Genomic DNA, 72,089 nt, shown 5'->3' on the forward strand with positions numbered 1-72,089 from the left:
GAGACTCATAACTGGTTTGAGTGCCCAGAAGAAGTAATTGTTGCGTTCAGCCTTAAATGGGGATATCAGCATCGCCCTTTTCATGCTCAGGGAACACGGAGGAAGGAGTGTGGGAAGAACGTAATGGCCCCCAGAGGATCGGGAGGACTGTTATGAAACACTGTCTTCTGGATACAGCTTGGCTGGCGAATCCATAAATTTACGGCATGGCTGAGGTCATCAATATTTCAGCACGAGTTGGGGAGGAGCTCACAAGGCTCCATCACTCCCAGAGGAGCTTGAGGCAGTTAATGGTTGCTGGGGGAGGGGAGCTACATTCCTCAGTGGTGTAGCCAGTGATAAGTTGCTCTTGCTCAAGTAAATAATCACGCACCCATGCTCTTGCAGGTAACTCTAATTAAATCTCTAGTTAAACGCTCTCTCTCTCTCTCTCTCTCTCTCTCTCTCTCTCTCTCTCTCTCTCACACACACACACACACACACACAGACATGCAAGCAATAGGGACTTACTGAACAAAGCAGGTAGGAAGGGGATAAGAGAATAGAGTGAATGATAAAATTACTTTATATATCATAAAAGAACAATCAACTACTTAACTGTAAATGGGAGCTAGCCCTGGTGGCGCACATCTTTAATCGCAGCGCTTGAGGGCAGGTGGATCTCTGTGAGTCTGAGGCCACCTGATCTACATCTCAGAGTTTTAACAGTTAGAGCTTTGTAGAGATTATTGTTCAAAAGACAAAAATAAACAAATGTATATGAGTACCTTGTCAGCGTGTTTGTCTATGCCTCACATGGGTTCCTGTGAAGGGAGGACATGTGTATCAGACGCTCGAAACTGGAGCTGGAGTTGCAGAGGGTTACCATATGGGTGCTGGCAATTGAACCCAGATCCTCTGGAGGAACATCCAGGGCTTAGCCATTGAACCATCTCTCCAGCTCCAAGAGCAAATCTATTTTAAAAAGAGAAATCTTAACTAGGACCCAGAGCACCAAGGTCTGGCCCGGCTGGGAGGGCTGGAAGCTACCAATAGGAAACACAGACAAAACAAAACAAAGTAGAAACTCGCTCCTGGTTCTGGAGTCTGAGATGTGAGGGAAGACTTCAGGAAAGCTGACAGAGTAATCAGTCCAAGGGTCACAAGAACAGCCAGGGTGACAGATGTGGGGGTGAAGTCAGTTCTATACTCCATTTGCCTTGAGTTTGGAAACTGCTTAAACACCCAGTCTTAGATTTCTGATTGTCGGGTGTCTGGGTTGTTTGTATTTCACGCTAGTGTGTGGCAAACTGTGATCAATATCTGCCATCTCTCTAGGACTCAGTAGGAGAGACTCCTTAAAGCAAAATGTCAAAAGTGAGGATGATTGGGTGGCCAGTAGCCCGTAGAGTGGAGGGGACATAATGCACTCTGTTTATCATTCAGCAGTGAACATGAGTCAGAAGTTACATTAAAAATACTTTTGGGGGGCTGGAGAGATGGCTCAGTGGGTTAAAAGCACTGACTACTCTTCTAGAGGTCCTGAGTTCAATTCCCAGCAACCACATGGTGGCTCACAACCATCTGTAATGGCATTCAACACCCTCTTCTGGTGTGTCTGAAGACAGCTACAGTGTACTCATATATGTAAAGTAAATAAGTATTTAAAAAATACTTTTGGGAAATGAATTACTAGGTGCCATTTGTTGATACCTAGGAGGAACATAGCACATGGAATAATTCTTACACATGGGGCATCAGGAGATAGGATTCCTCCTCACCTGGGCTCACTGGCATCCTATTCTGCATCTCATGGGAGTTTTTTCTGCCTAAGACTTACTTGTGAAGGCCTCAATACCATACATAGAGTTAAGTCATAGATAGCAGGTTTAAACTACCTAAAGACCGCAGGGGAACACAACCTCGCTTTAGCATGCCGTGCTTAGCCATAGGACGGATGCTGACGCTTTTGTTTGACAACTCTTGTATTTCTTACCCACTATACCATCCAAAGCAGCAGCATGAACTCAGAGATGAAGATCTCTTTCACATAAAGGATTTCGTTCTCTGTGTGTGTGAGGCTCAGCAGATGAGATGTGTGGAAACAACTTGTCAGAGAATGCGGTGGAGAAAAACACAAGCTCCCAGGAGAGTCCACTACTGAGAGGGCAGATCATGTCACAACAGCAAAAGGACTGTCAACACGTGGTCAAAGAAACAAACACACAGATCATGGTTTGGATCCAAGACATCACTGGACAAGAAATAATTGTCATTAAAAGCCATGTTATTTTGGTTCAAGGCCAGCCTGGTCTACAGAACAAGTTCCAGAACACTAGAGCCACACATAGAAACCTGTCTCACACCCCCTTCAATTATATATTATTAGTAATATATTATTATATATAATTAACTTGATAAACAAGAACAATGAAGTTGAAGGTATGGATTTGATACCCCTGGTCAGAAAAATCTAAGCACTGAGCATTGTGGTGCCGATGGCATATGGCGTGCTTGGTTCTCAGCAGCCCCTGTCATGGGGCCTGACAGCTCATACGGCCTGCGTCTGTTTTTTATTTTCTATACTTCTTCTTACTTCAAGATTAAGACTTATTCACATAGGTTTCTGCTATGTGAATTCTTAGGTACCATAAATTGGCAAGGTTTTTGTTTTGTTTTTGTTTGGTTTGGTTTGGTTTGGTTTTGCTTTTTACCTAATTTCTCATGATGTCTCCTTCATATTCCGAGGCTTAAGGAGAATGTGGACTGAAAACTTCAAGTTCTCTAAAGATCTAAAGATCATCCAAGCATATATTACTGATAATTTGGGGGAAAATGCATTTAGATGTACATACGTATCCTAGCCCTGGTGGGGGTTTAGATGGGCAGATATAAAAATTATAAAAACTCAGAAATGAAGAAAATCACTCAGTTTTTTTTTTTCCTTTTTGACACCCGGATTCTCTATACAGCATCGGCTAGCCTCCGTTTCACAGAACCTGCCTCTGCCTTCTGCCTGCTTGGATTCAAGGTGTGACTACCATGCCCAGCTTTAGGTAATGAGCAGAATATTTAATGTTTAGTTTAGCAAGAGACATATATGCATAAATCATCATGATTCTTCAGTTTTATAGGAACTTTCAAATTTTGGTTATCTTGTTTTATAGCCCTGGCTGGCTTAGAACTCAGTACTTAGACCAGAATGACATGGAACTCACAGAGATCCTCCTGCCTCTACCCCTCCCAAGTATTGGGATTAAAGGCGTGTACCACCACATGCAGCCCTCAACTTTTGGATAGATTTTTACATTCTTTTGTCAGAGATCATGACATTTAAATATTTAAACAAAAATATTACATACTGTTCATTATGGCTGCTGTAAAAATGCCACAAATAAACTCATTTATAAACAACAGAAACTTACTCTGGAGGCTCAGATGTCCCAGTGTGGCCCCAGAAGTTTCTATTGCTATTATTGTTTGCTGGGACTGGGGGCAGTTATTTTGAGACAGGGTCTGATACAGTCCAGGCTGGTCTCTGACTTACAGTTGATGGTGGCTTTGAACTTCTGATCCTCATAAGAGCTGAGGTTACAGGCATGTGCTAGCTGTGGGGCTGTGGGGACTCACTTCTCAGTCCAGAGGGCACCTTCTAGCTGTGTTCTTGGATGAGCAAAGCAAGGTACCTCTCTTAAGTTGCCGAGTAAAGGCACTGAATCTACTCATTGGGGTAGAGTGGACCAGGAATTAGCACCTCCCATTCATCCTGCTGTACATTGGGACATAAACATTTACATCACGACGAATCCTCATCCCTGGAACTAACAAAAGCACAGAGCACAACAGAACAATTCAAGCCACAAACCACAACAAAAATGAATGAAACCCAACAGATTTTTGATCACCTTCTCAAAACAAAGTAGACTACCTTTGCCTGTCTTCCTGTCTGCCTTTCTTTTTTCTTTCTTTCTTTCTTTCCTTCCTTCCTTCCTTTCCTCCCTCCATCCACCCTCCCTCCTTTCCTTCCTCTCTCCCTCCCTCCCCACTTCTTTCCTTCCTTCCTTCCTTGTCTCACATAGTCCAGACCGATCTTGGATTTCTGATCTTTCTGCCTCAGTGTCTCAAGTGCTGGGATGACAGGCGTGTACTGACAACAGTCTTAGAGTTTCATTGTTGTGAAGAGACACCATAACCACGGCAACTCTTATAAAGAAAGATATTTAATTGGGGCTGGCTTACAGTTTCAGAGGTTTCGTTCATTATCATCATGGCAGGAGTCATAGAGTTCTACATCTTGATCCACAGTCAGTAGAAAGAGACTGTTGCCACACTGGGCATAGTGTAGGCCTAGGAGATCTTAAAGGCTACCCCCACAATGGCATACTTCCTCCAGCAACTCCAACACGTGAGCCTATGGGGGCCATCCTATTCAAAACATCACAATGCTTATGTGTAGGAAAAATATTAAGTACTACTGCTGGCTGAGAATGTGTAGCTCCATGGTTTCTGTAATACACACACACACACACACACACACACACACACACACACACAGTCACATACATACACACAGACAGACATACACACAGACACACAGACACACACACACAGACACACACACTCTCTCTCTCACACACAGACACACAGTCACATACATACACACAGATACATACAAACACACATAGACATATTCACACAGACACACACACACTTTCTCACATACAGACACACAGTCACATACATACACACAGATACATACACAGACACACAGACACTCACACAGACACACACACACTTCCTTTCACATGGACACACACACACACATACACTTTCTCTCTCTCACATAGACACACACAGTCACATACATACACACAGATACACACATACAGACACACAGACACACATTCACACAGACATACACACACACACTTTCTCTCTCACATACAGACACACAGTCACATACATACACACAGATACACACATACAGACACATAGACACACATTCATACACACAGACAGACACACACACACACACAGGATTAGATACACACAGCACTGAGTCCACTCTTATTTTTCTTCCTGTCTTTTATTCTTTCCTCTCTCTAAGGCACTAAGAACTTACTACTGTGTCATTTGTTTTGCTTTGTCTTACTAGTGTGAGCACTTTGAAACGGATATTCAGGAAACCACACAAGACCAGCATAGATGAGTGAGTTCATTTTCAGGCCTACGGAGAGTGCTCTCTCAGTTATCGATGCGATAACCACCCCTTTTCATAAAGCACGCTCAGGCTTGTCACCAAACAGCACCAGAGACTTGGAGAAGGAACACTCCAAGGAAGGCTCAGCAAATGGCCTCTGCCGCAGAAGACAGACGTACGGAAAATACTAGTTGTCATCTGTGTGACCTGTGGAGTGATAAAGCCTTTCTAAGTAAAAACAAATCTTCTTCCAGTGTAAGAGTCGACCTTTCACAGGTTCCCACGTGCTTTGGAAGAAGAGGAAGCGTGGGGATAGCGCCCCCGCTCTGGCTACAAAGCCTGGTGTGTTTAAGAACAGAGCGTTATCAGGACCGCACAGGGCAGGCTGAGGAGCCGCTGTCATCTGCCTCACACCACACAGGGGCTGATAAGATCTGACACTGTCAAGATTGACTTCCTGACTCTGCAGATTTCTAAATCTGTAAGCAGCCAAGATTTTTTTTTGACTTTTTTATTTTATTGGATTTTTTTTAATTTACATTTTCTGTTTTCCCTCCAGAAACCCACTATCTCCTCCTGCTTCTATAAGGGTGCTCCCTCACGAGCCCACCCATTCCCTTCACCTACCCCGCCCTGATAATTCCCCTACACTAGGACATCCAGCCTTGGCAGGACCAAGGGCCTCTCCTCCCACTGATGCTGGACAAGGCCATCCTCTGCTACATATGTGGCTGGAGTCATAGGTCCATCCCTGTGTACTCTTGGGATGGTGGTTTAGTCCCTGGGAGCTCTTGGCGGGGGGGGTCGGGGGGGCGCTGGACGGTTGATATTGTTGTTCTTCCTATGGAGTTGCAAACCCCTCCAGCTCCTTCCGTCCTTTCTTTAACTCTTCCATTGGGAACTCCATTCTCAGTTCAATGGCAGGCTGCTAGCATTCGCCTCTGTATTTGTCACGCTCTGGCACAGCCTCTCAGGAGACAGCTATATCAGGCTCCTGTCAGCACGTACTTCTTGGCATCTGCAATATTGTCTGGGTTTGGTGGCTGTATATGAGCTGGATTCACAGATGGGGCAGCCTTCAGTCTGCTCCACACTTTGTCTCCATATTTTCTCTTGTATTTATGTTCCCCCTTCTAAGAAGAACTGAAGCATCCACATTTACTCTTCCTTCTTCTTGAGCTTCATGTGCTCTGTGAATTGTATCTTGGGTATGCCGAGCTTTTGGGCTAATGTCCACTTATCAGTGAGCACATACAATACGTCTTCTTTTCTGACTGGGGTACCTCACTCAGAATATTTTCTAGTTCCATCCATTTGCCTAAGAATTCATGAACTCATTGTTTTTAATATCTGTGTAGTACTCCATTGTGTAAAGGCACCACATTTTCTGTATCCATTCCTCTGCTGAAGGGCTTCTGGGTTCTTTCCAGCTTCTGGCTATTATAAATAAGGCTGCAATGAACATAGTGGAGCACGTGTCTCTTTTATATGTTGGGGCATCTTTTGGGTATATGCCCAAGAGAGGTATAGCTGGATCCTCAGGCAGTTCAATGTCCAATTTTCTGAGGATCCTCCAGACTGATTTCCAGAATGGTTGTACCAGTTTGCAATCCCACCAACAATGGAGGAGTGTTCCTCTTTCTCCACATCCTCGCCAGCATCTGCTGTCACCTGAGTTTTTGATCTTAGCCATTCTCACTGGTGTGAGGTGAAATCTCAGGGTTGTTTTGATTTGCATTTCCCTGATGACTAAGAATGTTGAACATTTCTTTAGGTGCTTCTTGCCAATCCATATTCCTCAGTTGAGAATTCATTGTTTAGCTCTGTACCCTGTTTTTTAATAGGGTTATTTGGTTCTCTGCAGTCTAACTTCTTGAGTTCTTTGTATATATTGGATATAAGCCCTCTATTAGATGTAGGATTGGTAAAGATCTTTTCCCAATCTGTTGGTTGCTGTTTTGTCCTAATGACAGTGTCCTTTGCCTTACAGAAGCTATGCAATTTTATGAACATAAGCCATTGGTGTTCTGTTCAGAAAATTTTCCCCAGTACCCATGTGTCTGAGACTCTGTCTCACTTTTTCTTCTATTAGTTTGAGTGTATCTGGTTTTATATGGAGGTCCTTGATCCACTTGGACTTGAGCTTTGTACAAGGTGATAAGAATGTGTCAATTTGCATTCTTCTACATGCTGACCTCCAGTTGAACCAGCACCATATATTGAAAGTACTGTCTTTTTTTCATTGGATGGTTTTAGCTCCTTTGTTAAAGATCAAGTGATCATAGGTGTGTATGATCTACCTGCCTGTCTCTGTACCAATACCATACAGTTTTTATCACTATTGCTCTGTAATACTGCTTGAGGTCAAGGATGGTGGTTTCCCCAGAAGTTCTTTTATTGTTGAGAACGGTTTTGGCTACCCTGGGTTTTTTTTTGTTATCTCAAATGAATTTGCAAATTGCTCTTTCTAACTCTGTGAAGACTTGAGTTGGAATTTTGATGTGGATTACATTGAATCTGTAGATTGCTTTCGGCAAGATAGACACTTTTACTATATTAACCCTGCCAATCCATGAGCAACCATGGGAGTTCTTTCCATCTTCTGAGATCTTCTTCAATTTCTTTTTTCAGAGCCTTGAAGTTCTTGTCATACAGATCTTTCACTTGCTTGGTTAGAGTCACACCAAGGTATTTTATATATTTGGGACTATTGTAAAGGGTGTCATTTCCCTAACTTCTTTCTCAGCCTATTTATCCTTTGAGTAAAGGAAGGCAACTGATTTGTTTGAGTTAATTTTATACCCAGTCACATTGCTGAAGTTGTTTATCAGCTGTGGGAGTTCTCTAGTGGAACTTTTGGGGTCACTTAAGTATACTATCATCTCATCTGCAACAAGTGATATTTTTACTTCTTCCTTTTCAATCTGTATCCCTTTGACCTCCTTTCGCTGTCTGATTGCTCTCAGTAGGACTTCAAGTACTATACGGAGTAAGTAGGGAGAGAGTGGGCAGCCTTGTCTAGTCTCTGATTTTAGTGGGATTGCTTCAAGTTTCTCTCCATTTAGTTTGATGTTGGCTACTGGTTTGCTGTACATTGCTTTTATTGTGTTTAGGTGTGGGCCTTGAAAGATTAAAAAAAATGTATATAGGGATTAACATAGTTACACCAAATCTTTCTTCCCATCTTTCTTGCCCCCAACACAAGGACTGTGATTGGCCCTCCCGAGACACGCCCACACCGTAAGTGGAAGGGATTTTTTCTGGGGAGCCACAGAGTGCTGTAGAAAGACAGGAGCTCTCGGGATTTTAAGAGGGGGATTCTTTAGTTCCTCTTTTTTTTTTTTTTTGTCAAGTTTACTTTTTTAAAAAATTACAGTGTAAAACATATTGATAAGCACATGCATTTTAAATATAGAATTTGATGAATGAGTATACAAAGGATTTACTTAATTACATCAAGATCCTGGAATCAAACAGCAGACTTGGAGGTCTGTGAAGCAAGCCCATATCAGCCAGGAATGACCCCGCTCACCGCTGCTGTGTACACAGTGTAACTGGTGTCCCCAGACACACCATGTTCACAGTCAGAAGCCTCTTCTTCACTGCCTAACCGCAGGAACATTTCCTTGCTTCTACTTCCCTCTCGCTCTCAGACACAGTCCTTTTTACAGGAGGAGAAGGATGTGAACAGTCCCCGGAATCACCTCCCCACTGCTTCCTGAGGATGGGAGTCCGCTTCCTGTCCCTCTTCTGAGGCCCATCCATCCTCCTATTTATCCGGCACTGGTATAGAATAAGCAAATGGCTTCATGATTCTTTTGAGTATTTTGCTGTCATTCCATTATCATGTTTTTCCTCAGAAATAAAGTCACTGTAAATATATCAAACAACATCCTCTCTCCTAAGTCTCAGGAATGGGTCATAAGTGAATGTCTCCCCCCAAATGTTTATTTTGAAATGGAAAGTTATGTAGGCTACTGTTAAAATCCATAAGGCCACCAAAGCATAAGCTAGAAAACACTGGTAGCCCCACCACACACAAGTAGTTGGTGCAAACATTATCTTCCCATTGTTTACCCTTCAGTATTTACTTTGCTCCTTTTTCATGAAACTCACAACAGCTGCCGTTTGTATACGCCTCCTTATCTGCCTATAAAACCAAGAGAGTCCACATTTCTCACAGGAAGTGAGTGAAATTAAATTGTTTTTAACTGGCTGCTTAGAAGCATTTCACCCGGAGCTGAAAGGGAAGCCTGAAGATCTTTGAATCACACAGAAAAAAAAAAAATGTAAAGAAAGATTCTGTGACGTTTTAATGGCCAGCATGCAGCTGTGAAGCAACAGAGCTCGTTTGGCTAGTGCACAGACTGTAAACCTCAGTCACATGAACAGATAACCAACTCAGTGGGTCTTCTGAGGCCAAACCCTCGGGCCGTGGGCCACAGCACACAGAAAAGCTACGTGACAGCCATTTCTGTATTACATCACATCTCTCATAGGGTATTCAACAGAGAGTGGTTAAGACATTGTGGGATTTGCTCGTTGCTTAGAAAGTGATTTCAGATTAATGTCCAGCAGTGAGATCTCACTTCCCTGTCCATGGCGTCTTTTCTGTTAATAAATTTGAAACAGCATCCGGATAAATGGATCATTGAAAATCAGAATTCAAGCTGAACAGGATCAATCCAGATGTGAAGATTTGTAATGGGGAAGAGAAAGTCAGGATGAAATTGACATCTAACTTCTTGTACTCTCATGAAGGCAGGAACATCATGCCTGGACCCTCTGACCTAGACTGAAGCATCCCACACATGGCTCCCAGAGTCACCTAAAAGGAAATACTAAAAAGAAAATGGATGGCTATTCCAACAACTTTGGATCGGAGACTCCACTTTCAGTGAGACATCAGCAGCGTAAATGATAAAGAGAACAAAATGACTTGATTATGTAAAAATATCTGAACCTTAAGAGGCCACAAAGAAATACTAAATGGTTTTCGTGTGTCTATTATATTACAGGGAAATGTAATCCCGTCTATTTGAAGGTTTCTTGACTATAATTGGTGGGTTCAGCTTTACTTGTTCTACATCTTTGTCTGGTTTGGGATGGGGTATAAACATGGCAAAGACAACCTCAAAGGAGGTTTCCACTGACTACCAGAAACTGCTTCAAACAGAAGGCAGATAAGCCCCAGGGTGAAGGGAAGCCCCAGGAGGACTTCAATCTACACACACACACACACACACACACACACACACACACACACACACACACACACACAGGATGGCTTTTATTAGTTTGTTAAGATGGGAATATTCTGACCATGCAGTATTTTTTTTCCCAGATGGCTATTTCTTTCTTTGTAATAGGAATGCAATCTGCTGCCCAAGTAGGCCTTGAACTCTCAGTCCTGCTGAGGCTAGGGTGACATTTTGTTTCACCAAGCCCCCCCAAAGCCTTTTTTCTTTTCCTTTTTGTTTTTCTCTTAAAGACGTTTGTTTGTTCTTGAAACAGTGTTTTTCTGTGTAGCCCTGGCTGTCCTGGAACTAGCTCTGTAGACCAGGCTGGTCTGGAACTCATAGAGATCTGCCTGTCTGCCTCCAGAGTGCTGGGAGCTGTGGGCCAGCAGTGCTACCCAGATGAAGTTCTTAAGTTGCCGTGATGGTCTGGCCCTGGCGTTTTCCTGTACATGCCTCCTCCCTTTGGCTCTAACACACCCATCACCCCGTAGGCTGGCTGGTTCCCTTCTTTCCTAAGACAGTTCCCTCCTCTGCTTTCCTGCCCTTTGTGCTCTATTACCCAACTTTAATGGTGGCGTTTCAATTGCAGTTCCAAAGGTGGCAAGTTTAGTGTTCATCTATGCAGATTATGATACTTGCCACGCAGTTGTAAACATTTCTCAGAAGGATAGTTTTATTTCTATGATGCATCTCTTCACGCAATTCCTCATGGTAGCGCAGGGGAACTACTCAGTGCATGCATGCATAATTTCTGTTTTTAAAAAAATCAGGACTTGGGGCTGGGGATTTAGCTCAGTGGTAGAGCGCTTACCTAGGAAGCGCAAGGCCCTGGGTTCGGTCCCCAACTCCGGAAAAAAATCAGGACTTTTCGTCCAGCTGGGCCAGTGCATTCAACCCCAGCATTTGGGAGGATGAGAAGGCGGGTCTCTGTGAGTTTGAGGCTAGCCTGGTCTACAGAGCTAGTTCCAGAACAACTAGGGCTAACCAATGAGAACTTGTCTCAAATTAACACCACTAGCAGAACATTTACTATTTAGGCTTGGAAGCTTCAAGGAACAGTGACTTAGCAATAACAAAAGTCGAGTCTAGTGGTCCAGGCCCATCTACATCCCTGAGCTCTGGAGGCTGATTCAGGAGGACCCAAGTTCAAGGCCTCCGTGGGTGACAGAGTTTAAAGCCAGACTGGGAAATGTACCAAGACAAAACAAACTGGATGAAGCTCAGTGACAGAGCATTTGCCTAGCATCCAGAGGCCATGGGGTTAATTCCCGGCCAACACACACACACACACACACACACACACACACACACACACACAGAGAGAGAGAGAGAAAGAGAGAGAGAGAGAGAGAGAGAGAGAGAGAGAGAGAGAGAGAGAGAGAGAGAGAGAGAGTCATAGAGGTGTGTATATCAGGTGCATCCTAGAACTGGAGGTATGCATGGTTGTGAACCATCATGTTGGTGCTGGGAATCGAACCCAGGTCCTTTCAAGAACAAGCGCTTCTAACCACGAAGTTATTTCTCCAGTGCCAGAGCATGCCTTTCTTTAATCTGAGGATTTGAGAGGCTGAAGTAAACCTGGTAAGGTAGATGTAGAATAAGTTTGAGGCAGGCTTGCTAAAGTAGTGAGTTCTAGGCTAGCCAGACCTACATAAGACTGTGTCTCAAAAGGAAAAAAAGTGAAGTAAAAATTTAGGATAATGTTTCTAATTAGGCATCATTAAATAATAGTTTCTTAATTAAGATTAATTAATTTTAAATTATTTTTATTTCAATATTTTAATTTTTATTATCATAATTTAAAAAGCAGATATGATCATATTTTCTCACCAACCCTTAACTGCTACACATCAGAACTTATTGTAACCCTAGCCTCATCTTCCCTGTCTGTGTTACATTCATGGAAACCATGGGGACCCTACATTCATTAGGATCTCTCCATTGGCTTTCTAGCTCTACTGTGTGTGGAGCTGGAACTTCTAGTTCCAATAAAAACTCTGTGTAATCAAAAGAATGCCTCTAGTTGTCTTCCAAGAGCAAGACAGTCCTATTTCTCTTTTGTGTCGGGAGGCCCTGGAGCTTAGCTTACCAGCAAGTGCTGGTCAGCAGCAGGGCATTCCCTGAGCACCGTCCCAGCGTGGTTGTACCCACCACTAAGACTTTCCCGTTGGCACTGGCCAGCCATTTCTAATGTTACAGAAAACTGGACTGAGACTGCATCAGAAATAGCTTCAAGAAGAAGGTTTTTATTCACGTAGAGAACAGTTTAAGGTACAGTCTAACATTTTTATGAACAGGGCTTTAAAGGACCCCGTGGTAACGGTTATATGAGGTAATGTGGACACTGGAGAGAGGCCTGCCACCGCTTAAGGAAACCGAAACTTGAAGGCCAGCTTTCAACAATAACAAAATTGGCATGGATTTATAATGTATTTAAAATGATAAGCTACTTGCTAGCACTCCATATATATTAGATTGGGAATATTGGGTAGAACCAACAGGCAATTTCACAGCAAGTTCCTAAATACAGCCTTGGGCCTCTTTGAGTCTCTGGAGCAGTGACGGCCATGAGTCATGTGAAGTCTTGCACCTCACAGGAAAATCTTTAATTGGACCCAGCTTTCCCTGGTAAAGACAGGCACAGCCCAGGAACTGTAGGCAAGAACCACTGAAGCCCAGCTGGGGGTTGGGTATGTTCCTTTCCGAAATATTTGGGCATTTACCCCACCCCATTCCTGGACACAGAATCCTGGTACTGGAAATTACGAAGGTCAGTCCAACCATTGAAGTCTGGATGATGGAATTTGGGTGGCTTGTGGGAATGGAAGTTCTCTGCCATTTCCTGCCACGCCCTCCCACCACATCACCATTATTAGGTGTCTGAAATATTAGGTCTCAGCATACATATATTACATATCAGCTGCTATAATACATACCTGTGTGTGTGTGTGTGTGTGTGTGTGTGTGTGTGTGTATTTATTCCACTAGAAACAAAGCTTGCAAAACAACTATTCTCCTGACGAAGTAAGGTATTTTCAGCAACCAGCATATAAATGTATATGTTACAAATATAGAAATATAAAAATAAAACTCCTGGATTTAAGGGTTGGCCCATCCCAGTCCTTATGCTGTGCCGATGACGGGCTCCACTGTTTCTGTTTATTAGCCTGGCCTACCTCAGGTGAGGGGTGTACTAATGTTGATTGATACTCACAGACTCAAACCCCAAACCTCTTGTCAAGTTATTGAATTGATTTTAAGTCTAACTTTGATGATCATTTGTAAAGCAGGAATAGAAGAAATATTTCATCTTATTGAGTCTTTTAAGAATTAAAGTTCATCCAGGCGGAGGTGGCCTTTAAGCCCAGCACTGGGGAGGTGGAAGAAGGTTTCTGAGTTCAAGATCAGCCTGGTCTACAGGGTGAGTTTTAGGACAGCCAGGGCTACACAGAGAAACTGTCTCAAAAAAACAAAACAAACAAACAGCTCAAAAATATGGAAAGTAGAAGCTGGAGCATGACCGCAAGGCCACTGAAATAGCACTCCTGTTAATGGATCCCTGACTTGTCAGTTACAGAGCTCCGCACGGCCTCGAACTCACAGCAACCTTCCTGCAGGCATGGGAATTACAGGTCACCAGGCCTAGCTTACCAAAAAAAAAAAAAGCAAAAAGCAAAAAGCAAAAAGTCGGAGAGCATAGGAGATAAAAGCAAGACAGTCGTAGCTGAGGCTTGGCTGGAAGCCCAGGCCCCACCTGCTTGGCCCCAGCGAGTCCCACAGCCAGCGAGGCCACAGGCATCTTCAAAGAACCACTTGGATCCCAGAGCAGATTGAAAATCCCTGTGGAAGGCTATTTAGAGTAGAAACAACGCTCTTCTTTTTTGATTTGCTCTATGCTTGTTAGCCAGTTTCGCTTAAATGAGAAGGTCAGGGTCAGGGCAAGCCAGCCGACGCTAAGGCTGCGAAAACGTGCCACAACGGTTGTTCCTGGAAGATCAGGCAAACGCTAGGATAAAACGTAAACATGGAGGTCAATTTGAACCAGTTAAGTTCGAATTAAAGTTCACCTTAGGTTCACGGGAGAATCTGGGAGATCCTTAACTGCGCCTTTATATCCAAGCCAGGCTAGATGTGCTAAACAGGGGGGAGGGGTGGAGGTGCGCTGGCTGCAGAAGCAGGTGAGGGTTCTAGGCCAGCCTGGTTTACGTCATGGATGTAATGCACAGCTACACAGTGAGAACCTGTCTCTCTCACATAATCAACGAACAAACAAACAAATACCCTCCAACAACCAATTCCAAGAGACAGCTAGAGAGCTAGAGAAGGAAGTCTAAAGGGAGAACAGAACATGTTTGGAATATATGCCATGATTGAATACAGAGAGGGAAAAGCTGTTGAAACAATATATAAACTTTAAAACTTCAGGTATGATGGCACAGGCCTGTAATTCCCCGGGCTTAGGGGGTGGTAAACAGGAGGCTGGAGAGGTCAAGGTCATCTTCGGCTAGTTAGAAGCCTATCTGAGATATGTAAGACGCTGTCTTAAAAACAAAAACAAGACCAAACAAAATACTCCCTCCCAAAACTAAAACCTCCAAAACACCAGGGCGGCTATTTCTTGCTGGAAATGCCAACACTATAGACAAGAGGACCGCCCACAGTTCCAGGCTGGCCGTGGCTACGAAGTGAGATCCTGTTCAAACAAAAGTCACATTATAAATACCTTATGTAGATTACTTACAAAAAATATTTGTATAGACACTGTAAAAGACAATGTACATACGTATAAATTTAGATCAATATTTACTGATGGAAAATAAAATGTTTCTATTAGAGCTAAAGAAATAACAATTGTTAGCAACAGTCTTCTCATAACGCAGACAATGAAAGAAAACATTCACTTAGTCATCACTGGACCTGCTCAGCCCAAGTAAAGCCAGCTTACATCTAACTGTGGCTCATTTAGAAACCTCCCAGGTAACAGTTACAGGTCAGAGACTCTGAATCTTCTTTTCACAGAGTGCCTCAATAGACTCCCACATACTGTCTTCCAGTGAATGACAGTCAGGGACTATGACTTTCTTAGAAACTTCCAAAATTTCTAATGATAAGCCTCAGTTATACTATAGGTTAGTTTTTAGTTTCAATTGCTTTTTTTCTTTAATATAAAGTTAAGCTTTGGCCCCTGTGTTTGTGGTTTAAAAAATAAAACTGCAGATCTTGTTCAGGTATCTAAAATGCCAGATGCTGGGGTTAGAGAGATGGCTCAGCAAGTAAGATTATGGGCAGCCAAGAGATAGCTTACTGTTCTTCTAAAGGACTTGGATTTATTTGGTTTTCAGCACCCACGTGGCAGCTCACAGCTATTTGTAACTCCCGTTCCAGGGCATCTGACTCTCTCTGCTGGTGTCTGTGAGCACTGAAGGATACACACAGTCAGACATACACAGAGGCAAACCCCCTTAAGATAAAAGCAAAATCTCAAAAAAGGTTTTTGAATGCTAGATACTGACACCATGATGTCACTCAATCATCTCCCCAAAAGAATTCTGCCAATAAAGACAGGAAGAAATAATATATTTTTTAAAATGGGGTTATCATGAGGAACAGGAGCCAGGTGTGCTGAGGAACACTTGGGAGGCAGAGGCAGGCGGATCTCCGAGTTCAAGGCCAGCCTAGTCTATAGAGCCAGAGCAGGCAGGGTTATAGAGAAAGCCTGTCTCAAAAACACCAATACCAAACTAAACCACGCCCCACCTCACCCCAATAATACTAAAGACCAACCAGACACTGGAGTTGTAGCTCAGACCCAAAGTGTCCAACGTAAGCAAGGTTCTAGGTTCCATCCCCAGCATGGAGAGAGCCAGGGGCCCTCCCAAGGGATTCGTGATAGGTTTCAAAACTTGTGACAAACAGGGTGACCCAAGAGAGTTCCCCAGTCAAAGCCGTCTATCACTGTATGTAATTCCAACATGATGCATGAAACACAGGGTCCAGTTGGTCTCAAACCCCAAAGAAAAGAAAATGCCCATGGCTTCTTGGTCACACCGAGCGGCCACCCAGCTCGGTGATGTCAGCATGGACAGGACACCTCAGGATCAAGATAATTCTTCCGGAAGTCCCTGAATCTTACCCTCAGGAAGTGGTTGGACAGTGAGATGCCTCAGCGGGAGAAGCTCCTGCCTCACACGCCTGTCAATGTGAGCTTTGGTCCCTGAAACCCCGTGAAGGTGGAAGGAGAGAACTGACCTCACACACATACTTGGTCCGTGCGAATGCAACAATGAGTACAAACCTCGGAGGGATGGTCACAAGGCTAATACAAGTACACTGACTGTTGTTATTAATGGTGAACAGCAGTGGTAGTGGCAGAAGAACGTGGGGCATTGAGAGCTCTTCTAGCCTGCACAAGGCTGTGTTTGATCCCTATACCCACCCTCCACACACACAAAATCAGGACAGCAACCCTGTTAATCACATACTCATGAGACTAAGGCAAGACTCATGTGAGTCTGAGTACATCCAGGCCAGCTTACAAAGGCTTTCTTGAAAGGCAGGAGATTACTAAGTGGCAATATATATTAATTTGTGATATACTTGAAACCTCAACCTGATTTTCTTCAAGTTACTTTCAGTACGTATATGGAAAACAGACTTTTTAGTGATAGTCAGCTTCACGCATATTCAGTTTCTGCTTTCCTACATAATCTGTGCTCATTCTCCACCAGTCGCCATTCTGAGGTGTACAGTCATGACGTGGATACAAGGCTGTGTCTACACTGCCTCCCGCCATGCCAAAGCGTAGGCTGAATCCATCTCACGGCCATAAAAGACAGCAAACAAAAAACAACCATGTTCTCAAGAAATGGCTTATGTAGAACTTGAAAATAGGGAGTGCCAGGAACTGGAGAAAAGCACACAGAACCTTAAACTCCACTGCTGTCTCAGGGAGTCGTAAAGGCTTGAGTCCAATCCTGCTCCTCTCCTCTTAGTCATAAGCCACGGAAAGCACACGGCAGCCCCGCGCTGCTCAGGCACATGGCGCCGCAGCTGCTTTGGATTGTCCTGAATTTTCTCCTAGTCTTGGACTCTTCAACAAGAGAAGGATGATGTCTGTGGTGGTCTCTTTTAAATACTGTGCAATAAATCTTGGGAAGTATATTTGGGCAAACTATTACCATGGGATTTCCTTATCTACCTACCTATCTAGATTCTCTCCATGTAGCCAAGGCTGGCCTCAGACTCAAGGTTCTCCTGCCTCAGGATTCCTGAGTGCTAGGGTTCAGATATGTGCCACCAAGCTCAACTTGACTCATATATTTGAAGGTTGAAATTTAGAAATATGTTATAGCAATAAATGTCAGGAGTGGCTATAGAAACAGGCCTGCTGCCATTCTCCCACCAGACAGACATGAATATCTTTTTCAAAATCAGTATAAAATTAACAGTTCTTCAGCAACATAGCGAGTTCAAGGCAAACCTTAGCACCATGAGACCTTGAAAAACAAAACAAGGCTAGGGACATGCCAACTGGATGGATTCTTGCTGTGCAGACAAAAGGTCCTATGTTTGAAACCCCCAACACCCACATAAAAGGCCAGACATGGGTACCTGTAATGCCAGCAGTGCTGAGAGTGGGAACAAGTAAAGTCCGTCCAGTAAAGAGGTAAGCAGGCGGCTTAAACTGCTGTGTGGACTCTAAGTCAATTTTCAAATTTGAAGTTTGTAATCGTCTGAGTGCTTCAACCCTGGGCCTCAATCTCATTTCCAAGAGAACACATATATGTGTGACTACGGGGAAATTTGGATGTTTCTAAAATCCTATGAAAATTCTAAAAACAGTAATGAGTATAAGTCACTTATCAGTGAAAGCATTCCTGCAAGAGGACTGGGAGGTAGTTTTACTTTGTACTTCCATACCCAAACAAAACAAAACGAACCCAAACAGAAAAACATCACATTTTCCAGTTCAAAGTTGTAAATTACAAGTGCAAAGGTATCTAAATGTCCAAGTTTACAAAGGCGAACCCTTACCCAGAGCCTAAACTAGCAATACCTGCAAATAAATCAGAATTAAATATCAATAAAATTCACAAAGCCAGAAGCAGTTTAGTGCTCACAAGTTTATATTTTAAGTTTGATAGATTCTTGTGTATTTTCTAAATACACAGACAAACAGGTTTTGGAAGTTTACATACATGTCTCAGGACATTTAAATATTAGGTAGGTAAATTACATTTAAAAAAGAAAATTGGTCTTTGTAAAAGATCTTACCAGAGAGCTTTTACAAACAGCAGGCAGAAGAGTTCTGTTTACAGTGTTTAAGATGCTGTTTCTCCCGTATCATAACAGCCTCAATCATCCCTTTCTTGAACCCCAAATTTTGTTCTCAATAGCTAGTGTATTCCAAATTTAGTACCCAGTGTCCTAAAATTCAGGGTGAGAAAACATCTTTCAAAGTGTGCTTATCCCTAACATGTTTTAAATTACCTTTCGACTTAAGACTGGGATACAGCAGATAGATAGGGAAGGGACAAAGTAACGGACTCTAGTAAGTCTAGACTGGCTAAGAAAACCTGTTAGCTCTAACTGTGGAGATTAGGTACCATAGGTAAGTTAAGGATCTGGGTGACTGAACGGCACACAAGCTGGGGCTTATATCTAGTTCTTCATATTTAAAAAAAATCATCATTTTTCTTAAAGTGAAAATATCACAGCCCACTCACTAAGGACTACAGTGAGGTGTGAGTCAAAAGTGACAAAAGCAACTCCCAGAAGGAAACAAAATTCCTAACATAGCCATTTCATAGGGAGGATATAAATGTATAAAAAGAAGTTGTTTTATGAGGCATCAATAGAGCCCCATAAAGAGTCCCTAAAGAGTCGGGGCTTCAGATCAGACCTGATTAATCCCTGCTCTAGAAAGCTGTGGTGATTTAGGCAAGTGTCTGAGTTTCTCTGAGCCTTTCCTTATTTGTAAAATAGAATAGCACCTACCTTATAGGTTAGATAAAATAAGGCAGACAACACAAAAGTGTGGGCATACCAAAGAGTGGGAGTTTGAGTCATAAACCAAAGAATGAGCCTACATCTCGTATGCCATGTTCAGAGAACGCTCCAACTCACAGAGCCTAGGTTCCACGTCCCCAGAGCCTCCTGCCACTCACCCTCCTCAGGCCCTCTGCAAGCCCAGCCCTTCACTCCTCTGATTGCTCCCTTTCTACCAGCTTTTGCTTTTTTCTCTTGGTTCCCCATTCTTACAACTAATCTGCAATGTTTGCTTTCTGTGCTTCAGTATTCTAGGAACTGTATGTAATGAGTTAACTCACTCTTTATTAGGATGGCCAGATAGTATTTCCTTGCCCCCAAATTCAGAGCTACTTGTTATTGTCCGGTTTCCTCTTCTAGCACTACACTGCTCACACGCACGCACCACGCTCTTGATCACTAGGGTGATAAAATTTAGTAACTTGTCTAATAAAAAAATATGAGAGTCAAGAACCTTGACAAATAAGGGACCATATGGAAGAAACTGTCTGGGAGAATAGCACATGATCTGTATTTATGACATAGTATTACCACTGTGGAATATGAAAGTGTATGTTCTTCCCCTTCATTAAAATTAAAAACTCTAAAAATATTTTATTTAAAATATAAATTACATGAAAAACTTCACCAAATGTACAACATAACTCTGCCAGACTTTCAGACAAAATTCTGAGTATTCAATCCATTACCTTTCTGAGACCAATCAAAAGTTCTTAAGAGATTCATCAACTTCCTGAAGTTGTATTGTCAGAAAAGGAATATACTTAAAAAAATAGAAACGTCCAGTAGTATACCTTAGTACTAAAACTATTTTTAAAAAAAGGTCTAGAAGGGAAAAGACAATCCCTCAAGACCGAGAAACAAAATAACTTAGGCAGTCAGCAAGTAGAAAAATCTGTCAACTCTGTTTCTGGTAAAGTGTTTACTTCAAAGAAACTTTTATATAGGCTGAGGCAAATATATATTCAAGAGTATAAACATTTTTTCCTTTGGATTACCTAAAAACAAACTTTTTAAAGAATATTTCAGATGACTAAAAATATAGCCAAATCTGTCACAACACGACATAAAAGGCAATGGACAATTATAGATATTTTAAATTAACAATAAGTCATCTACATCAAACCTGTTTCCAACTAAAACCAAACAAAAGCACAACAATCCCGTAGTGTACCAAATGTGTATTTCAATTTACTGTATGCAATCTAACAAAAATTTGGTCATAATTTACCAGATATACATAAATGATTTAAGAAATAAAGGAAATTCTGTTTCAAGGTAAGGTCATATCGAGTAAACTAAAATACAATAAGGATGTAAAGCCAAGTCCAGTTTCTATGCAATAAGTGAACTACTGTCTAATAAAGCAGATTTAGGTGATCTTTTTTAAATATATATATTTGCTCTTTAATATATATTTATATATAGACAGATCTACCATTGTAAACTATGGTTTATTTTAAAGGAAGGGGATAGATGGGTGAGAGAATCTTTATGCCATACTTACATATTCACAAAGCAGAACACTTTACGTTTAAAATACTTTTTCATTCATAATATCTCTGCCCAACTATGTCTACTTTGGACTTTACTAGAATTACATTTTACTCCTTTGTTTCAAACACAGAGAATAAGGTGTAGTCTTCATTTCAAACAAAAATCAAAACGCAGCTCCTCTCCTGCCATCCTCCCAAGGGATGCAGAGACTACATACAGTTCAGAGGGCAATCAGTGGGTGGGTCTCACCACGAAACACAATATTTCATCTGACTTATCCATGCAGAATGTCACTGTCCAATATCAAACCATTATTCTACTGAAATCAGAGGCAATGAAGTTTGTCTCTTTTTTTAAAAGAAAATCAACTTTTCAACTTTGACCAGATGGAGCACCAAAAGGATTGTATTTGTCAAAGCAGCTATGTGGTGTCTTCCACACAACTGTCATAATTTAGTTACTTGATATAAAATAGGAAAATATACTCAATTTGTATTTAAAAGAAAGCTGAAAATATGCCGTCTCTCCGTTTTTTAATATATATATATATATATAATATGCTCCTGACACATGTCACATTGGCATGTCAAAAGCTGCTGAGTGCGCCACACTGTCTGCTCACCTGTCCTCGCTCACCTGGCTCCTTAAACCTAAGGGTTCCAACTGCACGAACAGCCCTGACTCCTGAAGAACTTAAGACAATGCAACAATAGAGGCTCAACGTTTTACTTTGAGGATTTTTACACACTGTTGAATCATGGAGACTATAAAGATTTCATCAAGGTGTGGTGACTTTAAGGAATGGAAAAATATATTATCAACCACAATTTTAAAACACTCAACATCCCGAGGTAAGTATGAAACAAAAGAGAATGCATATTTTGTGTTCATTTTAATGATAAAAAAGGGCACAGGAAAAAAAAACCTGATATTTCACTTATATTGCATAACAAGCTAACCAAACTGGACATGGAGGATGAATTATAAAACAAATCATTTTACGTCTGTTTCTATGACTATTCTTCAATTAGACTTCTGTATTTCAAATAAGGCTGAGGTATAGTACACTGGCAAAAATATAAGAGGCAAACAAGAATAGTGCCAAAGTAACCGATACCCAAAACCAAAACCCATGTCAGAAAACATCATATAGTAACCATTTATCAGATTAGAGCAGCAGGAGAAAGTTACTTCTAAGTCATAATCATTTTAGTGGTATTTTTCAGCTTCACCATGGTAACTTCGTAACATCATTCTTCATTTGTGAAGTAGTAAAATTCATGTCAAAAAAGGAAGGGAGGGCGGGGAGTCAGTTAGTTCATTCCAATAAATTACCTCTCCAGTTCTTATAAACATGCCTATCAGCACAAAAGTAAGAAATAATATCTAAGACTAGAAGAGACTTGGTTTTAAGTTATGAAGCAAATAAAATGAAAAAAAAAATACAAGAAAATAGAACCAATGGGGTTGAAAAAGCCCCTCACTGAAAATCTGTATTAAAAAAAATAAAATTAATAAAATAAAAATAGAAACAAAACTCTACTAGTACAAACTAGCCTGAGTGGTTTGATTGACAGAGTGATTGGGTCAGCTGTCACTGTACTTCCATAAATGGATTTTCTTCATTCATGTTAAAGTGGCACATGAATGTAAGCAAGCTCTGTAAAAGACAGGTACTACATTTTCATACAACCCAAACAGTTAACTGTATATCCTATAAATAGAAAATATTTTACTTTGATAACTGACTGAAATAGGTGAGGGCTCCATGTATCAACCACATGGTTGTTTGCTGTATAGTCCTGTGCAAATATAAAAAAAATGTTTTTTGCTATAAGGCTTTAACCCTACAGTTTTTCACAGCAATGTAACTACCATCCAGCATGTACCATATTTTGCAAGCCTTCAAGTTCAACAATCCCAATTGTCGATTCATAGTATGTCCAATGCAGCATTCTCGAGGAATATTGTAGGTCAGCTAATCATCCAGAGACGTAAGCGCCTCCCGGTTCATCCCACCGCGGTGCATCGCTCTGATCCTGTCCGTCCTCAGCTAGCTCTTCATCAGGCTCGACTCCTTCGTTTTCCTCATACTCTTCATCCCGAGGGAACTCTGTATCTTGTCCCTGATCTATGCTTTCCTGCCCTCCTGGTTGTGATTTATCTACACAGTCCATGCATACTCCGTAGCGTCGAGATCCATGTTTTATTCCAACACTGGCTGCTAACATGAAGATCTTCTTACACACCATGCATTTGTATTTTTTATCCTTTTTATGCACCTAGTTCCAAGAGGAAAAATCCAGTCAGTAAGAATAGGTCATATAAAGAATGCATTTGAGCTATTCAAATTAAGCTATATAATTAGTAATGAGTGGACAGTTAATATTTCTAAATGAAGTACAATATCAGCTCAAAAATAATTCTGTTTAAAGCAGCTTAGCATCCTTCCTTAAATTTGCAAGTAAAACACTTTAAAATATCCCTGGCATAAAAACACACATCTCCATGACCAGCAAGTGGGGTTTCAAGTCACTTACCAGGGAATGTCTTTTCACGTGTTCTCTTCTAGTAAACATCTTTCCACAAATTTCACACTTAAAGGATCTTACTCCAGAATGGATGAGCAAGTGCCTCTTTAGTGTCCGCCTGTACTTGGCTACATAGCTACAATGAGGGCATTTCAACTTGTTCATGATTAGAGATGAGTCACCTTAAAGGGGAAAAAGCACTGATCAATATATTATTAAAGAGAAATCATCTATCAATACTATGTTTAGCCATAAAGGGGTAACAATTATGAACACAGCTTGGAAGTGTTTAATCATGGAATTTTAGAATTTTGTAGTTGTTTAGTTGACCAATACTTGCCATTTTCCCACGGCTCTTGTGTGGGCCAAGATTCTGGCAATAATCCATACTTGAAATCATTTGGAGCACCCGGTAGCAATCCGTATTTGAAGTCATTTGAAGTACTTGGTAGTAACCCATACTTGAAATCACTTGAAGTGCCAGGCATCAAACCATACTTGAAATCATGTGATGCTCCTAGTATAATTGAAAAGTGATTTTGAAGTAATGGTTGGGAAAACTCTTAATTAGAGCCAGAGAACATAAAATGCAACGACCAGAACAAGGCTGCCTTACTATAAACTCACTAAAGCTGCTGTGCCGGCTCACACCGTATCCTCGCACTTGGGAAGCTAAATTCAGAGTCGGCGATGGGCAACAAGGTAGGCACAGTCTCAAACACTACCCAATTCCTTCCCACTCTGTCTTATCCTCAAAACCTGAACAAAAAACATGAGGTCCTAGATTCAATTTCCATACTCCAATGATATAAATAAAACTCTTGAACCTCCCAAAGTGTGAGCTTTAAAAAAAAAAAAAAAGCCACAAAAAACCCAGCAGCAGAAGTCTAGTCTAGTCTATAGAAGCTCGGGACCTCTGCCTCACCACACACCTGTATCCACATCTCCCATTCTCTTCTTAAAACAATAAAATCCTAGTACTGGGAGGCTGAGACAAAGAGTAAAACCCTGTTTCAAAAAACTGGTACAAACCAAAACCAAACTAATTCCAAAACCAAACTAATTCAAAGCCTGTCGTGCTACAAGGAACAAGGGCTACCCCTCTAACTCTCAGTGAAAAGTCCACACTTTCTACAACCAAACCAAGACTAGCCTGATGAAACCCTTCTCTCCAACTGCCCACTTCCAACAATAAGGACCCCGGTGTGGTTTTCCCATGAGAGTAAATAAGCTCCCATTGCAAGGCACTTTTAACTCTGACTTGCCTGCAACATTCCTTTTCAATATAGGCATGCACAGAACTTATTCATATAGCAATGCAGGTAGAATATCTCTAATCTAAAAATCCATAATCTCAAATGCTCACAAATTGGGGTTGGGAATTTAGCTCAGTGGTAGAGCGCTTGCCTAGTAAGCGCAAGGCCCTGGGTCCAAGGTCCTCAGCTCAAAAAAAAAAAAAAAAAAAAAAAAAGCTCACAAATCTAGAATTTCTTTTAAAGCATATCATGGTGCTACTGAAAAACGTTTTGATTCTGGAGCATTTTAAGTTTTAGATGAGAGACGCCAACCTCATTTCTGGTTTTGCTTCTGTCAGTAATGGCCATGCACTATTAATACTGTAAGCCCTGATAAGGACTCCATCCGTCATAACACATCTAGTTCTGAGTACGTCTCCTTCTGCTAGAGATGGTGTCCCCTTAAAAACTAGAATAAATTTAAGATTTTCTTTGGTAAAAGAATTATAGAAGAAAGTTAAAAAGGCTCTTTGGGAACAGGTGGTGGTATATGCCTTTAATCCTACCACTCACTCTGGAGGCAGAGGTACTGTAGCTCTGATTTCAAGACCGGCCTGGTCCAGAGTTCATTCTAGAATATAGCCAGGGCTACACATAAACAAATCTGAGTTTGTTTGTTTGTTTGTTTGTTTTTAAAGCACTGCATTACCACTATAAAATTGTCTTGAATTTGGAATATATACTTTTGGTTTGTTGTTGTCTAATTCAAGAAAGCCTTTTGGGGCTATAATCCTAAGTACATTGTTGTTAGTGTTAGCATTTCCAAACATGTGGGACAGGGATGGCAGCCTGGGCCTCCAGTCTGTCATTTTCTACTTTAACACTTCTTTAACTAAGTATGTTACTAACAGGACATTAGACAGAAGACTATGCCCTTTCCTTATTTGTTGAATATATTTAAGAAAGCTAGCATGTACCTGGTATTGCTGATTTGAACTGTTCAAAAAACTGACCTCAGAAACCATATTAAATGGTACTCACTACGTGTGTGTGTGTGTGTGTGTGTGTGTGTGTGTGTGTGTGTGTATGAGAGAGATATTTAAAACTATTAATAAACTGACAATGCAAGAATTATATTTTTAAAAAAACACTTCAAGTCCCATGCTTTTCCATATGCACCATTAATATACAAGCAGCTGGTGGGCTGGCTTGATGGAAACAACCGCTGCCAAGCAAAGTCATCTGACTGGGTAGAGAAAGCTGGCTCCCAGAATCAGAATACGTACAACAAAATCAACAGTATTTCTTTTTTAAACTTTAAACTACAGATACTCTTTCTTCTCAGTAAGGCAGCCATGCGTGCACACACATAAAATGTCATAGTAAAAAAACCTTTACGGTTTATTTTTTTTTTGGGGGTTGCAAAATAGATTTCGGTCCACTTCTATCAATCTATTTCATGTACAACAGTCATGTAGTTTTTGACTTTTTAGTCAATGTTTCCCCAAAGTAAAACTGCTTTAAAATTTATCATTTTAAAGTGAAAATCACTTTAAAATTTATTATTTTTCTTAAATTTATTTTATGAGTTTTTAAATTTTATCTTTATGATTAATCATTCATGTGTACATGTATTTGTGGCATGAATGCAGGTGCTCTAAAGGTCATGTGTCAGACATCACCCATGAACAAAACCAAAAATACCAATTTACATTTACCAACTTCCTAACTAAAGTTATCACAACTGTAACTAACCTCAGACTGGTCTCTAATTGGAAGCATTTACCCACAACTAGCCACGAATCTATGGTAGACTCACTAGCACTCTGCGATCTTCACAACGTCTCAAGCATTCTTGCCAAAAATCTTACTGTACCTACCAGCAGCATCTCCTGCATCTTGACTACTGCAGGCTTCAGCCAATAAATTTGTATTCATGGTCCTATCACCATCAGGCCCTGAGAGTAGTGCGCCATCCAAATCTGAAACTGACACAATGAGTTTATTTACAAACTGCACCAGAATCATCCACCCAAGAACAGTGCTTTCCTCCTGGTTCTTCTCTATTTATAATGCAGGTCAAGTAAGAGGCCTTCCAGTATTGGGTATCGACCACACGCTGAGCACCCAGGTGAAGCGACCATAACGTTTTACTCATCTCTGGTTTTCCAACTGCCTAAAATCAATGCCCTAATTCTAACTATGTGCTAAACAAATGTAACACTGTTGTGTGCACACCATGTATGCAAGTATAAGAGCTTGGAGTCCAGTCTGTCCTTCCAGTATGTGTTCCAGGACAACTCTGGATGTCAGGTCTGTGTGGCAGACCAGTTTATAAGTCACCTCACCAGCCATGAGATTTCTGGCTTGGTGATAATTGTGAAAACTGGGTTAACATATGAAAATACCTTTAATTCTTTTTTTTTTTTTTTTTTTTTTGTTCTTTTTTTTTTTCGGAGCTGGGGACGGAACCCAGGGCCTTGCGCTTCCTAGGCAAGCGCTCTACCGCTGAGCTAAATCCCCAGCCCTCCTTTAATTCTTTAAATGCTGTGTGTGATGCTACAGTCTGAACCCAGAGCTCTGAACACCCTAAGCATCCTAGGTAAGCACTGTAACACCACCCTTACCATTACGTGACCAATAAACCTAAAACACTCAAGATTTACTTGTTTTGTGTAAACTACTAAGCTATCTTTTTAGCACAATCTGAATTTTTAACCCATAATGAAAACAGCTTTCACCCACAAAAACATATACAACTGGTTAGGAGTGGTCTTTGAGGAACCAACCTGTCTCAGGTACTAGCTCTAGTTTTGTCAACTGGTTATGTGACTGCATGCCTTGTTAGCTCATTTATATTCATATTAAAGCTCTGACAGAGGAATTTTAGTTGAATAACCAAATGTTACGATCATGTGCCTGACTGATGATCACCTGTCACTGCGTGGTGTATGAACTACATGTGCTAAAAGCAGATTGGAGTTGTCCTTTTTAGTTCAAAAATAGACCTAGTTAAAATTCCAGGTGGAGATGTAATAAAATAGTTATTGTTGTTGTTGGCTAAGAGTTGATTTCATCTACTGGACAGACCTAGAGAGGAAGTATTTCTATTAAAGCCATGATGATGAGGTGTACTTGTCACTGCTATCAATAATTTGCTGCAAATCCATTCAATTCTGACTTCATTCACTCCTCTCTCATGCTAATGGGTTCTTATCTCGATTGCCAAATATAGTGTGCACTTTAATAATAAAGATCTTCCTGAAACACAAATCCTAATTTTTCAATGGCTTATTACAGCTTTCAGTATGATTTAAGCTTTTTAGTTTAGCCTGACCTTACTATTAAGGTTCCTGCTTCTAAACCTAGGATGATGCCTACTGCACTAAATCCCTCCTCTACTCAACTGAGTTAAGTATCTGAAAACATTTTAAAATCCCTCCTTTGTGAACTATCTATCTCCTTGTCTCAAGACATCTTTGGCGTGATCATCCTTGACTGCTCTGATGTAAATACAAAAACTTTTCTTTAAAGAAGTAGACATTTAACGGAAAAGGTCTTTACAGTGTATAAATCAACTGCTATGTATTCATTCATACAATGTAATATGATACAGCACAAATCATTTAGGTGCTAAGGAACTAGCACTGTCATCACTGTGAACCAGTGATGTAGTTGGTGCTGAGGGGTCATGGTAAGAATTTCATACTTTTAGAAGGATGTAAGTAGTTTTGCTAAGAATCTGCTCTTCTATACTTGAATCCTAAAAATCTATTTCATGATGCCATGAATGAATAAAAGGAACTTAAGAGGAGATGCGGAGACCAATGACAAAGCAATCTTAAGCTGCAGGCTGTGCATCTGTTGCCCAATGCCTGCCCTTTGCAGGGGGGGGGTAAGGTACAGAAAAGGAGAAGAAAGAGCAAGCAGAAAGCAGCTCTTAATAACCCAAGCTGTGGGCTGACATCATACAGTAAAGTGCAGCACAGGCGTGGTGGGAGAATTACTATTGTGGGAAGAAGCTAGGCCATCTTCCAATGGCAGCAGAGGAAACACAGGGGGTGGGACAGAGGGTACAGAGGGTACAAAGTGACATTTAGTCTAGACCACTGAGTCTAACACACCTGAAGTATAGTGTTTGGATAGTTAAAAGGGCAGGCTTGCTTCTACCTGGTACTGAATCCCCTACCAGGTCATTCTGCTCTTTTAATGTAATGGTTTTTAGCACTAATGGGGACTAAGCCAACTAAATAATTCTAAAAGTTAAAAACTGACTTTCTGTGAGGACTTTTTTCAAAAATGCTCAAATTAAATAAATGCCACTTAATGCAAATAATTTTATTATTCTACTTGTTTCCAAATACAGAAATTTAATCAATAAATCTGGTCCTGGTACTGGAAACACAAAATGGTCTGAGTAAACAGATAATGATAATTAATACCAGGGGAGTAAAGAATAAGAACACTCAAAAATGCCAAGGACCCTACAAGTATTTATCCCTTTCACAAAGCATCTAGAATGTTCTCAGGGAATACTTGGAAGGTTAACAGGGCAAGTGGAAAGAATGGCTTGTGCTGGGAATAAAAGACATAGGGGATGTCTTCAGAAATTTGACTAGAAGATGGAAGCAAGAGAAACAATAAGAAACTAAACATCTTTAAATCCAGAAGTCACTAAAATGTTACAGATACTGACAGAGAGAAAGAATATATTTAAGATTCCAGAGTTTCAGGTTTGAGTATGCAGGAGAGCAGATTCATGCCAGTAATCCTAACACTTGGGAAATGGAGACAGGCAGACTGACGTGAGTCTGTGAATCCCAGCACCCAGGAAATGCAGAGTGTGCTGAGCCATGATCCTGCAGAGAGACCACTTGGGACTGCTAGCCAGGTTCAGTGACAGATCCTGTATCTCAATGGAGTAAGGTGGTAAGTGGTAGAGCAGGATATAAAATATCCTCTTTAGGCATGTGTCTCCCCTTCTTCCCCTCCTCCACTGCCCCCCCATGCACACACATACATACATACACACCTATAGGATGAAACGGTGGGCCACGAGATAGCTCGAGTAACAGGAAATTCAAGTACCTCGCTCTTCATAAGAGCAGGGTCTGTAGTATTTTCCCAGTATTTATTATATAATGCATAACAAATAAAAGGCTTTTAAAGTATTATTAAACACTAGGTAGAATACTTTGACTTTTGCAACCCAATAGTAGCATTTCTAATAATTACACTAGAACATCCACAAACTGAAAATATTTACCCAGAATTTAGTGGTTTTGTTTTCCTAATAAGTATATTTTACTAATCATAAAAATAAGTACAATTTAAACATTATCCAAGCTACAATTTTTCTCAATGTCTAGGGAAGGAAGGTCATTATCCATGTTTTATTTTGTTTTGTTTTGAGACAGGGTCTCACGACATAGCCCTGGCTGGCCCTGAACACACAGAGCTGCTGCATTTATTGCTAGGATTAAAAGATGTACCACCATGCCCTGCTTAAAGTCATTATTCTTAAAGGTTCAGACAATTTTTTATCATAATGCTGTCAAGATGGCTTACAATACATGTTTGTTCTGTTCCTGAATTATTCTACTACAGTGATTTGCTACACCCACTCTTCAACCAGCTAGCTTTTTGGTTCTTTTTGGGGTCACTGACTAGGCTGGCCTCATTCATGATCTAGGTATCAACCAGTTCTTTAAATGAGGCATTTCCTATCTCCTATTCTAAAGTATTATAAGGCTTATTTTGTGAGGTTGGGCATCAGTGGAGAACACCTGTCTATCATGCATGAGGCCCAAGATTCAATGCCCATCATTACGAAAAAATGAATATCCAAGGGCGATCCTCATCCTACAGATACTAGGTTCAATATTCCTCATCCAAAAATCAAGTGCACTGTTTCCCTTCAAAATTAACAGCATACTGTGGTAGAGTTACTAAAGGATTACTTACTAATTCTTGAAGAAACCAAGTACTTCATTTGTTTGTCACTTCCAAAACCAAATCCCACTAGGCCAGTTTTCCAGCTGATAACAGCTTTTACAAGTATGTTGCTTTATCTGGGAATTAGTCTTGTTATGGGGTGGTAATAGTAACTCTTGGGCTGGGAAGTTAAGAAAAGCTGCTCTACCTATGAAAGGACCTACATTCGGTTCCCAGCATGTACACAGTGGCTGAAAACTGAGACTCCAATACCCAAGCTTCCATCTGCACCAAAAGAGCAAGTTATACACACATACATGCAGGCATAACACCCATATGCATTTAAAACACTAAAACCACCACTACCACCACCACCACCACCAACAACAACAACAAAAACTCTAGGTCATCATTTTCTCTATAATTAAGATTATAAGATAAACATACTTGATTTTCAGGATAGTCAACATAGTCCTATAAATCCTCCATCACAGATAAAATTTCTTTTCAACTTGACAAAACAAAACAAAACAACAACAACAAAAAAACCCTAGCAAGACTTTTTTGAAGACCTATAATATTCTTTTCAGTAGGAATGGTCAGTACATATTAGGATTCAAATGATTTGAGGCTGGGGTTTTCCCTGACTCAGGAGCCAGGCGCTGGGGTGAAAGGCTGCTAGCTGAGAGAGGCACCAGCTGACATTCTTCCTCGGCCAACCCACTGTATCAGGAATGCCCCTCTCAAATCCTCCCCTCACACTGAATGTCCCTCCCTCTACTTCCTGTGCCATCTCTATCAGGAGACCTCTTAACTCTCTCCTACTGTATTTTGTTGTTGTTGTTAATAATCCTACTTCCTGTCAAATGACTCGGATCTATGGCTGATAATATTCAAGCAGAAAGCTCTTGGATTAAAGGTATGTGCTAAGATTGAGCCACACTACAACTAAAAACAGGGTTTTCCAGTAAATAATACAATCTCAGGGTTCACAGTGTGATCAAAAATATCTTGCAACACTGAGTCTAAGAATCAAGTTAAGGCCAACTAAGCTACGTAAGTTGCAGTCTACTTCACTGATCCCCATCCCCAAAGGGGGTAAAGGGGTATCCTACAAGACAGCTTAGCAGTTAAGGGCATCTGCCTCCTAGGAGATGACTAATTCCAACAAGTAATCTTATTCCCAAATGAGCAACTCCCTACCCCCAACACACACACACACACACACACACACACACACACACACACACACACACACACACACACACACACGATAAACACGGCACAAGTTCATAATCCCAGCTAACCAGGCTAACTTGATAGGAAGATGGCCAAGTCCCAGGCCAATCTGAGCATTTTAGGAAAACTGCAGTATGAAACCATAAGTTTCATATAATACTGAGTTATGAAACTCCCATCAAATCAGGGTTAGTCTTAGTACCAATATCACAGTACACATGCCTCGGACAGAAAAGGGAGGCTAGGATTCATTCTGGAGCTGAGGCAAGTGCAGCACTTGCCTGTGTGTGATCAACTTGTCTGCGGGAGGAAGGTCTCCCTGACACTATTTCTACATGCAGTGCAGGCTAACCCAGTCTTTTAGGATCCCAATACTCTTGAAAAGAATGACGTTATGAGCTGAGCTGATGGCAGAAAAAGATTTAAAATAACGGAAACTGTCATACAAAACTCTAGAGACAGGGGGTTGGGGATTTAGCTCAGTGGTAGAGCGCTTGCCTAGCAAGCACAAGGCCCTGGGTTCTGTCCCCAGCTGGGGGTGGCGGGTGGGGGGGGGAGAAAAAAAAACTCTAGAGACAAATGATCTACACAAACTTCATTTTCATATAAACACATCATTCATAATTTAATATAGCATATGTATCTTTTTCTCTTTTGTCTTTCCCATTCTGTAATTTCTTTTACAACACAAACGTAAATGCTAGTTCCCATAGCACCCTCACCATTCAAAGACCGAATTCTACCAATCAATAGTCCTTAACTAGTTTCCTCAGTACATTCTGTAACTCAAATCTAGTTAAAGAGATCAAATCTCTACTTGAAAAAACCTATGTTGTCCAAGTCATAAAACAAGGATCACAATTTAGCCTTCGACATACAAAGACAGTTGTAGTCTTAGCCTGATCATCTCCCTCAGCTCTTCCCCATTCCCTTTTGTCTTCCTGTCCCCTCCGCTCACAGCCACTGTGCCATGACTGTCTTCCTCTGCTGACAAACTCTTACACAACGGCAGGCACACAACCCCCACTGCCCTCTCTCCCTCTTTTGAGCTGTTAATCCATCTCCCACACTGCATGTAACCTTTCTCGTAATTCCTACGCATGAAGTACTACTTACTTAGGAATTAGTTTCAAATAAGAGACCCTTAATCTTAACATCTACAATGTGCTTGTTATCTTGATATTTGCAATTTTTGTTTCTAGATTTATGATATGAAAAACCAATTTCTAAGGAAAATATCATTTGTTATACTATAACCTTTTTTCAAAGAGTACAGTTTTGAGACACTTACAAAGCCAGTGCGGGGTAGAGACGGGCGGGCAGACCCGATGCTCCTGGCCAGCAAAGCACACTTGGTAAAACAGGAACTGAGCAAGTAAAAGCCCTACCACATTCAACACAACAAAAAGGTAGATGTACATTGTCTACACAAACTTAGATATTCAAAACAGGAGAGCAGCTCAGTAGCTAAGAGCACTGGCTGATTTCCTAGGGCCTGGATTAAATTCCCAGCATCCTCATAGCAAGCTCACAATAATCTTTTACTTCCACTCTTCTAGCTTCCCTGGGCACCGAGCCTGTACATAACAGCCAGACATTCAGGCAAAACACACAGAACAAAAACTTAAAAAGAGAGAAATTTAAAACAACCTGGTCAACTAACTATATTGCTGCCAGAAACCAAATATTCAGTGAGGTGAGGTGGTGGTAGCTTAGTGACAATGCAAAGGCGCCAGTTCATGCTTAGCATTACCAAAATACAACAGAGTACCTCTTCTCCAAACTTAGGCCACATTAACAGTGCCCTCATGGACTGATAATTTCCAAAATTAAAAAACAACAAAAAATCTCAAGAGCAAAAGTCATGAAGGGGAAAAAAAAAGATAGCAGACAACTTAGTTACTATCTCTTCAAAAAGTATTTAAAAATGTGTGTTCAGAAAGTACATGGCACTGGAGAACTTTTAATTAACTTCAATCGTCTTTTCTAACTTTAAGGGCACTAGACATAACTTGTCATTTATTTTTCATATAACCCTGTAAAACAGCACTCTATTTTAAACTTTTAAATACAGATACTATAGCTTAACTTACTTATACCCATCATAGTCATAAAGAGAGGAGCTGGTTTTCAACAGCTGACTGATTCTGGGCTGACTCCACCGCTGATCTAACCCTATGCAGAATCACCTGTAGAATGTCCCTAAGAACCCCCAGCTGCCCTGGATCTGTAACGCTCAAGTCTACAGGCTATGCTAAGAGTTAAGAGCTACTCTTTGACAAGGACTAAGCAAATTTTGCTAGAAATAGCTCCTTCTGTTTACATTCAACCCATGGTCCTTCCGTATGGCTTTTGTGGGGGCTGCTTTGTATGTACAGTTTAGCTCTTTACATTGAGAGCCCAGCTGGGCATGGTGATAGACACCTTTAATCCTACCACCGGAAAGGCAAAGGAGCTTTGTGAGTTTGAGGCCAGCCTGGTCTACATGGGGAGCTAGCTGGTCCAGATCAGCCAAAGCTACATAGTGAGACCCTGTCTCCAAGAAAAAATGTCTCACTATTTTCGGACCATAAAGTTCTTAATAAGGTCTATTTTCCTTCTTGTTTAAAAACACTGCTTAGTCTTTTCACCTGACTGTATGTGCGCTACTTTTCACTTTTGCGTCTGTGCCTCCTGGGTGTTAGATTCCCAGGAACTGGACTTACTGCTGGTAGTGAGCCACCATGTGGGTGCTGAGAATTTAACTTAGGTTTTCTAGAAGATGCACCTTTTTGAGAATATATTTTGATTCTTATTATATACAAGGCATAGGAACTAACCAAGGATTAGTATGATTATATTCTTACATGTTCCAAGAAAGCTAGACAAATGCCTTTGAACCCAGCACTTGGGAGACAAAGGCAGGCAGATCTCTTGAGTTTAAAGGGCAGCCTAGTCTACAGAGCAAGTTCCAGGTCAGCCAGGGCTACAAGGAGAAACTGACTTGAAAAACAAAAGTCACAACAAATATATTTCTACCTCTCTTTAAAACTATATTGGAAGTGAAAGTTTGTATTATTCTGGGGCAAAATTGGGGGAAAAAAGCACATTGGAAGGCATATAAATGATTATGAAGGCTTCTAAGAAGGTAGTATAGCATAATTTGCTTATTAACAAAAACAAGGCTACAGTTCAGTGCTGCTCCAGGCTCCATGTTTTAAGGGAGTCTTTAAAAGCTATTTGAACTGCACACTTGAGCATCTATTTGCTAGATGAACTCACAAAACAAGTGGCCCCACAACTGTCTGTTCTTATTCCTCACTCTAGGCCGCTTTGATAAGAGCACTGTGACTGCTGGAACTGCCTTTTGAGCAATCACAAAACAAACTGTGCAGTCGCCTTCAACTCACAGGGCTGACAACCAGCAGGCCAGACTAAGAGCTATACGAGAATTCCACAAACACTGGCTTGACCACTTATTTTCCTGTACCTTGCATACTGTTTAGGTGAGAGAAGACCCATTTTTCTGCCACTGAATGATGCTGTAATGCTGTAACTCTTCTTTACAGAAGAAGCGACACCATCAAATTATAAAAGTGTCACCAGTTGAATAGGCAGCTTATCATGATGAAACCAAATTTGTGAATGCAAGCAAGTTCAGATACCAAAGTGCAATCCCTGAATTATCATTATTAGCATCGAATTATCTATTTTCTAGGATGAGACAAACTGACACATTATGCACAATTTTTGATAGACCTGGTGCATTGATATAGACGGTGAGAAGATGCTTGCTAAAATAATTGCTAATAAGTGTTAAGACTTTTCAAAGTATCTATCATGGATCAATAGTATTGTTTTAAGTTGCTCCAATATTATGTGGTAATTAGAAGCTCTGATTGGTTCTGCCATCACCCAAAATATCTGCTGAATTTTCCAAAGGGTTTTTACTGTACACGTTTCCAAGTGCTCAAAAATGTGTGTGTTGTCATGTGCACACACACACGTTTAGATGCTCTGTAGTTACTGCCACAGTGGAGTCCTCAATGCAGCACAAGTCCTGGTAGTTACCAATCTTGATTTTTTTTAAATATACCCCTTTTTTTAGATTAATTTATTGTATGTGGATGAGTACACTGTAGCTGTCTTCAGGCACACCAGAAGACATCAGATCCCATTACAGATGGTTGTGTGCTACCATGTGGTTGCTGGAAATTGAACTCGGGACCTTTAGAAGAGCAGTCAGTGCTCTTAAGCCATCTCTCCGGCCCCCAGTTTTGCATTGTTAAGACTTCTATAATAATAAGCCAAACACGCAGTGCCAGCTAAGGCATCTATTACATTAAAACCTGCCTCAGAGGCAGGAGTGTTGGCACACCCTTGGAGTCTCAGTACTTGGAAGGTAAAACCCAGAGTACAAGGATGGATATAAAGGTGATCCTCATAGTGAATTAGAGGCCAGCCTGTGCTACATAAGACTCTGTCTCTAAAACAAAAGTCTCATTAGGGACATTTTTAGCAAGCTGATAAAAACTGACATAAAATATAAGGAAAAAGAACAGCAGCTAGGCATGCTCGTGCAAGCAGATCTTTGTCTACATGAGTTCAGGACAGCTAGACAGCTACATGAGACAAAGAACAACCCAATAAGTCATTGTACATACATGTGGATTTCCATGTATTATTTCTTTCTACTTGTGAAAACTAACTCAAAGCCAAAAAGCCAAAACCATTCCCAAGGCTTGCCTTGCAGGATGGCTCAGTAGGGAAAGGTGCTTTGCAACCCAAGTTTTAATCCTGGAACTTTCATAAAATGGTAACTCCAAAGTAGTCCTTTGACTTTTGCATGTGTGTACTATAGTTTACACACACACACACACACACACACACACACACACACACACACACACACACACAACATAAAAATAGATTAAATTAACAAACAAAGTAGTGAGTATGGCTCAAGGGGGGGTGTAAATAAAATATTTAATATAAAACACTCCATCATCATTATGGTATAGATATTAAACAGGCATGGTTTTCATTAGACAGACCTGGCTGTAATGGATCATGTAATGTAGACCAGGCTGGCCTTAAGTTGCAGAGATCTACCTGCCTGTCTTGAAAATGATGAAGTGTAAGTGTACCCAACTCAAGCATGTTTTGAGGTAAACAGGCATCAAATCACAAAACTAATGGTGCACAAACCTAAAACAGGGAATAGGAAATGCCAACCCCCTGAGATGTTTCCAAATTAGGAACAACTAGAGTAAAGTAAGGTAAAGGAAAATGTCTACTTTTTGTTTCTATTCTTTAGCAATCCTCCACCCTGTTTATACAGAGGTCTTTACCACCTACGACATGCTAAGATTCTTGGATATATATATTCTATACACTGTTTTAGGAATATACTGAAAACAAAGGTCTCTGTGGCCTGGAAAGAAAAACTGCAACAAGCAGTTGCAGATCCACAGAAACAACCCCACCCAGAAGCCAGGCTCATAGTCCTCTGGGAGCTGTTTAAAGGATAATGACAGTTAGGTGACAATAAGAAAAGCATTCCTGCTTCTGGAGACCTGTGATAGACAGAGTCATCTTGGAATTAGCAAACTTCTGTAGCAATAAAGATTTAAATAAAAAATGTTAACTAGATGAGACAAAGTGATTAATTACACACTACAAGTAAACACTGCCAAACAGTGCAGAGTCACACTCCTCGATAATCCTGAAGGGATTTAAGAGTTCAATTTTAAAATTTTCCAAATTGTGAAACAAAAGCAGACCCTAAAACCACTTTATTTTATTTTTGGTTAGCTAATAAATTTACACAAGACATTTATATTTATCACTTATTATTAGAAAGCTTTGTTTTGTTGTTTTTTAAATAAAGCTCTTGTTGGTTGAATTACCAAACTGGGATGTTCAATAGGCTAGAGATAGTAAGACCATTTCTAACTTAAAGACAGTTTGCTCTCTCCGTGTTTACAGATATAACCTTACCCTAAGTCACAAGGTATCTGTTACGTAGTTATTAATAAGCTTTTGGCAGATAGTACTTCAGTTACTACCAATCTAAAACTTAAACTCAGAGACAAAAGACCCAAAATTCAAGCATCCCTGTTCTATTACTTTCATAATTAAAAACTTCCAATTAAAAGTAAACTTCAGCAAGTACGATTAGAATAAAAACCTTTGAATATTTACCTGGCTCTTCCTTGATGAGTAGGGCCTTATTTTCTTCCGGATAGGCAACAGGTGGCTGCATCACGGAGCAGTCTTCGACTATTGTCTCACTATTCGGTGGTATATTATAGACAAATCTCTTTGTAGTTTGGTTTTTCCTCCTTGCTTTGCCAGTCTCTTGAGAGGCCATATTATTCCAAATAAACACTTTTGTTTTACCTTGAGATTCATTTTCAGCCAATTCAGGAGAACCATCCTGGACCCAGTTACTGTCATTCATCTGGTAGTTTTCTATTTGGCCCTCGTCGACATTACAACCATCATTTTCAATTTTTATATTACTTGCCAAATTGGTAAGATTCCGTGTCGCCCAGAAGCTGGCAATTTTTTGATCCCGTGATGAAGTCAGGCCATCTCTACTAACTGGTTTCCTATTATTATAGTCCACAACTACAGACTCTGGAGCTTCTGATTTAATGCTAATATTTAAGGCATCTTTAATAAAATTTCTGCAAGTTTGAACAACTTCACTCATTTGAAGGTAGCTGGCCACTGTCATCACTTCAATGGCATTTTGGCTTGTGAGCACCAGGTTCCCAGAATACAGGAAGTCCAAGATGACTGAAAAACCTTGAACTGCAGCAATATCTAAGTGGGTAGTATTGTTTTGGTTAGGGCTTTCTTTGTTTGAAACACAATATAAAGTCTTAAAGAAACGGCTGCCTGCAACCAGGATGTTCTTATGAGCTTTAAAGATTTTCCCGCTCACCACAATGCTGACATCACAAAGAATATCTTTCTTTCTCTGTTCATCTAGTTGTCGAAGAAGTTGATAGCAATAGGAGTTCTCATTTGGCCTACTATTAAAGTCACAGTATCCCTCCTCTGATGGTATTTCTGACTCCTGTAATTGGAGGAAAAGATTAACATTAAATTTTATTTACAATTTAAAGTCCAAGGAAAACAAAACGTTAACTGTCAAAATAAATCATTAAAAACTACTCAACTATATCAATTCATGAATAGTTTATACATTTTGAGACAGAAATATCCACCATATTAAACACCAAAAGAAATGAACCAAGTCTGGTGCAACTCACTATTTACAGGGAGGGGAGGTGTAGGGTAGGGGGGCAGGGAGAGAAAGGAAAGAAAGAGGGACAGATAGGGAGGGAGGGCTGGTGGGTAAGAGAAAGACATATGAAGATCAGGAGGATTTCATTGCCTTCTTTTCACATATAAGCTAAGAATATGAATTTTAAAATTTAAAATAAAAATAACAATTATTTTCAAGAAATTATCATTTGTTTGAAATCAAATTAGTGTGCTCTATCAGCCGGGAAAGCAGATGCCTCTTCTCACTACACTTAAATGCCATAGTAAGTAGGCACATCACCTTATCTAACACTATTACAAAGGTCAATTTTAAGTCCAGGCAAGCACAGTAATACAACAGTTTAAAATCAATGATGCTAATTAAATCTAAACTAGTGGGAACTTCTTTCCACTAAGAGCATATCCAGTTTCTTTCTAGGCAACTTTCAAAATGCCTTCTCTTTATGATCACAAATACTATCTCATCTATAAAGTGATTAAAAGTTCCTGAATTCAAGAGGCTTTAATGTATACAAATTTTGCTTGCTTTTCATTGGGTGTACAATCATTATAATTCTATTTAGCATCACTTTGGATAAAGTTCCTATATACCAATTAAGCTAATCATGTGGCTCACAGCTGTAATCATACTACTGGAGCTGAAAGAGAAGTCCAAGGCCATCCTCAATTACACAGTGTTTGAGCCAAGCCTAAATGGGGGGAGGAGGGTGCCGTCTGGGTTCAATCCCCAGCACTGCAAGAAAAAATATAACCAGACATGGCTGGAGAGATGACTTAATGGTTAAGGGCACTAGTGGCTCTTACACAGCAGCAGGACATGTTTGGCTCACAACCATCTGTCAACTCCAGGGGATCTAATACTATCTTCTTGTTGCAAAGCAACCACACCCCCACCTCAAACAATAAAATTAATCTTTAAAATCCCTACCCCCTTCAATGACGCTTTGAAGTATCTCTGCACTCTTTCCCCTTGTTAACAGTCAAGTAAGAAACAGCAGCAAAACAAACTATCCGTATTCTAGTACTCATCGGAGCTTCATAGGACTAAGGGGACAGTGGAGCACCTGTAAACCTGAGGTAAAATACCCGCTCTAGACTGAAGAATGTGAAACACAGTGGAAATCAGTGAATTGCAGCAGACCTTTGGCAGCCTCATCTTCCACTAATCTTAGTGCCTAGGTTTCATGAAGCCATTCTACTGTTGTAGCAAACCTCCCAAGCCCAGCCTATTATACCAGAATGCTCCATGCTCTCCACAGTAGCCATTTGTTCTCTACTAAAATACTCAATGATCTTTAAAAACTCTAGCAGTCAAGAATAAAATAGGTGAAACAAACCTATTCATTAGTGTAAGTCTTAACTTTTTGCTTTGAAAGAAAAGTGAGGCTTCAAAAATTAAGGGATAGCTGGAGCATGCATGGTAAAATGAAGACTATAATCCCAGCATTCCTAAGCAGAGACAGTTCAGTAATAGTGTGAAGGGAGGAAAATGTTTCTGCTTCACTGTCTCTCCCTTCCCTTCCCTCTCTCCCTGGCAAAGAATATGCATGAGAACTACCCCAATTCTAAGAGGCTATTTTTAAAAACATAGATCTGACATATTACATGTTACAAAATTTCAAAATATTTAGCACAAGATGTAAAAGCAGACTGACAATTCTAAAAATGCCCATAATGAAGTTATATAACCTAACTTCCTATGACACTGACCTAATGAGACCTGGCCCCATTGAAAAAGCAGGCAGTTTAGTAAATTCATTACCTAGCTAAGGCTCTTCAGACAAGAGGAAACACGGGCTGGTACAGACAGACCTAGCTTTAAACTTTGTTGTGCATGCTGCATACCTGACTAACAAGCAGGTTCATTTGTTTGGTTCAGAGTTCTACCTAGTAGATAGTGCAGTAAAAAGGGCACGAGCCCTTGGAAGAACATCTGACAAAATATGGCAGCACTTCTATGAAGGATCTGTGGAAGCAGTGAATTAGCATTTAAAAGTAAACAACTACCTCAAGTTTAAATAACAAGTATATGATATGGAGACCTGTAATCACAGACTTTGGAAAGTCAAGGCAGGAAGTTCATTTTGGAGACCAGTCTGGAATATACAATTGAGCCAATGTGTAAGTGCTGGGAAGGTGACTCCCCCGCCCCCTTTAAGAGCAGCAAATGTTCCTAACCATATTGAGCCACCTCTCCAGCTAGCCCTTCTAGCTAGTTGTGAGAAAGGGATGACTGGTGGTATTTGAAAAAGCAGATATTGGTGTAATTCTATTAGCAATAAGAAAAAAAATGGTGGTTACATAGTGCTTGATTTGTATAGTATGGGTGTAATGTGGGTAGACTTTTGACTAAGTAATTTTTAAAAATAAGGCCATCTTGTGTGACGAATGCAACATAATTACATAATTTGGTGAAACACTTCAGAAAATATAGGACTCAGTGATGTAGCTTTAAGATGGCTGCAATAATTAGATATAACCATCTCCAAATGTGGATTTTGCTTTCCCTTTTTGGATGGGGGTCTCACTATGCATTCCTATAATTCCAGTCCCAGGGTATTTAACACCCTCTCTTTCTGGCCTCCTTGGGTAACTAACAGGCATACATGTTGTTTTCACACATACATGCAGGCAAAACATGTACACACATATGATAAATATTTTTAAATAAAAAAAGCCCTTTAAAATAAAGTCATGAATATATATATGTATGTATGTATATGTGTGTGTGTGTGTGTGTGTGTGTGTGTGTGTGTGTGTGTGTGTGTATGCGCCCTCTCCAAGGAGATTTGCAAAACAACTAAATAGACACAGCAAATAGATTAATAGGGTAGGAGGCTGAACATTCTAAACAAATGAGATACAATTTTTAAAAGAGAACCAAGATGGTCTGTAGCATCCTTGAAAGTCTAGATTCACAAAAGAACTGCAAGGTGTACCCAGTGCCCATAAACACTTACATTTCCCACCAGTAAACACCCCTCACTTGCATCGGGTTTATCAACAGCACTTCCATCGACAGTGACACATGCCTGTGATCCTAACACCTAGGATAGGAACAGGAGAATAACAAGGTCAAGGCCAGGCTGAGCTATAGATAGGACCACAATAAATTAAATAAACAAAGCTGAGCCCAACGACGACAAGGGCTTATAATGGTGGCAGTGATTAGGGAAGCTAAGGCAGGAGGATCAAGTTCAAGCCCACCCTGTCGGTTTTGGTTTCTGTGTAGCTCTGGTTGTCCTGGAACTCACAAAAATAAGCCTGCTTCTGCCTAAGTGCATATGCCACTACGGCTGACAAGACCCTTGTCTTTTAAATGAAAAGGTAATTAATTAAAAGAGCTGGAATGTTTGCCTGTGATAACCCTAGGCTCTATCCCTAGTGTCACACAAATAAATAAAAGCTTACCTTTCAAAAGGGGCAGGAGTCAATGTTATGGATGCCTTACAGAACTTATAAGTGTGAGAGACAGAGACAAATAGAGACTCTGTGTGTGTGTGTGTGTGTGTGTGTGTGTGTGTGTGTGTGTGTGTGTGTGTGTGTAGATACAGGCTTAACAAAAGATACACTAGATTGGCTGACAGACTGAAGAGAGATCTATGTCAGCAATATGAAGAGGAATCAATACCAGAGGATGAAGACAAGAAATGCTGTGACCAGCTGGGAACCTACTGCTAATAGTTTTAGCATAGTAAGTAGCTTAATTGATAGAGTGCTTGTCTGTCATGTACAAAGTCCTGTGTCCTGTGCTTGATCCACAGCACTGCACAACCAGGCACAGGCACCTGCAAACCAATCACTGGGGTGGTGGAGACAGAAAGACCATTAGTTCAAAATCATCAATGACAAATAATTTGAGTTCAGGGGCTGGAGAGATAGCTCAGAAATGAAGAGCATTTGCTGCTCTTGCAGAGAAGAAGTAAGTTGAGTTCCTGGTATCCATATCGTGTCTCACACTGGTCTGTAACTCCAGTTCCAGGAGAGCGAACAGACACCCTCTTCTGGACTTAGCCTATATGAGGATGCATGTGGTATGCACAGACACATGCAGACAAATACACACACACACTGTTTAGTCAAAAGACTAGAACAGACTGAAGGCCAGCCAGGCTTTACTGCATTCCATGATGCCTTATTTACAAAGGAAGAGCGTGGGATATAAATAAGGTAAATTAGAGGAAGCAAAGACCTTGAAACTAGGGAAGGTAGAAGTCATTGAGCGATGAGACAGAGCCTGAAGTAAAGTTCTATCAATGTAACTTACGTGATGAGACATGGGAGAGAGGACAGATAGCTATTGTCTGTTACCTTGGAGAACTATACTCCAACTTGTAAACCACTAAGCAAGTCCCCCTTTGAGGTGAAAGAGTAAAGCTAACCTTAGTTGGAAGTCATACAAACTTGACCATAGCTTATCAATCCAATAGCAACAATAGAAAAATACTTAGTGTAAACTTTTTCAGAATTTTGTCTATGATAATCAGCAGAAAAGACATTTCTAACAAATCAGTATGTGAACCTAAAGTACATAAAAATCAGTATTGCTTTTGTTTCAAGAACACACTAGGAACAGTAAGAGAAAATAATTTCTGCTTCCAAATTTAAAAATCAAGTTCAACTTCTAGAATGTGAGGACAAACAAGGTCATAGCAAATATAATCAATTTTCTACTGGTGCTAACACATTTAATAGTCGATTTAAAAAAAAAATGTAGACACAGCTCTCCTCTGTGTCTACCATCTCTTTTGTAGCGCCTTGTGTGATGATGGGATTCTTTTATGGCTCAAACACCAGCCCTAGAAATTCTACTTCTGCTGTTTCTTTTTCTTTCAGGCAAGGTTTCTAACTGGCCTGGAATCTACTATGTAGACCAACTCAAAGATTAGCCTACCTCTGCCTATATGGTAGAGGATTCAAGTCACACCACATCCACCATAAATTCTAATTCTTTTTGAGGTAGAGGAGCTGAATTTTAAGTGATTATAATCCTTGGTTTTACGTGTGTGAGTGTGTGTGTGTGTGTGTGTGTGTGTGTGTGTGTGTGTGCGTTTGTAGTCCTAGCTGTCCTGTAACTTGCTCTATAGATCAGGCTGGCCCCAAACTCCTTCCCCTGCCTATGACTCCCGAGTGCTGGGATTAAGGGCATGTGCTACCACCACCACCCTGCCTCACATATCCACATGTGCATTATGCATTATGCTAGTGTTTCTAAATAGGAACACATGCATTCGGTTTGGTTGAGGTAGGGTATCCTCCTGGCGATCGTCTGCTTGAAATAATGGCTAGTATTATAGTCATGTTCCACTGCACCTTACAACACAATCTTTTGCTTTTTAGCATTTATTCTTATCTTATGTTATGTGCTTTGGTGTTTTGCTTGCATGTACGGTATGTCTGTGTGAGGGTATTAGATACCCTGGAACTGGACAGAGTTATAGTTGCAAGCTGCCACATGGGTGCTGGGATTTGAACCCAGGTCCTCTAGAAGAGCAATCAGTGCTCCTAAGGACTGAACCATCTCTCTATCCCTACAAATGCAACCTTTATAGCATTAGTGATCCTTCAAGACCTGTTGAAAACCTAACTTTTTACCCTGCTCAGGAACGAAACAATCTCCCTCACAGTCTCCACTCACAGGCCCAGCACCACTCTCACTCTCGCTGCTGCTCCCCCATGGCAGTGCCAGAACACCCTCGGCTCCTTGGTCAAACCCAAGTTAGCGCTAATTATCACTACTTGGAGTCAATTCTACAAGTCTCTCACCCTCTACGAGCAGAACTCAGACTGAACTGAAGTGTCTTCACTGCTTTCAACACTCACACCTACCATGCCACTGTGACTATTCCTTGTGGGCAAGGATATCTTTCAGGTTTACTTTGTGCCTTGTACTGTACCTGTAGATATGTAATACATACTTCCAAAATACTTTAAACCACAAATGAAATAAACCAGCTTTTATGGATTAATTAAACAATTGTACTTTGATGGATCATAGCCTCATCTTTCATACTAACTTTCCTTCTTAGAAGATGCAATTTTTGGGCTGGAGAGATGGCTCAGCGGTTAAGAGCACCCGACTGCTCTTCCAGAGGTCATGAGTTCAATTCCCAGCAACCACATGGTGGCTCACAACCATCTGTAAAGAGATCTGATGCCCTCTTCTGGTGTATCTGAAGACAGCTACAGTATACTTATATATAATAAATAAATAAATCTTTAAAAAAAAAAAAAAAAGAAGATGCAATTTTAAGGGCAAAGGATGTACAAAGGTCATTTCCTTAGTATACACCAGCCCAGGGCTCAATTCCCCGTGCAGGATACACCTAATTCAGTTGTGCCGTTATGAGTCTATTAATCTCGGTATTCAGGAGGTAGAGAGAGGAGTCATCCTTGCTACACAGAATCTGAAATCCGCTTGGGATAGATACATGAGACCCTAAGACTTTTAGGACCTGAAAGATGTCTCAGTAGCTAAGACCACAGCTTGACCCCAGATCTCACTGTAGGAGGAGAACCAACTCGTGAAAGCTGTCTTCTGACCTCCATACACAGGCTGCATAGCACACATGCCATATAGCACACATGACCCCCGCACCCCATATGTAACCCCGCAACACATATGTACACACAGAACATAACAAAAGACTTTCAGGATTCTTTCTAAGTTGTTAAAAACTAGCCAACCAAGCAAGAGTAAACACCAACTAACCTTTGGGACTTCCTGTTTCCAAAGCAAGGGCTGATCTGCCTCACCTTTCTCTTCTCCACCTGACATCAACTTATTCCAACTAGTAATTTCAATCACATCACTGGGTTGAATTCATGTTTAATTTCTGGAAAGGCTAACTAAACTTACAATAATAATAATTTGGGTGCATGTTGTAGGTTTAGCAGACTGCAGAGAGTTTGACAGAATGAGTGATTTGGGCTCTGAGAATTTTACAATTGGGTAGAAAGTAGTCTGAACCAAGCTACAGTGGTAATCACTATAATTAAAGCAATTTTAAAATCTTTCTGGGCCAAATGGGCAAATTCTGAATGAGATAATTCTTGAAATTGACTCTAAGGATACTTAAAGCTATACAGATCTCCAGCACCAACCAAAAAGTTTAAGTGACTTACTTCTCTTACAAGGATCTTAGATTCCTCCCACGGTGGACATAGGTCAGTAGCACTTGACTAGCTAGCATACAGAGGCCTAGGATCAAAAATCCTCCCCCAAACAAGAAAGTTCTTCCCCAGGCATGGTGATATATGTCTGTAGTCCCAGCAATAGACGGACAGTTTAAAGTGTAGGTCCCAGACATGGCAGTCGAGCTACTTGAGAGTGTTTATCACATAAACCTGACAGCTAATGGTGCCTTGGAAGCTCACAACGTAAGACTGTAACATCCAACATCCACTAAGCTGCCCTCCAGCCACTATATTATATATTATACAGACACAGACACAGACACACACACACACACACCCCTTAAAATAATTAAAAGTTTGAGGTCATGAAAAACCATGCCTCAAAAACAACAAAACCCCAAAACCCCATAAGCAAAGCACCACTTCTCCTTGGGAGCAGTCCTTAACAACTAAGGTCTAATTAAAAAGACACACTCTGACTTCCAATTACTAGGGAACAGAGGTAGGAGATGACCAGAGGCTTAGGCTCCAACAAGCCTGGGAAACCTTGCAAAAACCTATCTCCAAAAAAGAAAATCAGGGTTAAAAGTACTTAAGTTTTGCTGTTTTGTTAGTCACCACCAAAACAAAAAAGAGCAGGAAGAGGAAGAGGAGGAGGAAAAGAAGGACTTTTATATAAAGCATAAGAAACAGGTCCCGGGCAAGGAACATGTCTGTAGTTCCAGCAACTCAGGAGACTGAACCAGGACCCTCACAAGTATTAAGGCCTACCAGAGCTTGCAGGTCAGTGTTCCAGACCAGCCTAGGCAATGCCTGACAAAATCCTGTCTTAAAAGGTGGGGAGAAAAGTCAGGTAGTGGTGGCATACAACCTTTAATTCCAGCATCAGGAGGCAGAGGAAGACCAGCCAGGGCTACAGAGAAACAATGCCTCTGTGTAAAAAGGGCATGGGGGCGGGGCACTAAAGACAGTAAAGCTCTCACCAGCTTGCAAAAGGCCTTAGCTTTTCAATTACAGTACCTGACTTCCCAAGGAAATGAGAAATAAAAGTAAACTTTAGTAATATACTAATAACAATGTTCTAATACCTGCTTGGACTCTCAAAACCCAGCACATGCCTTTAACCTGAGGAACTCCTGACAGATATAGAGGCAGGTAGATCTCTGGAAGTTCAAGGCCAGGAACATCGACAAAGTGAGTTTCAGACCAGACAGGGCTACATGAAGAGAACCTGCTTCAAACAAAACACTAACGAACAAAAAACAGCCATATTGCACAAGCTGGAAGTCCTATCACTTACAAGGTCCTTCTTCTGTTGGATACTAATCCAGGCTATAAAGCACAGTAAAAGTCTTTAAAAGTATCACAACAGAGACTGAAGAGACAGCTCGGCACTTGCTGCTCCTTCCCAGGGGTTGGCATTTCATCCTGACCACCCATATCATGTGATGGATTCACCAGCTCCAGGAACTAAGTTCCAGGCTGACCCCATGCCTCTGGCTTCCTCAGGCACCTGCAACTCAAGTGTACAGACCCACTATATACAACATACAAACCTACACATGATAAAAAGGGAAATTAAAAATTTATGACAGAACGAAAGGTCTTTTAATAGGAAAAGGAAGCTTCCAGGTGCAGAGTGATCACCTAGCATAAATGAGACCTTGGATTTGATCCTTACCTCTGTGGAAAAACTAAAATGAGAGCTGGATACATTGACAACACACCTTTAATCCCAGCATGCAGGAGGCAGATCTGAGGGCAGCCTGCTGTACAGAATTCCAGGACAGCCAGGGCTACATAGAGAAACCATTGGGGGTAGGGGAAAGGAAGGAAGGGAGGGAGGGAGGAAGGGAAGGGAAAAAAGTAATTAAGAAAGCACAGTGGTGTGCAGTGGTTCTTCATATAGACAGTCAGTCTGAGCCAAAGTGAGATCCCGTCTCAAAGAAAAAAGTGTGAGAGAAAAGGAGGGACTAAATCCTTTCTAGCCTACAGGGTCTCACTACATAGCCCTAGTTGGCTGGAACTGGTGTGAGCTCTATCTATATTGGAGCTCCTGCTGCCTTTGCAGCACTGGGATTAAGAGAAAGTGACACCGTGCCCAGGTCAAACTCAACTCTTGCCTTAGTTTTAGAACTCACATTTAGTATTATCTTAACACTTGTCTGAGAGAAAAACCTGAAGATGACCTTGAACTACAGATCTCATGGTCCCACTTCCCAGCACTGGGACTGCAGGCATAAGCTAAGTGTTTTATATGAATGAACACACACATGCCTCACATTTGTGCCTGCTGGATGTCCTGGCAACTGCAATTATGGACGACTGTGAGTTACCACAAGGTGATTGACCAAACCACACCTTCTGAAGAACAAGCCACTGAGCCATCTCTTCAGCTTCCACCTCATTTTTATTTTTTTTTCCACCTCATTTTTAAAGAGGACGCTAACACAGAACACTCTGAAATTGAATTACATTTATAGTGAGAAAAACTCAAAATGCCCAGGCTTATTTTATGGGTCTCAGTCTCGGAAAATATGAAAGGGAAAATAGTTGGCTCTTGATTCAAGAGCAGTACCATTACAAAGTGGCTTCAAAATTGATGACAAAGGCACTTTGAAGTCTACCCATGCTACACAAGATCCTGTTGTAATAAGATAAAAAATGTAAACGCTGACATTGATGAACGGGGTGTGGTGTGTGTGTCTGTGTGTGTGTGTGTGTGTGTGTGTGTGTGTGAGAGAGAGAGAGAGAGAAAGAGAAAGAGAGACAGAGGCAGAGACAGACACTGAGAGACACGAAGAGACAGAGGCACCAGGAAATAAACAAATCTTGGTGTGGGGAGTGACCTTAGCAGTGAGAGCACTTGTCTATCTAGTGTAAGGTCCCAGGTCAGCTACCCAAACCCAACACTACTTAACCCTTCAGCTGGTTGTGTTGGGCATGCCGGTAGTCCAAACATTTGAGAAACAGGTAAGAGGACCAAAGCCAACCAGTGCTACAAGACACTATCTTATTTTTTTTTTCCTAAGAGTAATCTATAATAAAATAAGCACGATAATAAATAATGGTTAGAGGATTAGGACCCAAGAACGTTCTTTCAGAATGTTACACTGCCTCCTAAAGGTAACCAAAGGCTACAAGGCTACAGCCACCACCACCACCATCCACCCCACCCACCAAATCCTGCTAGGAACCTGTCATTATTAACCAGGGAAAGAGATTTTTCAGGTGTTTCTTAGAAGAACAAGCTATTCCTCAAACTAAGGTTACTCACAAATGAAGAGAAACAGTGAGAAGTGGTAACACCTAAAATTCAATCAAGGAAACCAATACATAACCCCTTAAGGTTAGGGAGTTAACAGAGAAGTCTTAAAACAACGTGGGATGGCTCCTATATCATGTTAAAGACAATGTCATAAGGAATTAATTGGGAAGGGGTAGTTTGAGTCAAGTTTAGAAAAAGTTTTGCCCAGGACTGAACTCTGGAGACCCAGCCACATGCCTACAGGATACACACACACTAGGTGGACCATAAGGTTATCCAACTAATCCCCTCCCTGAGTTATGGATCACCAAGCAGCTCATTGTTAGTCCCACTCATGCCTACCTACAGGACAAAATATTCTAACTACTTAGATTTAAAAACTCCAACTTTTTAAAAGAAACTTTTCTAAACACTTACATAGCAATACTTGGGAAGTCAGCTTTCCATTTTCACAGGCCACAGCTTCTATCACCTTACTAAAGACTTTCAGGTATCTATCACTGACTCTTAATGACTGACATGCCTTAACCCTTTAATGACTGAAATGTCTCTTCTGTAAAAAGAGAACAAGTTACTTTCCAGAATAATGGAAACCAGTCTGATACACTGAAAACAAAACAAAAATGTCAGACCTATCACATTTCCAGAACAAATCCAAAGGTAGTGATGCAGAAAGCTGAGATCTGGCCCTGGGCTTGCTCAAATTCACTTTCTCCATTACAAAGCTCCTCATAGGCACTGGCCTTAGGTTGCCAACCAGGGTTTAAGGCAATTTACTAAATCTTTATACCTTAAATAAGTGACCTTCATAAGGTGTGGTAGCACACACCTTTAATCCCAGCACTCAGGAGGCCAAGACAGGCAGATCTGGGAGTTGGAGACCAGTCTGGTCTATATAGTTAAGAGTTTCAAAATAGCCAGAGATCCTGGAGAGGAGAGAAAGAAGGGAGGAACCTTCTTTCTAAGATTTAGGCAAATCTGTGCAAATAAAAATTTCAACCCAAACAAGCTCCATTTCCCTGCCTTCTGGGGGTTAAAGAAAAACCAAACAAACAAAATAACCCTGTGCTTTTAAAACTAAAGCCTCTGCTAAGCTGGGTTACTTGTGTGACTAGTAAACTATAGTTTAAGTGTGTTGAGCAGCAGGATCGCTCCCATAAACACCACAGTGAGGTACTAATACCTGAGTGTTGACTTTCTAAAATCAATGACTGGCCAGCAACATAAAAGAAAATTCCACCCACCACCACAGGCTGCCTGAGTCATAAAAAGGAGGACGACCAACATCTATTTGACTTGAAAAGGGCTATCAAAACAGTTAGGCTCCTGTCTTTGGAGTAGGAATGTTTAAAACTCATAGGTAGACTTGTTTTGTAACTAGGGACTGACGGTTTTCCAGTGAGCAGATTAAGCCCAAATCACTTCACATTAAACATTTCCAAAGCTAAGATTAACAGCCTTCATATAAGCTATTCACGACCATGTTTTTGAAAGAGATAATACAGAGATTCTCAGAAGAGAAATATAAATATAAGTAAATAGCTAAAATGAACAAAGATCTTACTAAAAAGAGCCTGCCTAAGGTTCAACAAGTTTAACGGGGATGAACACCGTAAAATTATTCAACTAACTTCCTGCACATTTGCATACGCCTCTCACATTTCACATTATCTCGGCCTGACATGAGTTTGAGTGGCTTGCCAGTAGCACCGAAGCTTAAGGAAACTGTCTAATCTATTCTTCAGACTACTTCTAGCACTTTAGTGTCCATGAAATCTCCGCTGACTTAAAAAAATTTTGACCGAAAGTCAATTTAAAGTTAAAATCTCCAACCTCTTCCAACCTCTCCCAACCTCTCTCGGATTCAATCAATCTCACAGGCAAACCCTAACTCCTGAGAAATAAACCCAGCGCTATCATTAGAAAAGTGTCGTTCCACCCCCCCTCCCCCAATACATCCACAACTTTGGAAAACTTTAGTTTCCAGGCTTTCCAAACCCCTACGCATAAGCTCCCCCGAACCTCTCTCGACCGGAACGACGCCTTCCCCGAAGGATCTTAATTTCTCCCCTTTCTTTGCTTTAGTTTTAGTCTCTCCCACTGATAAAACCTTTCCCAAAAGATCTGAGGAAAACCAAGAGCCGGATCTACGGTACCTGGGCGTTGGCTTCGTGGAGTTTGTGTTCGGTGGAGACGTGGTGCCTCAGGAGCAGGGTTTTCTTGTAGTTGCGGGTCCCTCGCGAAAGCTCATCATGCCCCACCTGGGGAAGGTCCACGCTGCCCACATCCTCGGGGGTCGTTTGGCACCAGCCGCAAAACATAAGGCCAGTATCATTGGAGTACCGCAGCCAAGGGAAGTCCTTGAGCCAAGAGGTCTGGAAGGAGCACTGGAGCTTCTGCATGAGGGACTTGGGCCTCGCGAGCGGGAAGTGCTGGACAGTCTCTCCTTCTCCAGCTCCCACACCGCTGCCCTCTGCTTCTTCCCCGCCTTCGCCTCCCGACCGCCTGCTGCTGCTGCAGCTGCCGCCTTCCGCCCCACTGCCATCGCCCGGGCTCGCCCCCTCCTCCTCGGTGCTGTAGCTCAGGGACGCCCCGTCCTGCATCAACTCCTTCCCCTCCAGCGCGTCCAGCTCCGGATCCACGGCCGCCAGCCCTCGCCCATTGAAATGCCTGAGGGGCCACGCCGAGGTCTCCGGGCGGCCGCGACTGCTGCCATTGTTGCCGAGACCCCCGCCGCCTCCCCCGCGGAAGGCCAGAGTCCGACGGTTCCTTTCCGCTAGCAGGGGGCCCCCCGCGCCGCCGCCCAGCAAGGCGGGGCCGCCCGTGTCCTGAGGGAGCAGCAACTCCTTGGCGTCCTCCGCGGCGGCCGCCCCGGCGGAGGCCTCCGAGTCTTGGGGCTCCAGGCCCTCCGATTCCATTTCCTCGTCGGCCCCGCGCCCATTGGGCTGCGGCGGCACGGGCGGCGCGGGGAGTCGCGGCTGAAACTGCGGAGGCCAAGAAGAGGCCTCCCCGCCAGCGTTATTGTTCGTGGGGCCGCCGCCGGTGACCAACCCGCCTCCTCGGAACGCCAGCGTCCTGCGGTTCATTTCACTGAACGACATGGCGCGCGCCGCCGTCGCCGCCGCCGCCCGGTGCCTCGGCTCGCGCCCGGGCTCGGGCCGCGTCCCGCGCGCTCGCCGCGGCTCCCCCAACGCCTCACCCCCGCCCCCGCCCCCGGCGCTGCGCCGCGCCGCTCTGCGCTGCGCTCCCGCCGGCACGGCCTTACCCTCCTGCCGGCTCGCGCTCGCTCCCAGGCCGCCGCACGCGTCTGCCGCCGCCGCTGTCCCAGCCGCGTCCTCTCCACCCCCGCCCCGCCGCGCTCCGGGCAGCGTCCCGCGCGGAGAGGTGGGCGGGCGGCGGAACCGGGGCGCGTGCGGCCTTCGAAGTTGAGGAGTGCGGGCGCCCCTCCGCTGCCCCGCTTCAGCGCTGCGCGCACACACCGGCCCGCCAACAGATCTCCGTCCTCGGGGAGTCGCGCCGCCGCCGCCGGCTGCCGAGGAGCGGACGCGAGAGGCGCGCTAAGCCGCCAGGCTCCGCCACATAGCGAGCCGACAATAAAGCCGGCGGAGCGTTTCCGTCCGACCAGGCCCTGGCGGAGGTCGAATGGCAAATGAACAACGGACCGTGCGCCCACAATGCACCGGGGTAGCAGTAACCGCTGGAGGGGGAGAGGGTGGGGGCCGGCCGGGGGAGGGGGCGGGCTGGGCCGGGCTGGGCTGGGCCGGGGGCGCCCGGGGACCGGGAAAGGGGCCGGCCGCTCGGGCCTGCGGGCGGGGGTGCGGCCACGGGAAGGAAGCGGGCGGGGCGCGGGGCCGGGGTCTCGGGGCGGGGCCGGCTCGGCCAGGACAAACAGCTGGCGAGTGTCAGGGGCCGCCTCGCCGCCGCGCGCCCGAGCGCACCGTGCCCGACTCTCGCCACGACTTCACCTGGGACTCGGGAGTAACTGCTGTGGGAGCGCGTCCCAGCCCTGTCATCTACCGGGGGGCGGGTGGCCGTGCCCGAGGAAGTGAACTTATTTTGTTCCTTGACAAAAGACTGGACCAGGCGGTGCCTCCCTCGCGAGGACACCTCCTTGGGCGCATTGTGTACGCCGGGCAGCACCTCTAGCCCAGGGCGACGATCGTTTCACAGAAAATGCACCGCCCCGAGTGTCTTATTGCTGTGATGAAATGGAAATTTAAATAAAAGGTCGAACACGTGCGTTCACTGGGAAGTATTGACATGGGTGTTACATCACCAGCAGCCAATCAGATAACTCCAGTCGTGTTTATACTTCTACAACCACCTTGTGAGTATTACAGTATGTCATAGCGTTATAAATATTAGGCAGGGTTTTCCCCACGAGCGGGGAGGAGTCAGCTGCTGCGGGCGCCGCGTGCGGCTGCGAAGAGAGTGCAGCTCCGAAGACAGGGTGAGCAGATGAGAATTAATTTTTAGGACTTTGAGAAAAGCTGTTGGCATCGCGTATGGAATTTGAGTGATCACATCGGTCAAAGCTGGTCAAAGCCTCCCGAAGTTATATTAGCCTAGGTTTGGTTTTGGGTTTTTGAGTTGTTTTTTTTTTTAATCTTCCCAGAAAGAGGCCTTGCCAATTAAGGACCCATAAACTTACCCTCCCCCCTTAATTATGCTCTATTTGGAAAACATTAGCGCATTTAGACTCATTAATTCACAAAGTGAGGTAGATTTATCTATTATTTATTGGGGGGCGATTTTTGAAACAGGGTCCAGGCCACCCTAGTCTACATCGTTAATTTAGGACAGCCAGGGATATACACTAGACCCTGCCTCAGTTTCAGGATTACTCAGAGTCCAGGAATTACTGGGATTACAGGTGTGTGCCACCAAGTTGTACAACTTCTTCAGTTTGAGCCTATTTCAGGCTTTTTTTTTTTAAACTTACTTTCTTAATTTTCTTTTTAAAAGACAGGGCCTCTCTATGTAGCCCTGTCTGTCCTGGAACCCACAGACCTGCCTGAAGCTTCCCTTTTGGGGTGGGCTGGGGAGAGCAGTGGTCTTTCATTTTTCAAGTTTTAAAATTAGGATGGAGGCTGTTCTTTGTGAGTTCCCAGAGCCTTTATGGTGGCTTACTACCTGGAACTGCAGCTACAGGGGATGTGCTCCGATACCAGACACCGGTGATGTACAGACATACTTGCAAGAAGACACCCAGGCACACAACTTTTTAAATTTAAAGCAACGTGTTATAAACTAATTCTCCAATGTGTTATAAATTAATATTTGCTAACACTTTTTCTAAAGACAGATTACCATGTCCTGGCTGGCCTTGAATTCGTTCTCCTCAGCCTCATTCTGTCACCACAACCAACTTACCTGAATGGAACTTTTTGGTTTGTTTATGTGGTCTCACCTTATAACCCTCCTTGTCCTAGAAGTCACTGTGTAGATCAGGCTGCCTAGAATTCACAGCAGCCCCGCCTCCTCGAGGGCTAGGATTTAAGGTGAGAGTCCCCAGGCCCAGTTACCTTAAAGCTTTTGACTGAATTAGGCACAAGCTGAGCGCTGAGGTGTGTGGGTTTAGAGTTTTCAAAGCCATGTGACGTGATTTGCCTTTAATGCTTGTACCTGATGTGATGAAGTTTTGTATATGAGCTGACATGCATTACTTGTAACATGAGCTCAAGCTTTCTTATGGACAAGCAGCATGATTTCGCTGAGCAGACTGATGGACTACCTGCTCATAACGCTCTGGATGTGGGTCATCTTCCTAGCAACACACATATCCTCTCCCCATGCTACCAGTGGTAGTAAGTGGTTACTAGCATCAGTTATAAGATTAAGATGTTGAGAAATGTCATCTGTATTTATTCATGTCATCTGCTTTATTCAACTTATCTCATCTCTAGCTTGTGCCCCTAGTTAATGTATGATAGGAACTACATTAACTTGGGCTGGAATCTGCTGTCTATAGATTTCTATAGCAATAGAATCAATGAAAACACTTTAAGTCCTAATTGGCATTTACAGTGCTAAATGTCTTTGCTCACACAGACATCCTTCCTAATGTTTTATAAGTCTACACTGTTGTTAGGTATGGTGGCACATTACTGTAATCCCAGGACCGAGGAAGCTGAGGCAGGAGGAGAACCAGTTCAAGACAGCCTCTGTTACATAACAGGCTTTCGACCAGCCTAAGCTACACAAAATCCTGTCTCAAAAAATAAATTAATGAATAAATGTTTAAATAAATAAAATGATTTCCACAATGTCGTCTTTGTGAAATTATCTTTAAACATGAACTAATTGAGAATGAGTGATACTCTGGGGAGGGGAGCTACTGGGCAGCCCAGAATGGCCTGTGACTCCGTCTCCAGAGGATCCAGTTGCCTCTTCTGCCCTCCACAGATGACCTGACCCAACACACACATAAAAACACTTAGAATGAATGACACTAGGGTCTGAGGATGTTGGCAGACTTGGTATAGTGCTTATGTAATTAATAGCCAAACAGTGGTGAGAGGAGTAGGGGTGTGTGTGTGTATGTGTCTAAAACCTACAAGAAATCAGAAACCTTGAAGGAATCAGAAACAGGTCTCTGCCACCAAGTGCCCTGTGCCAAGGGAACTGTGACTAACAAGGGGCTCTCCTCTGTAAATGGAGTGCTTAGGAATTCCCCCACCCCTTCCAGTCTCCAACTAACAAGCAGGGACCTGTTCTCCCCTGTAGCCCCCATACTTACTGTTAGGGTTCTGCCATATTTAAGGGAATCCCCCCTGATGCTTACCAGGGGAACCCCTGAAGAATGGGGCAATCCCAAGCAATCTGTCCCCTAATTTCACTCTAAATTTTGTAAAACGTCATGCTATCTCTGTGGGACCAATAGGGAACGAACTCCTAGACCTGGCTCAGCTGAGCTTTGGTCAGACCAAACTATCCTTTAATGCCTTGGTAGAGGCTTCTGCTGCTCTGCACTTTGCCTGTTATGCTTCAGAAACAGTGGCCCATGCTGCTTCTGTGGAATGGGCACAGCTTGTCTCCCAGAAAGATGGTGCTATTTTACTCTCAAGCAAGCAAAAAAAGTAAGACTTTGAGAGAGAGGGCTTATGATGTCTTTCCTCACAACTTCTTTGATAAACTTTTCTGTTGACTCTTTTATCTAAGGAGAACTTACTCTTTTGAAAACACTGTGTTAGAGCCACGTATGGTAGCTCACTTGTTTAACCCTAGCCCTTAGGAGGCTGAGGCGGGAGGATGAGGACTTCAAAGTGTGCCCTACCCTAGAGAATATTTTCAGCTAGGGTAATCCCTTCCTATCAAAGCTAAACCTTGTACACAATGTTGTATCTATAAAATTATAAGATACATTGTTTTTAGTTGCTACATTAAAAATTAAACTTTATTGTTCAAGTATAGTTGTAGGAAAAAAGGAAAATCTCACCCACTATTTACAGTACCCAGAATTAATGTGAAAATAGTATATCTGTCTGTACTTAGCATTCTAGTTTGGATATTTGTGAGTTGGGTCCTATCTCGTTCTTAGCAATTCATGCATTTTAATATCACTAAATACCCTGTGTCATTTCAATCACCCTATATGGACATGGATAGCTGTCATAATCAGGGCATTGTTTTACTGTCTTTTGCCAATCCTCCCCATTATAAACTTTTTTTTTTTGAGGTAGGGTTTCGAGTAACCCAAGCTAGTCATCTTGGAAGTCCCAATCCTCCGGCCTATGCCTTCCAATTAGCAATAATCCGCGCCTCAGATAAACCTCACTGACTGTGATACTGCCATTACGCAAAGCTCGGCCTACGCCTTCCAGTGGTAGCCTAAGACTTGTCCCACTGTGCTCAGTCAGCATTTTTTATATTACTTATTTTATGTATATAAGTACACTGCAGCTGTCCTCAGACATACCAGAAGAGGGCATCAGATCCCATTACAGATGGCTGTGAGCCACCATGTGGTAGCTAGGAACTGAACTCAGGACCTCTAGAAGAGCAGTCAGAGCTCTTAACCACTGAGCCATCTCTCCAGCCCCCCAGTCAGCTTTTAAACAACTTTTTAACTGACACCCTTGAAAGAACAACACTGTAATGTTTTCTTTACTTATTTATTTTGTGGTGCTGGGAATAGAGCTCAAGGCCTATTCTACCTGCCAATTGAGCTATAGACCTAAGTTCTGTTCTATTTCCTTAAGATAAATGCTAAAAATACACACACACACACACACACAACTATTATCCTTTTATCTAAAAAGTTACTCTTTCAAGAATATTGAATTTGATTACATTATATATACATATATCTTATATGTATGTGCATGTATATTAGATATATATTTTTCATATACACACACACAGAAACATGTTCCCTCCACCCTCACAGTGTGTGTGTTCATATGCACATCCTGTTTTTTATTTAATATGCATTGTGTACCACAGGGAGTGCGTGGAGGTCAAAGGACACTTTGAGTGGGTTCTTTTCACCAATGGTTGGGCTTGGTGGTCCTGGTTGTGTTCAGTTTTGGTTCACTGGGCAGGAATTCAGTAGGGTACCCTGGCTGACCAGCTAGCCCCAGGGTCTGCCCGTCTCAGCACAGGAATTGCAACGCACACCCTAACCACCCTAACCACCACACGCAGCTTTTCCATGTGAGCTCCGGCGATGCACCACACCTGGGAGACTGAGGCAGGAGACTGCTGAAAGCTCCCAAGGCCAGCAGAGGCTACCAAGGCTGTCTCCAAACAACATCAAGAAGACACTGCCCTATTAAAAAAAAAAAAAGCTACTTGCACAGCCCCTAAAGGAAAATGTGTTTTTATTGTGAGTAGGGAACAAGAAATCTTGTATATATACACATGAAAAAAGCTGGTTCACTGATTCACAAAGAAGCATTGTTAGTCAGTTTTAAAAACACAAATATTAAGGAAGGCGTGGTGGCACAGGCATGTAATCCTAGCCTTGGAAACGAGGAAATTCAAAGCCAAGTGAGTTAAAAGCCTGGACTATGAGACCCTGTCTCAGTCTAAAAGCACAAAACTCATAAGTAAATAAATAACCACAAATAGGATAGAATAAAAACGTGCAAAGGACTGTATTAGAAAGTTACCAAAAAAGAAGAGTGGGTACCATGGTCTGGACATTTGTGTCAATTCCAAAGTCATATATCATATTCCAGGGCCAGGAGGCCATATTCCTGAGGCAGGAGCGATGGGAGACTCGGTGTTGCCGCTCTTCCAGAAGACTTCAATTCCCAGCGCCCTCATAGGTGCCTCCCAGCTGCCTGCAGTCCCACTCCAGGGGAGCCAATGGGCCACCTGCACTCAGATGAGACACGTTAATACAAAAATAAATCTTAAGAAAATATTTTTTTAAAAAATAGTGTCTTTTCAATGAGATTAGTTCATGAGGAAAGAACTCTAAGAGATTAAAGATGTGCCGTGGTGGAGCACACCTTTGATCCCAGCACTCTCGAAGTAGAGGCAGACATATCTCTGTGAGTTCAAGGCCAGCCTGGTCTACCGAGTGAGTTCCAGGACAGCCAGAGCTACACAGAGAAACCTTGTCTCAAAATAACAGCAATAACAAAAGAGTACAGTGTTAAATTTGGAGGTTTGAACCTGTGACCCCAGTACTTGGGAGTGGAGGCTCCTAGTAGGATCCAGAATTCAAGGTCAATCTCAACTATGCCAACCTGAGCTACAGAAAATCCTATAAAAATAATATAGACTGGGCGTGGTCAGTACACACCTTTAATCAGGGAACCCTAGAGGCAGAGGCCTTAGAATCTTTGTGAGTTCAAGCCTGATCTACCTAGAGAATGCCAGGCAAGCCAGGGCTACCTAATGACAGGCTGTTAGGCCAGGTGTGGTGTCCGGGTCTTCAGTCCCCGCACCTGGGAGCCGCACACAGGTGATTCTACCAGTTCTAGGTCAGCTTGGTCTCCTAGTGAGTCCCAGTAAAGGCAGAAGGACAGTGAGGCCCCGTCTCAAAAAAAACAAAACAAATCAGGAGCCTCTGCCTCTTGAGCAATATGTAGTAACCAAACAGCCACGGTCAGAAGGACATGTACATGAATCCATCTAGGAAGCCAAGCATGAAGGAGTTTGAATCAGGATCTTACTATGTATCTCAGACAGACCTCAAGATATTTACCCTCTGCCTTAGGTCCCCATGTGCCAGGACCGCAGACAATGCCATCAAATTTGGTTTTGTCTTTCATATTCTTTTTTTTTAAATTCATGAAGCCTTTTGTTTTGCTTATAGTCTTATTCTGTAAACTTGATTGACTTTTGAACTCTCAGCAGTCCTCCTGCCTCAGCTTCCTAACTGATGGTGGGATTAGAAGTTGAATTTTCAAAGAAACTTATTTTCTGTAGTCTAGTGTACAAAAAAACAGAGTTCAACTCCCAGAACCCATGTGAAGGAGGAGAGAGCCAGATCCATAATGCTTTCCTCTCAGGTCTCATATATGTACTAGGAAACACGTAGGCCTCAGACAACAATTATTTTTTAGATGGCTTCTCTGTGTAGTCCTGACTGTTCTAGAACCCACTCTATAGGCCAGGCTGACCTCAAACCCTGAGATCCACCGGTCTCTGCCTCCCGAATGCTAGGATTAAAGGCGTGCACCACCACTGCCAGGCCACACAATATTTTTTAACTAAAAAATTAAAAGTAACTTAATGTTGGCGCTGGAGAGATGTCTTCGTGGTTATAAGCACCGACTGCTTCTCCAGAGGACCTGGGTTCAATTCCTAGCAACCACATGGTGGCTCATAGCCATGCATAACTCCAGTTATGTGAGATCTGCCACTCCCTTCTGACCTCCACATGCACATGGTATACATACATACATCCAGACCAAAAATAAAATACACATAAATCTTCTTAAAAATTAATGCTAAGCTAAACATCGTATGGTTTCAGTTTCTTTGTATTTAACCACAGGGCTCACTATATTCTCAGAGGGATGAAGGAAGGGTAAATTGCTTTTGTGTATATGAATTATATAAAAGTAGATTACAATGTGGATTTTTATATGTCAGATAAAATGAGAACAGTGAAGGGTTTGTGGTGGTTTGAATAGACTTACATATTTGAATGTTTAATCATCAGAGAGTGGCACTATTGAGAAGGATTAGGAGGCGTGGCCTTGATGGAAGAAGCATGTCATGGGGTGGGCTTTGAGGTTTCAAAAGACCAAGCCAAGCCCAGTGTCTCTTACTCTCCCTGCTCCCTTTGGATCCTGACTTAGAATGCTCAACCACTTCTGCAGCACAATGTTTGCCTGTAAGCTACTGTGTTTATACTATGAGGTTAATGGACTGAACCTCTGAACCTGTTTGATGCTTATGTCTTTGGTGAAAACACCGATCCTCACTATAGCCTGTTATATACTCATCCTATATTTTTTTTTTTCGGAGCTGGGGACCGAACCCAGGGCCTTGCGCTTGCTAGGCATGCGCTCTACCACTGAGCTAAATCCCCAACCCCCTCATCCTATATTGTAAACTGCCTCAAACACATGCTCCTCTTGCTGCAACCTCCCCACTGTTGCGATCTCAGGGACAAACTACCATGCTTGGTTACATTATTGCTTTCTATTCATTGAGCGGCCAAACCTTAAGATTTCTTCACTGATCGGTTGCCTGGGTAGTTAACTTGCTCCTCCTCAGTAGCCATGCATGTCACAGCAATTCCACTCGATAGTAAATTCTTAAGTGCAAAGCAATTACCTTCATAAAGCTCAGGTGAGAACACTGGGAAGAGGGGAAGATGACTCCTGGTGAAGTGTACCATGAGATGCCTTGGGCCCAGGCTTCCTACCCAAGTCCATCCTGTTCCTTGGGAGGCTGAGGCACAAGGCTAGCTTGAGCTGACTGGTAAGCTCCTGCCTTCCAAGGCAGTCCTGAGCAGGAAAAGCTTCCTGTTCCCAGGCATCTTACAGATCCATAGTAAAACAAACAAACAAACAAAAACCCCAGTATGGCACCCACACAAAACAGACACTAGGACAAATAGAATCCAATAAAGGGCCCCCCAAAACAAACACAGCTATAACATATGATTTTATTTATTAGTTTATTATTTTAGACAAGGTCTCATGTAGCCCAGGCTAGCCTTCAATTCACTATGTAGCCAAGGGAGGCTTTCAATGCCTGATTTTCCTGTGCCAGCATACAGATAAGGACTCACCCCTGTCCTTTGCTTAATTTGTTACTTGTCAGCTCACCAAACCCAGACAGAGAGAGCACTAGCCTCAGAACAAGGTCTGTTGTTGGGTGTGTGTGGTTGGTTGGTTGGTTTTTCTTGCTCTGTACACCAAGCTGGTTTCAAACTCAACAAGATCCACCTGTCTGTGCCACCTGATTTAATCCTGCGCTGAGATTAAAGGCGTGTGCACAGCTAAGGAAAATGGTTTATACCACAAAATGTTCTGGATTTAATGAGAAGTAAAAACAGCCTGCTCACCACAGGGCTCAGTCAGCAAGTCACTTAAAGGCATCTTCCGAGCTCCATCAACCGTGCATCAGAAGTTAGGATTTAGGGCTGGTAAGATGACTGAACCCACGGGGCACTTGTCCCCAGGCCCCACATGTTGGCAGGAGAGAACTAACTCCTACAAGCCGTCCTCTCTGAATGTGTGTGCTGTCTTCCACAATAGACAAGTGAATGCTGCTGTTGTCCTTTAAGGATTTAATACACAAGATTGTTCCAACTCTCTAGAAACATGAGCTTTACTGAGGGAGGAGGACATCCAAATTAGTAATGACGGAGCTAGCTCAGTGATAAGAACACTTACCTATCCTTGAGATTCTGGGTTCCATCTCCAGCAACCAAAATAATTATGAAGGTTAAATGTTAATAGACTTATGTACAAGTTGCTATGGAAACATGGACTACTGCTAGTGGCTTGGGAAACGGAATACTCTTTTTTTTTTCTCCATTAATTTGTTTATTCACTTTACAGCCAGACTGCAGTGCCCCTCTCTTACACCCTTACACACACACACACACACACACACACACACACACACACACTCTCTCTCTCCCCTTTCTCTTTCTCCTCACGGCAGGTACCAACCCACCCTGGTGCATTAAATCACAGTAGGACTAAGCACATCCGCTCCCACTAAGGCCAAACAAGGCAGCCCAGCTATAGGAAAGGGATACAAAGGCTCCCAACAGAGTCAGAGACAGCCCCTGCTCCAATTGTTTGGGGACCCACATGAAGAACAGGCTGCACATCTGAGCCATATGGTCAGGGGGCCTATGTCCAGCCTGTGCATACTCTTTGGTTAGTGGTTCAGTCTCTGTTGGCCTTCCCCTCTGTCCCCTTCCCCCGCTTTTTTTCTTCTTTCTGGAGACGGGTTCTCCCTCTGTAACTCAGACCAACCTGAACTGTACTATGTAGCATGCTTGAATTCAGAGCAGTCCTCCTGCCTCAGCCTGCTAAACGTGGGATTACAGGCATGAGTTACTGCGCCCAGGTCAGAAAGAAAGCCTTGAAGCAAAATTTTTAAGATACATGAGGAATACGTCAAAATAAAGTTTATTTCAAACATAAGCAAATATTTCAGAGGTCAGTGTGTTTAGAGTGTAGGAGAAAGACTTGAGGTGAGGCAGAGAGATCGGTACAGAGAGACTAATTAGGGATTTGGAATTGGAAGTCAGTGACAGAAAGTTTGGTTCAAGTGCCCAAATCCTGGGTTCAGCCCAAAACAAGACAACAATAAAGGCTTTGGAGTTTTTCTCTGGTAAGATGAAATGAAGAAATGGAAAGGTTTTAAAGCACAGGGCTGACGACATCAGTCCTTGCTCACAACTGAGTCCTTCATACTATCCATATGGTCATCCGTCCATCAATTCGATTTTTAACTTGACCGTCTTGTAGCTTCTCGTATCAGGAAGACAAGGTATGTAGCCCTGCCACATTTGATTAGTTGATTTGAAAATAAAGCAATGTTTCTTCTAAATTTGCTTCATTTGGGATAGTATGTATGAATCTCACATATTTAAAATGCAACCATCAGGCCCACTTTAGAGGACCATTGCTGAGCTGCAGATCTGAGACCTTAGAAAGATAAGATAGTTAACCCCCTCGCCTCTTACAGTCCTACCCAAGAAGCTAGAGACACTATGGTCCTCGGATTATCTCCACCTGCCTCCCACCACATGGGGACACTGAGAATTCTCTAGTCCTCTCTCTCTCTGTCTCTGTCTCTGTCTCTGTCTCTCTCTCTCTCTCCCTCTCTCTCTGGATGAGGCCAACCACTCACCTCAAAAATATTAATCCAGAACTGCTCCTGTCAAAAGGAAATGCGGGGAGGGGGGCAGGGTGCTTAAAAGTGGAGCAGAGACTGAAGGAAAGGCCTTCCACAGACTGCTCCACCTTGGGATCCATCCCACATGCAGCCACCAAACTCAGTCACTATTGCTGATGCCAAGAAGAGCTTGCTGACAGGATCCCGGTTATAGCTGTCCCCTGAGAGGCTCTGACAGAGCTTGAGCAATACAGATGTGGACGTACACAGCCAAACATTGGACTAAGTACAGGGACCCCAATGGGGAAGTTAGAGAGCTGAAGTGGTTTGCAACCCCATAGGAAGAACAGCAATATCAACCAACCAGACACCACCAGAGCTCCCAGGGACTAAACCACCAACCAAAGAGTACACAGTGGGGGTTGGGGGATCATGGCTCCAGTTGGATATGTAGCAGAGGATGTCCTTGTCTGGCACCACTGGGAGGGGAGCCCCTTAGTCCTGTTGAGACTTGATGACCCAGAGCAGGGGAATGATAGGGCACTGAGGCAGGAGTGTGTGGGTGGGTGGGGGAGCACCCTCATAGAGACAGGGGGAAAGAGTAGGAGATAGAGGGCTTGTGGAAGGGAAACCAGGAAGGGGGATAACATTTGAAATGTAAAGAAAATAACCAATAAACACTTTCTTAAAAAGTAAAAAACTGGGCTGGAGAGATGGCTCAGCGGTTAAGGGCACTGACTGCTCTTCCAGAGGTCCTGAGTTCAATTCCCAGCAACCACATGGTGGCTCACAGCCATCTCTAATGAGATCTGATGTCCTCTTCTGGTGTGTTCAAAGACAGCTACAGTGTACTCATATAAATAAAATAAAGACTTTAAAAAAAAAAGTAAAAACCTTTTCTATTTTTTTAGTGTGTGTGTGTGTGTGTGTGTGTGTGTTACTGTTTAACCTAGTGACACACACACTAGACAAGCCCCTTCCACTGAGCTATCCTCCCAGCTCAACAATGAAGACAACAATGGTTTTATCAGGCAGCAGTGACCCTTCTCAAGTCCTTACTGTGGTACAGGTAGGAGATAGAGACAGGAAAATCAGGTGTTCTCATTTCAGCTACTTAGAGGATTCAAGTCCTGTCTGAAGGGGAGTTATAGGAACCATATGAAAACGTGCAATTTTGTAAGCTATTTAAGTATAATTAAACAATTTCATGCATAATAACTGAACAATAATATCTATAATCCCCAATCCAACTCCCAATACACAAAGGTGGCGCTGTTCATAATCAGCAAACATAAGGCTCCCCTCAAAACGTTTTGTCCTTCCTCCCCCAGCAACACAAGAACCTCTGTGTGCTACCTGGCACAGTGATACCCTCCTACAATCCTGTGCTTGGGAGATTGAGGCAGTAGAATTTCATGTTTGACTGTAGTCAGACCTGCACAGTGAAACCTTGTCTAGAAAAGAAACCAAAACCAAAACAAGACACCGCTGCACCTGGACAGGCAAGAGAGTAGAAGGAGAAAATGTACACAGGGATCTCTGTATAAACCACTCTGAACGGTTGCAGACCTCAGAGAGAGCCAGCCTTCAACACTGTCGACATGCTACCTACTCTCTTGGGTCAGTAGTAACAGCCTAGTGGGCAGGGACAGCCAACTGAAGACAGGCAGGTGTGTTGTTTCCCTGCTTCTGAGATAAGAAGCAAATCTTTCTTTTGGCTTACCAGGCTTCCTGACCCAGCCCTGTTTGCCCAGGCCAGTCACAGCCAGAGGTGTGTTAGGCAAAGTTACCATGCCTCACCAGTCTGTGGAACTCTCAGGCTTGCTGAGCGAGCACAGTTCAGGTCTTGCCTTCTTGCTACCAACGGCCCCATATTCTACTGTTGATTCTCCCGTACTGTGCTTTCCAGGTTTGCTCAAAAGACGTGTGGTGGAAATCTCATGCTTGATGTCACTTGAGTTTGTGAATTTAACGTCTTCTAAGTCACCTCCAGCGGAGAGGCACAAGTCGCACCCACACACACAGTGTGGCGCCTAGGGGCAAGTTACTTAGTAACTCTGGATACTGGCTTCTTCATTTGTAAAATGGGGCTAATGATAGAATAAAGAAAGCTCCTAAGTTCATTGTGAAGGTTTAATAAGATAATGTGGGTAAAGCACTCAGCTCAGAGCCTGGTGGATAACTCATTTAGTGCACATATCTAAGTAGTGTGTGTTGGTCAGATCTTCTGTCACATACAGATCAATGGTGACTTGGAGTAGACATGATCCAGATGACAGACAGGCCAGGTACCCTGGTCTGACATGTGACCTTATGCACATGTCATGCAATGGCACTCTGTACCCCAAAGATTTTATCATTAACATGTGTCGATTAAAATGATCAAGATAATAAAGGGATAACACAATCTTCTCTCTCTCTCTCTCTCTCTCTCTCTCTCTCTCTCACACACACACACACACACACACACACACACACACACAGAGTCTAATGTGATGTGTATCAAACAGATGTAAGTAGGAGGAGGAGTTGTGCTGGCTGGTTATGTGTCACCTTGATACAAGCTACAGTCATCAGAGAGGAAGGAGCCTCAGCTGAGGAAATGCCTCCATGAAATCCAGCTAAGAGGCATTTTCCCAATTACTGATCAATGAGGGTGCCATCCTGGTCTGGTTGTTCTGGGTTCTCTAAGAAAGCAGGCTGAACAAGCTGAGTGAAGCAAGCCAGTAAGCAGCATTTCTCCATGGCCTCTGCAACAGCCCCTGCCTCCAGGATGCTGCCCTATTTGAGTTGCTGGCCTGACTTCCTTCAGTGATGAACAGCAATGTGAAAGTGCAAGCCAAATAAACCCTTTCCTCCCCAACTTGCTTTTTGATCATGGTGTTTCGTCACAGCAGTAGAAGCCCTAAGACAGGTCAGGACTGAGGAGAGCAGAGAGCTCTGGGAGAATCAGAGTGAGGATAGACCAGCCTAGACTGCACCAGAGAAAATAATGAAATAAAATCCTCTGAGGTCATCAAGATGGCTTTCTAGGGACACAGACCTTAAGGGGAAGAATGGTTACTGTTGACCCTGTGAAGAGGAGAAAAGCATCTCTAGAGTTTTAGAGGAATGTGTTGCTGTGGGCTGAAGGGCAGAAAGCAGGCCCAAATGGCTACATTTGAGGGGAGCACTATCTGAGATAAAGAAAGTGGGACCCATAACACGGCTCTCTGGAGCAAATGTGCTTATTTATTCCCTTTTATCCCTTTAAAGAAAAATCAGGATCTTACACTATAGGGAACTGCAGTCAACATAGAGACTCTGTCTCACCTGTTTATTTCCAACAAATAATGGTTGAGAAACCTGTGTACTCAGGAGGCAGTGCATCTCTCTCTCTCTCTCTCTCTCTCTCTCTCTCTCTCTCTCTCTCTCACACACACACACACACACACACACACACACACACACACACAGAGAGAGAGAGAGAGAGAGAGAGAGAGAGAGAGAGAGAGAGAGAGACTGTAACTTTAATTTTTTTCAAAGTCTATTTCAATGATGGTTCTTAAATGAAAGCTCCCTTACAGCCCACCACCCACCAGAGGTAATGGAAAAGAAAGGATATGGGGGAGTGGGCCTGTTTAGAAAGGGTCTTTGGAGCAGCTCCCATCTGTGATGTCTGGAAATCGGCAGTTCAGTTCACAGGTCAGCAGTGGCAGCTCTCTATCCACTTACAAACACCTCACAGATGCACCAGCAGCCCCGTTCAGTACGCGCGTTCAGCTATGTCAGCAAGGCTTTAGCAAGCCAAGCTCTGCCTCAGTCACTGTCTGTGGAGTCCTGTTTATACCCCCTCCAAACATCACGTGTCCGCCACAGGCCTGACTCAGCTGACATCACTCTGGCCATCAGCCCAAGTCCTCGGAAGCATCAAGAAACTGCAGCACAGGGGCTGGAGAGATGGCTCAGTGGTTAAGAGCACCGACTGCTCTTCCTGAGGTCCTGAGTTCAAATCCCAGCAACCACATGGTGGCTCACAACCATCTGTAATGAGATCTGATGCCCTCTTCTGGTGTGTCTGAAGGCAGCTACAGTGTACTCATACAATAAAATAAAAATATTTAAAAAAAAAAAGAAAGAAAGAAAGAAACTGCAGCACAGCACGAGAAGTTTGTGGTGCATTTCTCTCTATGGAGTCCCGACAAATGGAGCTCAACAACGAATGTAAGGAAGACCAATACATGAGAGTTGTTAGAAAAAAATCCTTCACCGTGTGTCCTTTCACATGCTTGCTTAGCAGAACGTCCCCTCTTCTATGTCTGCTTCAATGAAACGTTCCTTCACAAGGCTGCCTTAGTCTTACACCTGTGTCCACTTAAAGAAAACACTTCTTCATGTGTTTGCCCCAGCAAAACACCTTCCAACACAACTGCCTTTCCAAAGAACTCCCTTAAGTTTCCACTTCAAAGGACCAAAGGCTATGGACCAGCTGTTCTCAGCCTTCCTAATGCTGCAACCCTTTAACACAGTTCCTCATGCTATAGTGGCCCCAACCATAACATTACATTTGTTGCCACTTCACAACTGTAATTCTGCTCCTACTATTATAAATCATAATGTCAATATCTGATGCAGGATATATCATATTCGACTCCTGTGAAAGGGTCATTCAACCCCAAGGGGGTCATGGGTCATGACCCACAGGTTGAGAACTGTAGAGGCTGTTAGAAAGGTGATGAGCTAATGAGTTGGGGATTTAACTCAGTGGTAGAGCACTTGCCTAGAAACGCAAGGCCCTGGGTTCGGTCCTCAGTTCTGAAAAAAAGAAAGAAAAAAAAAAGGTGATGAGCATTTAGTTTGATAAAGATAATAGAGGAGAGAACTGACAAATCTGGATGTGGAGAATTAAGAAGAAAACAGCATTGCACATAATTCTCAGGTTTCTGAGACTACTCTCTGAAACATGTAGCTCCTGAAGAGGAAATGTTAGGGATGTGTAAAATTCGAGATTCACATTTGGCAATCTGACTTTGAAGTCATTGCAAGACGTTTAAAAAGGTATGTAGGCTACCACTCATAGGAAATACATACATGAAATATATACATTCATAGGAAAACATACATACCGTACATAATATACTATATGTGTTAGGTGCAGTATATATGCATGTATAGGTTGTCTACATACAAGTGGTGAGAATACTGATCCTGCTTCATAGAGATGTCACATAAACGGAGGGGGAGATTAGGGGCACGTAAGTAACTGTATTAGGAAGAGACGTCATGGAAGGTACTGGGCTGGCAGGAGAAGGGTATAAGGAAATGCCTGAGCAGCTGGTAAGATGACAGGTGAGCGGAAGGCTTAACCAAGTGTCATAAACATAGTCTGGTTATGCCACTTTTAAAACTTTTTTCTTTTTGTTTTTTCTGATAGGGTTTTTCTGTATAGTCTTGACTATCCTAGATCTGGCTCTGTAGACCAGGCTGGCCTTGAACTCAGAGATCTGCCTGCCTCTGCCTCCTGGGTGCTGGGACTAAAAGAATATGCCACCACTGCCTGGCTTTTTCCTGTTTGTTTATTTATTTGTTTTTTTTGTAAACACTTTAATCTTTAAATGTATTCATTCACAATTTCATTCACTTTCAGTGCACTTTGACTGTATTCCCTGCCCCCATTTTCTTCTCTTACTCTCTTTCTCATTAACGCCTTCTTCTTTCTGAGGGCCTCCATCTTACCTTCACATCTTTTGTGCATGGGGGTGTTCCACTGCATCTAATTTACTGCTGCTTGCATAGGCACGTGTCAGTGAGTAGTCACATGAGCGAGAGAAAGAGGGATACTCCATCTGCCCCATTGACTGCTGACAGCAGCTCAGTGAAGGACGAGGCCCAGGAACTCCTCCCTGGTCCATAGCAGAATGCTGGTTGGTCTTGTGTGGGTAACTACTGATGCTTGGAGTTCACGAGGACAGGACCCTGTCATCGCCAGAGGACATTCTTCCCACCCCGCTTCCTTCTGTGATATTCCCTGGGCTTTGTGTGGAGGTGAGGGTAGCGATGATGTCTGTTATGGGGATAAACAGTCAAAAGTCCCTTATTCACAGTACTTTGAATAGTTTTGAGTCTCTGCAATTAACCTTTGCTCACTACAAGCAGAAGTTTCTTTTGCAAGGCTGAGAGCAGCACTAGTCTATGAATAAACACAAATGTTAGGTAGCAAAACAGTAGTATAGTAGTGGGTTCCTTCCTGGGGCCTATGACCTCCCGAGCCATGGACTTTCGACCGCTTTTACAGTTCCAAGTATGGATTCCGCCTGTGAGAGGGTCTACAGTCCAATCATAAACCGTTGGTTACTCCCACACAGCCATGCCACTAATGCATCTTGCCTTGCAGATTGGCACTGGAGTCACAGGATTCATAGGTGGGTAAGACTATAAACAACTTTCTTCCCCAGCATCAGGCATAGCTCATGGTACAGTGAAAGCTGGCCAACACGAAGGAAGTTTCTATTGAGTTCCAACCTGATTCTTGCAACCAGTATGTAGTGTCTTCAGTAAAAAGGGTTTTATCATATATTTCTAATAAGGAACCAAGAACAAAGCCAATAGCATGCAATATTTGGGTGCCTCTGGGCCTCCCTGACCAACAACTCATAAAGAGGTATCCCATACCAGGCACTGGGATTTTTGCTTTATAATTTATGGCTTCTGGGAGCAGTGTTATTCACCCATGCAAGGAATCTGCCTTCAAACTCTCTTTTGAAAAGTTATATTTTTAAAAGCTTACAAAACCATAGGTTTCCATATGGCTTTTCCATACACTCCTTATCTTGTTAGCTCTACCTCCTACCCTCTTACTTCCCATAGCCCCTATTTTCGCTTACACATTTCTACCCATGGTGATATAAATTTTTTTGAGGCAGGATCTCTGTACATAGGCCTAGCTATCCTGCAAGTCCTTATGTAGCTGGGGATGGCCCTCAAATTCACAGGAACACTCATGTTTCCGCTGGGATTAAACATGTGCACCTCCATACCCAGCCTGGTAATCCAATTTTTGACAGTTGGTCCTTAAATTCTGTTAATAAGAAAACTAATAAAGAAACAGAAACCATATGTCCAAAAAGTAAAACTGTTTTATAAATGGGTAGTTAGTGAATGTGAAGTAGGGAAACAGTTACCAAAACAAAGTGCGGCATTCCTCAAGACATTGTTTAATAAGTTCACAAGCATGTACTGAAGACCATTGTTCTAACTTGGTAAGGTCAGAGGAAGCATAGAATTAACCACAGATGAAATGGTATGTTCTAGAAAGACAACAGCAGTTTGAAAGGCACAAGAGATCCATGTGTCAATGTGGCACATACTTTTTTTTTTTTTTGGTTCTTTTTTTTCGGAGCTGGGGACCGAACCCAGGGCCTTGCGCTTGCTAGGCAAGTGCCCTTCCACTGAGCTAAATCCCCAACCCAGGCACATACTTTTAATCTCATCCATCACTCGGGAGCCAGAGACAGGTGGGTATCTCTGGGTTCAAAGCCAGCCTGGTAAGGGTGAGTTCTAGGACAGCCAAGGATACACAGGGAAACCCTGTCTCAAAAAAAAAAAAAAAAAAAAAAAAAAAAAAAAAAAAGGAAGGAGAGGGAGAGAGAGAGAGAGAGAGAGAGAGAGAGAGAGAGAGCACCATAAGGTCCTGAGGGTGACCAAGTAGGTGAAAGTGTCTTGGATCGAGCCATATTTGCATTGACACAAGCTGGCACTGGGTAATTCATAAGTTGATTATTGAAGAGAAGTAAGTATTGGGACATGTGCAGAGATTTTTTTAAAGCAAGGAATCAACATAACAGCTGGGAAACTCCAGGCCATCATATAAAATAGGGGGTGTGTGTGTGTGACATTGAAGACCGGAGAGTGTCACCTATGATGTCACCATAGCAGAACAAATAAGAAACACAGTTCAACAGGCTTTTTTGCTTTTGTTGTCGTTGTTGTTGTTGTTGTTGCTCTTCTTCTTCTTCTTCTTCTTCTTCTTCTTCTTCTTCTTCTTCTTCTTCTTCTTCTTCTTCTTCTTCTTCTTCTTCTTCTTCTTTCTTCTTCAGACAGGGTCTCTGTCTTAAGATCTGGACTGGGGATTTTTCGACACCCATTCTGGAAATTACTAACTTATAGCAAGTCGTTAAAACCAGAGGAGATGAATAAATGAAGGGAAACACAAAGTCGAAAGAGACAGAGACCTTGGTTCCTGGGCGGAACTAG

General features: G+C 42.5%; 1 protein-coding gene across 4 annotated transcripts; it reads right to left on the bottom strand.

Moving 5' to 3' along the window:
* Positions 1-18,527: 18,527 nt before the first annotated feature.
* Zbtb10 (zinc finger and BTB domain containing 10) lies at positions 18,528-53,233 on the bottom strand. 4 transcript variants are annotated; one of them, NM_024489.2, is given in 7 exon segments: positions 22,259-23,246; positions 23,505-23,677; positions 23,836-24,012; positions 26,611-26,718; positions 38,087-38,969; positions 42,142-42,228; positions 51,743-53,230. In NM_024489.2, coding segments are annotated over 7 exon segments (2,673 nt in total). In that variant the 5' UTR covers positions 52,688-53,230; the 3' UTR covers positions 22,259-22,946.
* Positions 53,234-72,089: the final 18,856 nt, after the last annotated feature.

The sequence above is a fragment of the Rattus norvegicus genome, chromosome 2 (genome assembly GCF_021556685.1).
Source record: "Rattus norvegicus strain SHRSP/BbbUtx chromosome 2, alternate assembly SHRSP_T2T, whole genome shotgun sequence".
Lineage (NCBI taxonomy): Eukaryota > Metazoa > Chordata > Mammalia > Rodentia > Muridae > Rattus > Rattus norvegicus.

Excerpts from the sequence above, each read along its gene's own strand:
- Zbtb10 (XM_087634791.1), bottom strand. The coding sequence starts at position 52,687 with ATGTCGTTCAGTGAAATGAACCGCAGGACGCTGGCGTTCCGAGGAGGC. Across the intron at positions 26,719-38,086 it reads ACTCATCAAGGAAGAGCCAG|TTTCAGATTTGGATGGCGCA; the intron begins GTAAATATTCAA and ends TCATTGTGTCAG. Across the intron at positions 23,247-23,504 it reads ACGTGAAAAGACATTCCCTG|GTGCATAAAAAGGATAAAAA; the intron begins GTAAGTGACTTG and ends TCTTGGAACTAG.